We start from the raw sequence: 71,071 nt of genomic DNA on the forward strand, positions 1-71,071 counted from the left end.
TGTGACACAGGGGGCCAGGGGCGGGGCCTGGGGGCTGCTAGCAGATCCCCGCCCCCACGCCCCTCCGAGGGGAATCAGCAGGTATGCGGCTCACCTGTTTCCCCGATTTGTCAAACCTCCCGGGGGGCACGAACTGCTGCTGCGGTGGTTCATCCCGTCCGCCCCGGGAGCAGTCATTCACGAATGAACAACCGTTCTAATCACTTTCCCCCCCAGTTGTGCGGGGTGCCACGTGGTCGGTCGTGGTCGGACGCCGGATAATCCCGTTTTATAGGGAGCGTGAAGCTGTTGCGCGCTCACCTGAGCGTGACTCCACCCTGCAGGGCACGCATCGAAAAGCCTCAGGAATTTACCCAACACAGGTGATTGGCACAGTAGCACTTGGGGCAATTTCCATATTTGTTAAAGTGGTAATCCCTAAGATTGTTTTTTAAATCTTCAAAACCCCAACATTTGATATTCATTCCTTATTTATTTAGATGGCACTTCATAGGAAACGTTACATTTATTTGTGATGTATGTGCTCCCCTATGTGCTGTGGCCATTGCTGGTGGCGGAGTCCGCCTTTCCAGGTAAGACTGCAATAAATGGGCACGCGCAAGACGGCCGCAGTAAATGTAATAAAGCGGCGTAGCTAGTTGTGGTCAATAAATGGATGAGCGAGTCGGAAGAACGTCAACCAAAAAAAAAAGAACTGAAAGAATATCCCCGCTGCCTCAAGTGAACCAAGAAAACAAGACTGATAAGAAGAAGGCAAACTTTAGAGAAAATACATCTCAGAGCAGCGATGGAGGTAAACCCAGACGTTGTCAAAAAAGAAACATTGATGTTTCGAATGGAATTCTGGGACTTGTAGTGTAATCCACCCAACAGAGACAGTTTTATGGATTTCCACGTAAAAGGGGGCCTATTGTGCTCCTTTTCAACAAGTTAATATAGGTCTCTAAGGTCCCCAAAACATGTTTTGGATTTTTTTTTTGCTGAAAATACCACTCAGATTATGTATTTTAGCCATTCTAACATGCCTCTAACGGTTAGAGGCATGGGTTAGAGTCTTGACGCATCCTGTTCCAGGACGTGCTTTTTCAGTGGGTGGCACCTCCCTCCTGAGGCCCCGCGTTCTCGGAGCCAATGGGGTTCGTAAACTTTAACTCATTTCACTTTATCAGTCCACCAAAATCAGTTTCTGGACAAATTTAAGGCAAGAAATAAGCAATCCAGTTGCTGAAGCTTGACTCATATTCCTCTACAAGGCCTCATTTCAAAGTTTGTTTCGACTTTCCTAAGGAAAGGGCACTGCTGCACTGCCGGTTGCACCGCACAGGGATTCTTTTGTTTCATTTAATTTGTAAATGTCGGAAAATAAAATAAAATAAAAACACCTAGAATAAAAACACACTATTTTTATTGCTTTTGTTTGGAGAAACCCACAGCAGATTGAGTGCCCCAGCCTACAGTCTATGTACCGCGTACTTTTTTTTAATAGCAAAAAACACACAGCAGAATTTATTTTTTAATAAATACTTACATTCCCCACGTCTGCAGTTTTTTTCACGGACAGTTGATATCAATCACTATTTCTTTGAAAAGATTTATCCTGATCTGTAAGCCGGCAGAGCGGTTCACAGCGGCGCTTGTTATCCTCCAGTTGTGGTTAGAGTTACTCAGATGAGGGGGCGGTTCTAATTCTACCGATGCGCCATGTTACGTAGGACGGGATAGCCAATCCGAACGGCTTTTTTCCATCACGTTTTATGGCCGAGGCAGAAAAACGGAACAAAAATAACACACACACAAAAAAAAATAAAAAATACTGACTGGGTTGTCTTATTTCACTGTTTGTGTGTTAGTAGGCCCGTCCGACACCCAAATGTGCACAAGCACTGAAAAGGTGAGTTTTGCATAATAGGTCCCCTTTAAGGACATTGAGACAGTATCTAAATTGGTATGCTAATGTGTGTTGCATTGTCTGCCTCTAGTGTTTCCTTACAGGTTGTCAGTGTAAATGGCAACAGTTGTTGCCTTGGTTGCGTGGAAAAGACGCAGGACGTCGTGGCGGGGGGTATGATGGAAGGGAGTTACATTGAGCCTTGGAAAGCCAAGGAAGGGATGCTAATTATGCCCTGAACTGGCACTGAGCCCCACTGTTGCCATAGCACGACTCACCATTGTCCCCTGCAGCCCTCCAGAACACAGACATATCCAATGAGTATATTTCACTTGTGAACCTCTTTTGTTTCAAAAACACACACATTGCTGCTTTTTATATCAGGTTTCATGACCGTAGCACTATATCAGACGATTAGGGTCTAAAAATTGGAACTACGGATCCAAAAGAACCGTGAGAAAATCACAACGATTGTTCTATTTCAGTATCATTTATTTATGGTTTGGCCAGCCCAGTATAAAAAAAAGGCAGGAGAATAACACTTCTGATCAGTCCCACATGTTTCCACCTCAACAATAATTTGCCCAGCCGCCAAGTCCCAAAGTTTCTACTTGAATGTAACATGTGCCTTCAGTGGTATTTGACCTAATTCCTGAAAGACCCTTGAGAACCTAGTTGACACAGCAAGCAAAGCATTTAAACCCGCCCGGAGGCAACAGGGCATTCGCACCGCGGTATGCGGTTCTTACTCAACAGCTACGCAGTATGGATTTAACAACATGAAACCTGTCAGAATAGTATCTGCGACGCGTACGTCCTTTTAAACGTTTATTTTTTTATTATTATTATTTTTTTTAATTTGTATTGAACCGATTAAGATCATTTGAAGAATGTGGTCTTTTTTAATTTTATTTTTATTTTCTAAGATATATATATATATATATATATATACAAACGTAACCACACTCCCAACAACGGACGACTCGTTCTGAAGGTGCCAGGCCCCTCAATTGAGGAGCGAGTTGGGGGGGAAACCCGGACCCCCGCCGCAGAACGGCGTCGAGCGGGCCTAGAATAACTCAAAAAACGGCGCCGCTTTATTCCCTATACGACATTTCAAACGAGCGGTGAGTCCCGGCTCCCCGAGTACTACGAGTGAGTCACGCAGGCAAGGTAATCACAGGCAACGATGCGGACCGCTGCAGGGCAAGCCCCGTTGCGGAGGAATACCCTCGCGAAGGTCCACGCCACGACGCGAGGCTCGCGACCGATTCGCTCGCGGCGAACGGACCCTTTTAAAACGATTCGGGAGTATACGCGCAAAACGGAAAACGGTTGACGCCGACCAGAGGAGATCGCAAGGCGGAGAAAAGAAGAAATAAAACTAAAACAAAAAAAAAAAGGGGGGGCGAGTTATTCACCGTAATTCACGTCGAACGCGACTCGTTGACGCGGAAAAACCTTCCCGACCACACCGGGCCGCGGTGGCCGAAGCGGGCTCGCTCCTGCGATTCGCTCCATATGTTTGGAGGGGTTGGCTCGGGATCCGCAGTTTGCCTTCTTCTGCCCAAATGAAGATGTTTTTGTTTTTTTTTTTTGGACAGAAAGAAATTGACAAAGACGTGGACGGAATTGAAGGATTCAGAGGCAACCCGGTTCACCCTAAACCCCCCCCCACCCCACCCCACCCCCGGGCGTGCATGGTTACGTCAACGTGTGTCGAGGCGGTCGAAAAGTCGAAAGAAGCGAACCGATCTTTTCGCTCAGTGACGCGACAAGGGCCGGATCTAAAAAAAAAAAAAAAAAAACGAGGGTCGAACGCGCCGCCACCGCACAAGCCTGCTAACCACGGCTCAAACGGTGTCGGGGATCGCCCTCGCAACCAGCCAATCGCCCGCCGCGTTCCAGTCGCGGCTGCGCGCGGCGGCCAATCGGAACGGGGTTAACGCCGGCTACCTCTCCGCCATTGGTCGAATTCGCATCAGGGGAGCTCCCACCCCCACCACCCCCACCACCACCACCACCACTTCTGTTGTTGTTGGAGCTCCAACAGCACCATCTCTGGCACTGGCAGGTGGTGTACGCTTTAAATTAAAACCGCACCGCAGGCGAACGGCGAGGACGCGCAGTCGTAGCGGCGATAGAACGGAGGACTTCGCGTTTCTGTTTTGAGTCTCGGCTTTTTCAACCGCGCGCTGTTTTGTTTTGTTTTGTTTTATTTTTGTTGTTGTTGTTGTTGTTTTTTTTTTTTTGTGCCGTTTTCCGGAGCCGCGGCGGCGCGTCGGAGGAGCGTCGGGGTTCCCTCTCCGAGCCAGACAATTAGACGGGCGCTTCTTTATTCTTTATGCGGGAGCGGGGGAGCCTGCACGCCGCCTCCGTCTGGTTCCTTTAGCGCCGGGGGGGGGGGGGGCTGGTTGTGGAAGAAAGGGGAAAAATTTAAAAAATCGGGGGGGAGGGGGGTGGGTGGTGGTGGTGGTGGGGGGTAGGTTTTATTTTTGTATTGCGATTGCGGTGCACGTTGTGATCTGCAAACACGGGTCGTTGATATTTTTTTTCTGGTTTGGGGGGTGGTGCAGGAGGGTGGGGGTGGGGGGCGGTCGTGCCTTTTTTTTTTTTTTTTTTGTTGTTTTGATTTGGGGGCACGCGTGTGAGATGCGGACATTTTTATTTTTTATTATCATTTTTTTTTAATCTTGTTTACCCCCCCCCCCCCCCCCCCCCCCCCCGACCCAAAATGAGGAAGCGTTTCCATAAGAGACTGAGAAAATGCCACACGGCCTCGTCGACCGCGGGCCCGGATTTGAGTAAAAAGTAAAGGAGCCGGAGCAAGAGCGGGGGAGGCAGGAGCGCCGTGAACACCCATCAGATGAGATCCACGGATGTGAACAGGGAAAAGAAAAACGGAAACGTCACCGCTGGAGGCGACCTGGCCGGGTCCGCCACTATGAACACATCCTTGAGAGCTGAATAACGACAGTTCTTTCTACAATACAGACTCCCGCCCCCTCTAATTTCTTGCCTCTTCATTTTTTTCTCCTGTATTTTTATTATTATTGTTATTATTTCTCAACTTTTTTTTATATTATTATTATTATTATTATTATTATTATTAATAATATTTTTTTTTTTATCTGGATCAAGCCCCCAACTGTTCAATGGAAGTATGTTACCAGCTGCCGGTTTTGCCTCTAGACAGGCCGGTTCCCAAGCATGTCCTCAGCCGAAGGGGAGCCATTAGTTTCAGCTCCAGCTCATCCCTGTTCGGGGCTCCAGATCCAAGACAGCTATCACAGGTAAACACACACACACACGCACACGCAGAAGATCCCACATTTTACCATCATTAAAACCCCCACCCCCTCATTCTAACCATTCAGTGCATTTTGGAATGGTACAGGCCCTCAACCTTTAGGTTTAGACATGCGAAGGGTTCATTGGAATCTGGCAAGTGCTTGGTTTTTTTTCCCTTCTCTCTCAGGCCCTAAAACAAACACGCACATACACACACACACACACTGCAGGTTTAGGAGCACGAGCATGCAGTATGTTGTCAAAAGACAATTGGTCCTCTTGACAGACTTTTGACCTGTTCAGTGACAGTGCTCCTCATTTCCATACTGTAGTCTGGCCCGGACCTGTTGCATTTATGCCAGGGAACAGTTCCGCAACTGCAACCTATATGATTGCAACTTCCTGGATGCATTTGCAGACAAACATGCATAATCAAGGCATTCTCGATCGTCCTAATCACTTAAAGTGTTAAACTTTTTCCGCCAATAGTCCCCCATTTTTTTTTCTGGTGGCAGGATAAAAGTTGGTCTGATACGACTTCTGGGCTCTCACATCCTCACCAGTGTACCGTATCACCAAAGTGTTGGCCCAGCCGTCGGTGTTGTTGTTTGTGTGCGCCTCAGCATGTCTCCGCTGGTGTAGCATCCATTAACCTTTTGTCCAGTACACTTGCTTCACTAACTCTAACCCACATGTGCCTGCATCCCGAACACAGTCAAACGTCATATTGAGTCACGTTTCACCTCAGTGACTCCTCAGAACATAAAAGCATTTTTTCCCCCCTCTTCACTAAAGCGGCATAACAAAATACAGAATACTCTTGTCTTTCCGGGGGAGGGTCGTGTGTGTGTGTGTGTGTGTGTGTGTGTGTGTGTGTGTGTGTGTGTGTGTGTGTGTGTGTGTGTGTGTGTGTGTGTGTGTGTGTGTGTGTGTGTGTGTGTGTGTGTGTGTGTGTGTGTGTGTGTGTGTGTGACCGTCCATAAGCCTTTTGTCCAGTTCACCATAACTCCACATAACCATCCATGTGTGTCTCTGCTTTGAAGCCACCCCAATGTCACGGGGCAGCTCCTTGGACGCTCCAAGCACTGATGTGCAGCTGCTCTGTAAAAACCCCCCTCCAGTCGCGCCCGTTCTTTTTGGGCCCCGGGCCGGTCCTTCGGCTCGCCGAAGACCGACGTTCCATCAGAAATCGTGGAATGTTGGATACGCTGTCGAGACAAGCCTCTACTGACACACGTGTCTACCCGTCCGTCTCCTGATCCTCCACGCCCTTCCCCCGGTCATCCCACCCCCACCGCGTTAGTCGTTCTAATGGAAGTATCGTAGGGTCATAGGCTGGCTGACTGTCTTCAGAGAGCGTCCCCATAATCCGTTAAAAAAATACAAATAAATAGAATAGATTGCACTTCCGAAATGTACAAATTCAGCTGAACACCATTGTTTCCTTGTCGTGCTTGCCTTTCCTTCAAGGGGTTTTATTTATTGGGATTTTCTAGTTGTGCTCTTTGTTGTTGTGAAAGTTTTCCTGGTAACGCACCAGGATTTCTGGTGTTAAGTACAGTTCCAGTGAAACATTGCATTTATTTTATTGTTTGGCGAAATGGATGAGAAGCGGAATAACACATTTTGGTGTCGAACTAAACTGTGAAGACGAGAGGCTGGATAAATCAACAGGAAGTTATTTGGCAACAGATTTACAATCACTGAGGACTTTATAAGGGTCACATGAACAACTACTTCTTCATGCAATCTAATCAGCCAATCGTGTGGCAGCAGTACGATGCATAACATCATGCAGGTACAGGTCAGCAGCTTCAGTTAATGTTCACATCAACCATCACAATGGGGAAAAAATGTGATCTCGGTGTTTTAGACTGTGGCATGATTGTTTGAGTATTTGTATAACTGCTGATCTCCTGGGATTTGCACACACAACAGCCTTTAGAGTTTACTCAGAATAGTGCGAAAAACAAATAACATCCAGTTCTGCAGACAGAAAGGCCTTGTTGATGAGAGAGGTCAACGTATAATGGCTAGACTGGTTGGAGCTGACAGGCTACAGTAACTCAGATAACCACTCTTTACTATTGTGGTGAGCAGAGAAACATCTCAGAATGTACAACACTTGAAACCTTGAGGTGGAGGGACTACAACAGCAGAAGACCATGTCGAGTTTCACTTCTGTCAGCCAAGAAGAAAAAGCTGAGGCTGCAGTGGGCACAGGCTCACCAAAACTGGACCGTTGAAGACTGGAAAAACGTAGCCTGGTCTGATCAATCCCGATTTCTGCTGAGGCACACAGATGGCAGGGTCAGAATTTGGCGCCAACAGTATCAATCCATGGACCCGACCTGCCTTGTGTCAACAGTCCAGGCTGGTGATGTAATGGTGTGGGAATTTTTTTCTTGGCACACTTTGGGCCCGTTAATCCCAATCAATCATCACTTGAATGCCACGGCCTATTTGAGTATTGTTGCTGACCATGTGCATCTGTTCGTGGCCACAATTTACCAATCTTCTAATGGCTCCTTCCAGCATGATAATGCACCATGTCACAAAGCAAAAGTCGTCTCAAACTGCTTTCAGGAACATGACAGTGAGTTTGATTTTCTTCAGTGGCCTTCCTGGTCACCGCATCTGAATCTAATTGAACACCTTTGGGATGTGATACAACGGGAGATTCGCAGCACAAATGTGCAGCTGACAAATGTGCAGAAATTGAGTGATGCAATCATGTCAACACGGAGCAGAATCTCAAAGGAATGTTTCCAACATCTTGTGGAATCCCTGCCAAGAGGAATCATGGATGTTTTGAGGGCAAAGGGAGGCCCTACCCAGTATGAGTATAGTGTTCCTAATAAAGTGCTCAGTGAGGGTATCCAGTGGCTATGATGGAACTGGCTATATGCATACACTGGCGCATGCTCCTAGGACACTCATCCAGCCCTTTGTTACGGAGCGATCCCACTCTAAATATGTGTATGGACATAAGGGGGGTGTGTGTGTGTGTGTGTGTGTGTGTGTGTGTGTGTGTGTGTGTGTGTGTGTGTGTGTGTGTGTGTGTGTGTGTGTGTGTGTGTGTGTGTGTGTGTGTGTGTGTGTGTGTGTGTGTGTGTGTGTGTGTGTGGTTCCACAGAAGTGTTGTTTATGGAAGCGTTGCAGAAAGAGGCAGTTCGGCATGTGCCTGGGCTCTGGGGGCAGTGGTTTGGCCCACGGCCAGACTCGCAGATGGTCAGAGTTTCAGTCTCTCATTCTCCGGCTATCTCGTTCCGCTCAGACACAAGCTCTCTCTCGCGCTCTCTCCCCCTCCCCCGTTCTTCATTCCCTCTCAGATGAAGACATTTCCTCTTGTAAACAGAGGACATGTGAGTCGCACTGGGAAGATGGGAAAACTTCTCTGAGATGTGTCACTACGGTCCTGGGTTGAGTGTGAATTTGGTGTAAATATGCTGTTGACGACGGGGTTCTGAGATCCCTTTTTGCATAAGGTGGTTTGTTTAGCCAACGTTGTTTCTTTTGCTGCTCTTATGGCCACTCGTTCGTGATAGTTTCTTAAGTTAAGCGTAAAAATGACTTCAAGTTATTGCTTGTAGGTTAAGGTACATGCAGGTTTTTTTTTTTGCTATTTAGGAGTGAACGGTAAACACGGGAGTGAGGCAGATTAGATTGGCGCACTATGAAACACTATGTACAGGACAAGGAGCAGGACAAAACAATGAGTCAGGTGGTTTGACATCTAGCACGCATGTGTGCAGAACAGCCAACACACGCACAAGTTCCCACAAGCACTAACAGGTAGGTGGACACCACCGCATGTGACTTATTGTGTACCTCCAGCCATACAGTACAAGTTGTGTGTACCTTACTGGCTGTACCTTTTTTATTTTTTTTTATTTGGTGGCAGGGGCTTCTGCGATAAGGTTGTGGACTTCCCATTTGTTTTAAAAACAATAGAATAAATGCAATTCAGATGCAAAAATCAATAAACAGATGTGCGATATTGATGAGGACGTTGAGCCACATTGCGGGTTATGGCACCGACGGAAATTGGCAAAAGCAAAGACTGCAAGAGGTGTTTTGCTATACAGGAGGGAGGAGAGAGGTACTTGTTATACAAAAAGTAGAAAAGTCCATTGGACAAAGCATTTTGGCGTTCTGTCCTCAAACAAATCCAAACAGAAGGACGCTGGTGGTTGTCCTTCAGCGCTAGAAGGAGCCGCTTCAGCTTGGGCTACTTTTTCTGGCGCACCGGTGGTCAAAGTGTTGACGCACAAAGGCAGAGGATGAAGCGAGAGCAGCAGATGGCAGCCGCCGTTCCTTCGGCACTTTGGGTGTTTTCTGTTTGGGGCCCGATAAGAGAATACAGTCTGGCGCTTCTTTTTCTGGGGGAGTGGGTTTGCTGATCTCAACTCGACTGATAAGAGGCGTCGAATTGACGTCGTTTCAGGATGTGGTAAGAATGCTCAAGGAGTCGCTCAGACTTTCGAGCCGGTTGTTTCACAACCTTAAATAACAACTTCAACCCACCCCAGCCCCCCGCGCACCGCACGTTTTTATGTTTCTGCAGAAAATCTCCCGCAAGGGGGTTTACTCAAATGGAAATGCATTCCTTAGTTAATAAACACAACTCAAACAAACCTCACGTCCTTCCTAATTAAAACATTCTCTGGCTTTCTTTCTTTACCCGTCTCTCTTTCTCCCTCACACACACCGCTTCTCGAGGAGGTGGGGGTTGGGGTGGGGGGGGGGGGGGCTTATCACATGGCCGTTGTGTTTTGTGCTGCAGTGTTGAGTGCAATGGGCTGTGAGAATGTGGCTCCACACATCAACACTGACACGGTGTCAGGGCCAACTGCTCTGCCTGAATATTAATCACATTTACTGTAGAGGCTCTGCATGGGTGCTGAATCCTTTCAACAAGTTTTACACCCAACCAAACACAGGGCTTGTTAAGTTAATTGACACATCCATTAACAGTCTTTCCGGCGAGGATATGTCACAAGGAGTTTCCCCGAGGCGGGCTGGCTACAAACCTGTTTTTCATTTTCTCTCCTGCGAAGGTTTGAATAGGAGGACGTTAAGCAGGCCCACGTAAGCAACTGGAGCCCAGGGATGATCCCTGAAATGAATACAATTCCATCGCAGGGTCCTCCCCACACAGTCGCTCTGTTGTTCTTAGAAAGCGCCTCTAAAAAGCACGTTAACACAAGGCTCCCCTAAAGCACTCTGTGTAAATAATCCTCAAATCAATTTATGACACTTAACTTTGTAGAAGAAAAACACCACTAGTGATGTTATTACTACCGAACGAGCAGAGTGCCCTGGTTCTGTGGCGATACAATACCACCGCTGCTTGGTTCCCCCGGCCTCGCCCGCCTCGCCTCGGAGGCTCTGGGGCCCTCCCAGTCCCCGCCCCTCCCTCACCGGAGCTGGAGTGTGTCAAAGTGAAGAGTGTTCTCATAAAACACTGTTAGCAGTAGGTAGACTCAATCTGTGGCTTGTGTAAGTAGAGGCTGCTGCACGCTGAGCAGACACACACACACACACACACACACACACACACACACACACGCTTTCACTCTCTGAAAACCTGTGCAGTAAAGTCCATGTTTATGGCCTCACACTCACTTACTGGAATGTGCCGTCCCACACAGCGCAGCGCTGCGAGAGGTCAGAACTCAGAAGGAAGCTTTCAGTTTATGAAGTCCAGCTGCCTCAGTGCCCTTATGAGATTGTGTGTTTGTGTATGTTCGCATGTTTCGAGTGTTAACCCTTTTTTTTGTTTGTTCTTTTCTTTTTCTTTTTTTCTTTCCCGTTTCTTTTCTCTGCCTGATTTGTCGAAGGTTTATGGGAATGCTTTCTTTTTGTCCTCGCCCGGCCACCACACCACCCCTTCCCCCAGCCACAACTGTGTCTTTATGAAGGACGATATGAGGAAGTCCGGCTTTATCACTGCTGCCGAAATGGGGAAATGTGCAAATGAGCTGCGCTGTGCACGAGACTTACTCCACTAAAGGAAAACCTCACGTCGCATTACTGAGCATTTGACCGCCGTTTGTATTTATTAAAGCATTTATAGAAGGAGCCAGGGAGACTGAATATTCAAGCCTTGAGGTTGTAAGATGGCACGGCCCCTGTGACCTTAGGAACCCGGCCATTGGGACCCCTGGCGGAGAGACGTCTGGGAGATTAAAACCAGAACGAAACGAGAAGGAGCATACGTGGAATCCGGCAGATTGTATCTCCTTTTGAGCGAAGCGTCTCACACATTCCAACAACAGGACTAACGTTCATCTAATCTAATCTAACTATAAAGGAAAGACTGTCTGTCTGTATGGCTGTCCTTTGATTATCTCGCCAACTGTTCATCCGAACTACTTCACACTCTGTGGGTGTATTGCTGGTCAACTAAGGTCATGCAGTGTCGACTTTGGAATTTGAACACCCGACACGCATAATATTAATAAATTTTCAATAAACAGCGAACAGTGGGGGCGGGGCTTCAGGGCTCTGTGACTGAGTCACAAAGTCTGTCTATCCCCGGCGCATGATTGTAACCGGCAGTTTCATCTTCCGTTGTGGAGCACATCACTAAATCATTGACATTTTGACGACGTCTTAAAGTCTTACATTTTGAACGGGCATGCACTAGTAGTTAATCAGTTGAAAAATGGGAGGAAGTGTCCTAAAAGTCGGCTGGGACTGCTCACCTGTAAACAAGCTAAATCTTTTGCTCGACCCTGTTCTGCTGCCTTGCAGACCACTGGCGGCAGATTTACATTGGCAAAAATAAAAATATGCTGGCAAGATGGTGGCTGCAAATCGTCGTTTGTTTGTTTCTATTGCTGGGTTCCTTGTCAATTCACTGCTATGGTGTGCGTGTGTGCGTGCGTGCGCGCGTGCGCACGCACTGGGAGGTGTGGTGCGTGTGTGTGTGGCATGGGCCAGCCATCTGAAGGGTAAAGTGTGACTTACTTCTGCTGTCACAGCGCTGATGTGGCTTTGAAGCGCTTGCCCTACTCACCGTTTCCCAACTGCTCCCAAGGTGAAACGTATCTGTGTCTCCATTTACTACTGACCGGGTACCGCCTCATCACCTGTCCAGTGTGTTATAGTTTAGAGGGGTGTTTGGGCAGGCGTTGGCAAGCAGAGCGACTTTTCAGTCCTGAGACTTAGTGCCAGCATTGTGTAGTGCCCACGTATTTTGTAGTCAGTAGCCAACCCCTTTCTACACACACATACACACAGTCACAATTATTCACACTAACCACCAGTGCTGTGTGTAAACACAGAGGCCTGTTGACACTAAAATACAGCTTTGCAGATTACCCACTCTGAGTCAAGCTGTTTGTTAGCTGGTAGAAAAAATTGTGTGTGTGTGTGTGTGTGTGTGTGTGTGTGTGTGTGTGTGTGTGTGTGTGTGTGTGTGTGTGTGATGAGGCGTGTTGCTGTGACGGCAACAAGACACAGCTTCATTATCATCGTCGATATCTTCCGGGTTGTTCCAATCGCTTTTAGCCACTGACACCATTTTCGATGTTTTGCACAAATTTGTGAATGACCCCTTGCATGGGGGAGATGGTTTGGGAGCCTTTTGAAAGTGCATATGTGCAGAAAGAAGCTTTAAAATGTTTGTCTTTCATGGCGTGGGCAAGGGAAAATGGCGTTGAGGGATAAAGAAAAGGAGCGGTAAAGGGCTAGGCGGTGCCGACAAAATGAAAACGGGGTAGTCGTAAAGGAGTTGACTGACGTCAGGGATCGGCTGGCATGCGGACATCCTGGCAGTGCACATTGAACCGTGCCGCCCGTACTGGCCCGTCAGCGAGCCGATTGGTGAGTTATGTCTGCCAGCAAGTCAGGCGTGCAGTACAGACAGTGTGTCTGCCAGTCGGTGAGCCGGCCACTCAATCAATCAATCCGCTGGCGCGACGGCGGGCTACAATGAGCTCATAAGCCAGTCATTCACACTGCGCGTAGAAATGGAAACCCTAGCTGAGGGAGCCCCCAGGAGGGACCTCTGTCTCGCCTCCCCGCAGCTGTCTGTCGGCGGTGCAACCTGAGCGACTCCTCGGGCCCTGCCCTCTAATACCGCCACTACCCTAATGGGCCCGCCGGCAGCTGGTGTCTGCCGAGGAGTCACGCACACGCCCGACAGCGGTGCCGAGAAGAGGTGCACTCGCGATAATTGATGCACATTGGATACTCGGGCTCCGGTCGCCGCTGCAGGGACGGATTTGAAGTGTTGACAGCTCCCTCCACCGCTGGTGGCACGGCTGGACGCCAATGTCTTTAAAACGGTGGCCTGCTCTGCCGTCTGCCTCGGGTTCCCATGTAGCGGCTCGAAAGAATGTTGCCTCTTCCTAAAAATGAATTAAAATCGATAAATGATGTTGACTGTGTGAGCGTCACTGCTCCTCCCTTCCAACATGCAGTGATATATGTTAATTAAAATCAAATAAAGCCACAATTATAAATATCTTTCTTCTGGACAAGACTAGCAGACAGCTGGCCTGGTCTACACCAGTCTAGAGGGCTCATTTGACTAATTCTTGCATTTGGAGGTTTATTCATTTTTGGATTCCTTCAACTAGACTGTGATCAGTCTGTTGTCTGTCTGTGCATCCCGCCGACTACTTCAGAACGTCCCTTCTTGCACAATATCATCTGCTGTCTAAAATACACAACGGACACCTACACTATCAAGGGTGTTTGGTATCAGATGATCAGACCCAGGGCACATTGGGCCAGTTTAAAAAAATAATAATAAATAAAAACGTAGGAAAGTCTGAAAAAAGTGGATTCTCTTTGCACTCGCGTGTCCCTGTCAGATGAGAAGGGACATGCGGCGGATTAGAATAGTTAGATTTTCTTGAACAGGGTGCGGGTGAGCCCCTTATTTGCTTGCTTTGACTACACCCACTAAACACTTTAAGAACTTGGATGTGGCGCAGAGTGCGTCCCCGCTCCCCCACTCCTGCTCCGTGACCCCTTCCTCCTCCCATCTCCTGGGGATCCTGCAGCCTCAGTGAGCTCGGGGAGCGTCTGGGAGTCAGCCGCGCGCACTCCTTTGGTGATTACCAAGATTTATTGTGCCCGTGCATGTGCGTGTGTCTGCCGGGGGTGAAGGGGGTCGAGGTGGGGGTTATTACACTGGGAAATGAGGTGTGATTAACTCCAAAGGTTTCATCTCCCCTGGCCTAAACAATCCCTTTTTTTTTTTTTTTTTTTTCTCTCTCTCTCTCTGGAGGCTCTCCTTTGGGACCTCTTATTATACCCTGGCACTACCACAGAGAGAGAACTGCGAGCCGTCAATTGCGGTTATTCCGTCGTATTTGCTTGTGTGTGTGTGTGCGTGTGTGCGTGTGTGTCCGCTCGCTCGCTCGCGTCATATCAACCAGTTGATACGCAGCTGGAACATGTTAATCAGAAAAGACAGATCTGCTGAAAATGTGTCTACAAATGCACTTACATGCACAGACAGAACAACATGGTACCAATGATACAGGACTCTTAACTTTCCTCAGACACGCACACACCCACAGCCATACGAGCATATTTATGACCACACCTTTTCGCTTTACTCATCCAGTGCATAGAATCACCTTTGTGTGTTTGGTTAAGGTTTTTATGCAAATAAATGTATATAAATTTTTGTGTGTATTTATTTTTAATATAAAAGGTATATTTCTTTTTTTTGTTTCTCTTTGCAGAGACGGGGGGCCATCTCCTATGACAGTTCGGACCAAACAGCGCTGTATATTCGCATGCTAGGTAAGGGTTTCCCAGTGTCACCACACACACACACACCTCGGCTTGACGAGAGATGTATCTTGTCAGGGTTGTCCAGGGACTATTACCCAATGTGTTAGGCGGCAGTGAGATGGGGAGCAGGGAAAGGTGGATTCGGAGAGGGAGGGAGCGAGCAGAGCAGCAAGAGATGGGGACACACTAGAGTCTGACTGTGTTCACAGTCCACTCAATCTCTGGCCTTTTGTTAATCTCTCAATCACAATAGGCTTTGGTTCGTGTCTGCGTCTGCAGTGTTAAGCGTTTCTTTGAATTTTGATCAGATTTGCTAAGAGGCGGAGATTTGATTCAGAGCCCGCTTCAGGGGACACTAGAGGGTTCCGAAAAGGTGTGTGCGGTTGTGTCAGTGTATGAGTGTGTATGATGGTGCGTTGTGTGCGCGCGCGCGCGCTCGTATACGTGTTCCGGCGCACATGTCCAGCTGAGTGTGCGGCTGCATTTGTATTTGTCTCCGTCCGGTCTGGTTCTGGCTTAAAACTCAGATGAGCAGATTGAGTCAAACGTATCCCGTAAACAGCCAGCTTAGGCCGCGAGCTGTTGGGGGGAAACATGGCCGCCCTATCGGCGACGTTATTGCCGATAATAGCCGGGAAGATAGCGCCGTTTTCCATCCCAACGAGGGGCCGCCCGCGGACATGACTGAGCGCCCTCCCAGAGAGATTGGCACCCCGCACGGATCTGTCAGCGTCGGGTCGGTTCCTGGAAACAGGATAGTAACCGGGAGTCCGAACCCTCGTCATCCTGACGGTTTTAGTCCTTCGTCTCAGATTGCCGGGTATGTTGTGACGCGTTGCGAGTAGGTAGGGAGCATGAAATGGAGCCCTATGGTTGAAGCGGGTCAGAGCGTTCCGATCTCAGCGAATGATTTGGTCCGAATTCCGTTCCCTGTAGCTTTCACACAGAACCCCGTCCTTAGAATCTGTTTATGTATGTATGTATGTATGTATGTATGTATGTATGTATGTATGTATGTACAGTGGGGCAAAAAAGTATTTAGTCAGCCACCAATTGTGCAAGTTCTCCCACTTAAAAAGATGAGAGAGGCCTGGTATTTTCATCATAGGTACACTACGACTATGAGAGACAGAATGGGGGGGAAATAATCCAGGAAATCACATTGTAGGATTTTTAATGAATTAATTGGTAAATTCCTCGGTAAAATAAATATTTGGTCACCTACAAACAAGCAAGATTTCTGGCTTTCACAGACCTGTAACTTTTTCTTTAAGAGGCTCCTCTGTCCTCCACTCTTTACCTGTATTAATGGCACCTGTTTGAACTCGTTATCAGTATAAAAGACACCTGTCCACAACCTCAAACAGTCACACTCCAAACTCCACTATGGCCAAGACCAAAGAGCTGTCAAAGGACACCAGAAACTAAATTGTAGACCTGCACCAGGCTGGGAAGACTGAATCTGCAATAGGTAAGCAGCTTGTTGTGAAGAAATCAACTGTGGGAGCAATTATTAGAAAATGGAAGACATACAAGACCACTGATAATCTCCCTCGATCTGGGGCTCCACGCAAGATCTCACCCCGTGGGGTCAAAATGATCACAAGAACGGTGAGCAAACATCCCAGAACCACACGGGGGGACCTAGTGAATGACCTGCAGAGAGCTGGGACCAAAGTAACAAAGGCTACCATCAGTAACACACTACGCCGCCAGGGACTCAAATCCTGCAGTGCCAGACGTGTCCCCCTGCTTAAGCCAGTACATGTCCAGTCCCGTCTGAAGTTTGCTAGAGAGCATTTGGATGATCCAGAAGAGGATTGGGAGAATGTCATATGGTCAGATGAAACCAAAATGTAACTTTTTGGTAAAAACTCAACTTGTCGTGGTTGGAGGAGAAAGAAAGCTGAGTTGCATCCAAAGAACACCATACCTACTGTGAAGCATGGGGGTGGAAACATCATGCTTTGGGGCTGTTTTTCTGCAGAGGGACCAGGACGACTAATCCATGTAAAGGAAAGAATGAATGGGGCCATGTATGGTGAGATTTTGAGTGAAAACCTCCTTCCATCAGCAAGGGCATTGAAGATGAAACGTGGCTGGGTCTTTCAGCATGACAATGATCCCAAACACACCGCCCGGGCAACGAAGGAGTGGCTTCGTAAGAAGCATTTCAAGGTCCTGGAGTGGCCTAGCCAGTCTCCAGATCTCAACCCATAGAAAATCTTTGGAGGGAGTTGAAAGTCCGTGTTGCCCAGCGACAGCCCCAAAACATCACTGCTCTAGAGGAGATCTGCATCGAGGAATGGGCCAAAATACCAGCAACAGTGTGTGAAAACCTTGTGAAGACTTACAGAAAACCTTTGACCTCTGTCATTGCAAACAAAGGGTTTATAGTCATAGTTATAGGGTCATAGTTGAGGTTTACCTATGATGAAAATAACAGGCCTCTCTCATCTTTTTAAGTGGGAGAACTTGCACAATTGGTGGCTGACTAAATACTTTTTTGCCCCACTGTATGTATGTATGTATGTATGTATGTATGTATGTATGTATGTATGTATGTATGTATGTATGTATGTATGTATGTATGTATGTATGTATGTATGTATGTATGTATGTATGTATGTATGTATGTATGTATGTATGTATGTATGTATGTTTGTTTGTAGGGTTGTGTTTTTTTGTTTGAGCTACTAACTGTTAATGCCATGTCGATGTTTATTGCCAGCTCGGTAATATCCACAGTTGCCGGCTGCCACGTGCGTCTGGGCACAGAAGTATTGAGCTTACAGAAGAAGCTTTAGCTTTTTAATCATTTTACTGCGGGCAAGTATAATGGCAGCCTCGTACGTCACTGGAAAGAAGCATCTGTCTCAGTAGATTTTACATTATACTAAGTATGAGGGAGGAAGAGGGAGGCTGGGATTTGCCGGTGCCAGGGATCAGGGGGCGAAGTTAATGCCGCTTTGCTTTCAAGCGGCATCGGCCACATCAGGAATAATGACCTGGCCTATATTCAACCCGTAGAAGCCCCCTTAAAACACACACTAATCACACCAATCTCAAAGGCACGTGCCCGTGCAAAATGCACACATCTGCCCGCCGTGACAGATGTGTGCGCACGTGCACCGAAATCCATATTTACACACGCAATCCTCCCCTACTCGCGAGAGCAAGAATTTTTGGGTTTTACGCTGTCGCAACAGTTTCCCTCACATGAAATATGCCACAGACCTGGATCCCGTTTGCTCTATTCTTGATGTTTTACGTGCAGCATGTCTGTATAATGTCGAAAGTTATGATGAATGTAATTGTATGTAATGTAATTGGAGCTTGTATAGTATTCAAACAGCTGTTTGCAAGTAAGTAACGTGCCGGACGGCGAAAAATACACTTTGACTGTTTGGCTTTGAATCACGTCCTAATCTGAAACGCCACGATGGGAGCGTGTCGCTGCCCTGTTTAGCACCTTGATCGCTGGAACAACACGCTGCCGCTGCCAGATCAGTGTTGTGTACACCGACCTGATCTGCACATCGAATGATATTGCTGTGGGAAAACCTGGTTGTTGGTTTCTGTCGAACTGTTTGACTTGTGATACGACCCAGACATGAATCATGTAGTATTTGCAAATAATTATTTATTTATTTATTTATTTATTTATTTTAAAATCTGCTTCTGCATCTGTCATGTTTGGATTTCACCTCAAAGTTCTTTGTGATGAGCTCCCCCCATATTGGCTCCTCCGGGACAAACCCACCACCAATAGTTACTGATTAATTTGCAAATATGAATTGATTTGGGTCTGACGCAAGCGGACACTCATCGCTCTCGCCGCGCCATGTCTTTTGAGGAAGTGTGTGTTGATTTCCTCTAGGAGATGTGAGAGTGAGAAGCCAGGTCGGATTTGAACCGGAACGAAGGAGCTCCCACCCGTACCTTTGTATTGACTTCCGAACTCTGCACAGTGAGTATAGACTCCGAGCAACCCCCCCCCCCCCCCCCAACCCCCCTAGCAGTGATGACGACGAAGCAGAGCGAGAGAGAGCGCTGGACAGATGTTTGTGCAAGGCTCAGTTATTTCACATGGCGTTAAGGACCAAGGCGTGTCCCTGTGTAAGCCACATGCAAGGGTCTTTTTTTTGCTTTGTTTATTGTGTCGTGTGAACGGTCGGTCAGGTCGCACTCAGGATAGTCAAGACCACTTCCATACTCGGTGGTGTGTGTGTGTGTGTGTGTGTGTGTGTGTGTGTGTGTGTGTGTGTGTGTGTGTGTGTGTGTGTGTGTGTGTGTGTGTGTGTGTGTGTGTGTGTGTGTGTGTGTGTGTGTGTGGTCTTCGTGCTTCTGGATTGCAGCCATTGGTTTATTCAGACTGCGTGTGTGTGTGCGTGCGTGCGTGTGTTGTGTGTGCGTACATGTGCACGGGTAGCCACTGACAAAGCATGACAAGTGTGTGTTCCCAGACGTGAAGCTTAGCAGTGGGCGGCTGTGTCAGCAGCCCGAGTGTTTGTATATCGCTGCGTTCTTGTTTGGTTTCCAGCAGCGACTCTATATTACCCTCATCACAGCTCCCATCACTGTCCCTAACGGCCTATATATATATATATATATATATATATATATATATATATATATATATAAAATTATAATCATGCTGTTGCTGGATTTCCAATGCAAAGTTTGTGTGTGGGTGTGTGTGTCCACTAATGTGTGTGTTTGCTGTGCTTGCAGCATGTCTGGGCTCGTGGTCCGGCTCGGCGGGCGATGTCCCTGGACGGAGGGTCCACCGGCTGCTCAGCTTCCAGAGGTACCTGCACTCGTCCCGCCTGCTCCGCGGAACGCCACAGCAGATCCCCCTCCACATCCTGGATGAGGACTACACGGGACAAGCCCGAGTAAGAAGACCACCCTCACACATCTGTGCTTGCGTGCGTGCATGTGCACACCCTCACTGAGCACTTTATTAGGAACACTATACTCATACTGGGTAGGGCCTCCCCTTGCTCTCAAAACATCCATGATTCCTCTTGGCAGGGATTCCACAAGATGTTGGAATCATTCCTTTGAGATTCTGCTCCGTGTTGACATGATTGCATCACTCAATTTCTGCACATTTGTCAGCTGCACATTTATGCTGCGAATCTCCTGTTGTATCACATCCCAAAAGTGTTCAATTGGATTCAGATGCGGTAACCCGGAAGGCCACCGAAGAACATTGAACTCACTGTCATGTTCCTGAAAGCAGTTTGAGACGACTTTTGCTTTGTGACATTAGAAGATTGGTAAATTGTGGCCATGGAGGGATGCACATGGTCAGCAACAATACTCAAATAGGCCGTGGCATTCAAGTGATGATTGATTGGGATTAACGGGCCCAAAGTGTGCCAAGAAAAAATCCCTGACAGCATTACACCACCAGCCTGGACTGTTGACAGAAGGCAGGTTGGGTCCATGGATTGATACTGTTGGCGCCAAATTCTGACCCTGCCATGTGTGTGCCTCAGCAGAATTGGAGATTCATCAAACCAGGCTACGTTTTTCCAGTCTTCAACGGTCCAGTTTTGGTGAGCCTGTGCCCACTGCAGCCTCAGCTTTGACAGAAGTGAAACTCGACACGGTCTTCTGCTATTGTAGTCCATCCGCCTCAAGGTTCCACGTGTAGTGCATTCTGAGATGGTTCTCTGCTCACCACAATAGTAAAGAGTGGTTATCTAAGTTACCGTAGCCTTTCTGTCAGCTCCAACCAGTTTGACCATTCTCCATTGACTTCTCTCATCAACAGGGCCTTTCTTTCCGCAGAACTCCTGCTCACCGGATGTTTTTTGTTTGTCGCCCTATTCTGAGTAAACTCTAGAGACTGTTGTGTATGAAAATCCCAGGAGATCAGCAGTTGGAGAAATACTCAAACCAGCCTGTCTGGCACCAACAATCATGCCAGGGTTGAAACCACAGATCCCATTTTTTTCCCCACTGTGAGGGTTGATGTGAACACTTACTGACGCTGCTGACCTGTACCTGCATGATGTTATGCATTGTACTGGTGCTGTGTGTGTTTGTGTGTGTGTGTGTGTGTGTGTGTGTGTGTGTGTGTGTGTGTGTGTGTGTGTGTGTGTGTGTGTGTGTGTGTGTGTGTGTGTGTGTGTGTGTGTGTGTGTGTGAGAGAGAAATTAAGTGACACGACTGATTCTAAATATTGTCTATCCTATTTTCTATTTCCTGCAGTGCATGCTGGAAAAGGTTGGGAGCTGGAATTTTGACATTTTCCTTTTCGACAGGTTGACAAACGGTGAGTAAAATGGCTGCAAAGATAATATCACACGTCGGGCAGAAGCTAAGTTTAGTTCTCTGGACGTGGAATGTGTTTTGTTGTGGTAACGCCACTTTAGAGCACTGACAATAGAATCAGCAAACTCACAGGCTGTCCTCCCACCAGCTGATCACTGAATCACCAATGGCGCCATCTTTTGGAGGGCATTAGAATTGCATGTTCTGAGCATTTATTTAAATATAGGAATACATCAAATCAAATCATAAAAGCTGATCTCTAAATCAAAAACAGACATTACAGTCATAAGCAAAGTGGCTGAATTGTTCTTCGGCTGTTCAGGAAACAGCCTGATCACGCTGACCTTCCACCTGCTGAACCAGTACGGGCTGGTAGAGCTCTTCCAGCTGGACATGGTGAAGCTCTGGCGGTTCCTGGTGATGGTGCAGGAGGACTACCACAGCGACAACCCCTACCACAACAGCGTGCACGCCGCAGACGTCACGCAGGCCATGTACTGCTACCTGAGGGAACCCGCGGTGAGGAGCCCGCTCTCTAGACGAAGGCGCGCGGGGAAAACTTCCGCGTCGGCATGAAATTCACGCTTGATTGTTCCGTCTCGCTGCGCAGCTCTCCAAATCCCTGACGTCCTGCGACATCCTGCTGGGCCTGCTGGCGGCGGCCACCCACGACCTGGACCATCCGGGGGTGAACCAGCCCTTCCTCATCAAGACAGACCACTACCTAGCGACCCTCTACAGGGTGAGAACTTAACGGCCTACATGGCTGTGGCCAGATTTGGGGAAAGGCGATGGAAAGGCTTTTAAAGCTTAAGCATCGTGGGTTAGTCCGCTATTCATTTTGTGAGATACATTAGAATGGCTCAAATCTTAAAATTGGCTTGGGTCATGACTCAACGACAGAGCGACTAATTTGGACCCTGAGGCAGGACCGGTTGAGAACCCCTGGTTCACTTGACAAGAACAGCTACACGACTGCTCTTCCATTACGTTTGGTTTTACCATTTGTAAGAGTTTGGAGCCGTTTGTCTTGTGCTGGTAAGAGGGGAAAAAAAACAATTTTTAGGCTGAGATATTTTCCCGCCGCTGAGCTTAACACTGCCCTGCTTGTACCGCGGTGAAGGTGTTTCTTGAAATGTGGTATTTTTGGCCGTAGAGAGGCGCTTGTCTCCCACACACAGTTTGCACCTTACTACAATCCCCTGCTCCTTTTCCTCTATTAGTTGGAAAATGGCGACGACGTTTCCAGTGTCTGAATTGTCTGCGGTGGATTGGCCAAACATCCCTCAAGTCGACCTGCGCCCACGCTTATCAGGACAGAAACGAGTGTTTTACGTCGAAGACGAGAATTTTTAAAGTCTTGACGCTTTGGCTGAAATTCAAAAACGAGCCTCTCTTTTCATATTCTTCCCTTCTTTCCCCCAAACGCGAGTCATGATGTCCCGGCCACCGTCTGTGCCGTTTGATCCGTTTTTCTAATTCGTGGGGAAAAAAAAAATAAAATAAACCCGTGCGGGGGGTAACATTTTGTGCACCTGAGCACCGAGTGTTCCTTCTTTCTCCCGACGTGCAGAATACCTCGGTTCTGGAGAACCACCACTGGAAGTCGGCCGTGGGCTTGCTGCGAGAGACGGGGCTGTTCTCCCACCTGCCCCCCGAGGACAGGTCAGTGTGAGGTCTGGAGCCAGCGTGTGGGACGGGACAGGTGCTCATCCGAACTCAGGGGGAGGGGTGTATTGTCGGGGACCCAAGGACGTGCAGTGTCAAATTTAGTGCAAGTTGGACACGCGACATGTGTAATATTAATACACAACAAGCAAGCCGTTCAGCTCAACCCAGCCACAGCAGCGGGCGGAAGCTCTGCGACCGGGTCACTTATGTCCGCAATCATAAAGGGAGGAGTGTCTGTCTGTCGGTCTCTCCTTCGATAATCCCGAACGGGCATGCACTGGCCCTGCGACCGAGTTCCGAACAGGCATGATTCGCGATCTTGGTTTCATTCAAAATGAACAAAATGTTGAAACGCGCCAATTTTTTTAAATCGATTTGGAAATTGAAACCCGTGCGATTTATTTGTATCGCGCACGCATTTATTCCCTTTATCGTAATTTTCCTCTGCATTTTGAATCGACAGCCTGAACATGGAGAGGCAGCTGGGCTCCTTGATCCTGGCCACGGACATCAACAAACAGAACGAATACCTGTCCAAGTTCCGCACCCACCTGGACCAGGAGGACCTGTGTCTGAGCAGCGCAGGCCACCGCCACTTCGCCCTGCAGGTCAGCAGCCGCTCCCCACGACTGCATCCCACAAAATATATATATATATATATATATATATATATGATATGATATGATGTAATATATCCACGTTTTGTTTCTGTGCGCCACGCAGATGGCTCTGAAGTGCGCGGACATCTGCAACCCCTGCAGACCCTGGGATCTGAGCAAGCAGTGGAGTGAGAAGGTGACGGAGGAGTTCTTCCAGCAAGGTCGTTTCCAGTCTCCCGTCTTCAGTTTTTTTGGCTTCAACTACGACTCTCACCCCGCCCCCCACCATCGTTTTGTTGACTTCTCGTAATTGCTGTCGTTCCACAGGTGACATTGAGAAGAAGCACAAACTTGAAGTCAGCCCACTCTGCGACAGAAGCGCCAACACAGTCGGCAACATTCAAATCGGCGAGTAGCGGCGCTGTTCATTCTCCACGGCCTTCGTCCCGGGTTGCCGTCCTCCCCGACTCTTAACCTCCGTCTTCCTCTCCTCCTCCAGGCTTCATGATCTACGTGGTGGAGCCTCTGTTCGTGGAGTGGGCCCGGTTCTCGGACACACGGCTGTCCCAGACCATGCTGGGCCACCTGGGCCTGAACAAGGCCAGCTGGAACAGCCTGCAGCAGGAGCAGAGCGCCGGTCCTGAGGAGCAGGAGCCGGGGGCGTCCGGCGCCGGCGCCCAGCCCGAGAACAGCAGAGCAGCAGCAGCAGCCGCCGCCGGAGGAGGAGGCGGCGGCTCCAAAGAAATACCTCAGGGAAGCAGGGAATCCTGACACTCTGTGTTCGCCCTTTGCTTTTTTTTATTTTTTTTTTTATCCCTGCCTCTTGACCCCTGGCCTCTGAAACAGGCCTCAGGGCCGCACCACACACTGGGGGCTGCGGGGGTGGGGTCGGGGGCCCAGGGATCCAGGAGTGTGGTCTGCAAACTGTCCCCAACACCATAAATGTATGTTTTTTTTGTTGCTTTGGCTTCCCATCCTGACAAACCACTGATTTTATTTAATTTATTTAATTTTAAATTCTTTTTTTTTTTTTTTTTTTTTTGCATAGAGCAATACATAGATACCTCATTTGGTTACTGCTGTATTTTCTTTTTATTTGCTTTTGGTTTTATTTATTTGTCCACTGTAGTTTTGGCATCACTGGCTGAACATACCACTATATTTCGGGGGGTTGGCATATCTAAGGGAATAAACAGATGGGTAGCGACGAACACACTTTTCATGGTGTTTTGAAGTGCCATTTAAAAACCAAGATTTGAAGAATGATTTGAACTGATCTCACTGAGACAACTCGAGTATTTGGATGTGAAACTGTCCTAAGACTTATAATACAGTATGTTGCATTTTTGTAATGAAGATTCTTCCTTATGTAAAGAGAGAAAAAAAAAAAAAAAAAAAAATGTGACAAGCCCAGTCCTTTTGCTGCCTCTACAAAGACTGTTTACGCATCTCCTTGTTCGTTCTTTGTTGTTGTCGTTGCCCTTAGAACTGAAGTGAATTGAATTGCGTTGGCTTCATGGTTTGCCTTCTAAGCACAGATGTGAAGAACCACTCCTTTCAACTGTCAATCCACTGTCTAAGCCATGAGCGGAACCTTAGTCATACACCAGATGCCATAAGAAACTCAAAACATTTTGCGCCGATTCCATTCACTGCACTCCCGAAATGACGATGCTCGGGGGCGCGCGGCTTCTGGAGTCGCTCTGTGTAGGTCTCCGGAAACACACAGAGCGTTTCATACTTTTCCTGCCCCGGAGGGGACATTTAGCGGTTTTGCGGATGCCGGTCGAGCTGCTGGCACCTGTGATCAGTTATTCATTCCGCTCGCACGTCGCCTGGAACTCCACTCCACGCAAATCTACTCGCTCAGGGTTTTGCCAATCTCTTACGGAGAGGGGGAGGTGGGGGACGGCTGGCTGGAATCACTTCTGCTGAAGGAGACTCTCTACCTAGAATGTCTCAATATAGTCCCATGCAACCTGGAGGACTGCACGACTGATGCCTTATAACTATGCACAAAGTATGCTAAGTGACCAAACCGACTCCTATTTCCATCAAGTGCATGGTGTGCTTGTCTTTTGAATGCACTGTCCAATCCCGTTTTGCCTTTTGTTGCGAAGAACAACAACTCAAACTCCCCTTTTTGTACGGAAACATGGCGGTCGGCTTACTTTTTGAACATTCCATTTCCTCGTTGTTGGTTTGTCTACTTTCTCTTTAGTGGCACAAATTGTGTTTTGTGTTTAAAAACATTTTGAATGAAACAGGTGCTTTTCTTACTTTAGCTGATTTGTATTTTGCTGTAAGTGCTGTAAGACTGTTGATAAAACTGTTTACAAGTTGTTTGCGACAGCCATCTTTTGGGAAGACTTCAGTGTCGAGCCAGATTTTGTAAAGGCTTTGCCGTATTGACCCTTTTTGATACATGCCTGTTGCAGTTCCGATTTGATTAATAAAACCCATTGTTGACATAATGATTTTGTATTTTCAGGAAGCGGACAGGTACATTGATAACATTTAATATGACCTCTATTCAACACTGGAAGGATAACAAACTCAGACAAGATAACTTATCTTTAGTTAATGCAATGCCTTTTCAGGTGACTTAAAACATAATGGAACACGCAACCATATCAGACTCTTTAAGTATCAAACACACTTGAGTTTAGATTACTTTATTAAGCCACAAATCAAGTTATTTACCAGCACTAATGGGATTCCGTGACTATCTTAGATAGTACTGGCAGCACAAGTCCACTTTCCCTCGTTAACTTGAAACAGCAACGACACTGGCATTAAACAGAGAAAACGAGATCGGAATACGTGCGGTCATAACAGTGGTCGTCTTAAAAATGAGTGGGAACAAACATAATACCGTCTGAAAACTGCTTTTTCTGTGACAGGAAGGAGCGAGTGACATGGCTGTCAAATCGTAAAAATCCTTTATAGCCGGATTAAGGAAAAAAAACATTGCCGATGTTATGGGGGACTCAAGTATTCTTCCCTGTGTGGAAATGAGCCTTGGGTGAAGGCCTTAAGGGTTCTAGTGACATGAGAATCTCCCGTTTACAACAACCAATGCACAATAACAAAATCATTACTATTGATAAAAACGGCTGAACATTTGTCTACGGTGTAGCAAATCTCTTAAAGAGCTTCTCCCTCATAATGTACCACTTTATCATGAAAATAAAGAGAAACAAAGGACAGACTTAAGAAGAAAAAAAAAAAAGTAAACAATGGTCATTTGGAGGTAATGCCTCTCAGCATCACTGGAACGTCTTTGGCTATAAATTAAAGACTCTACATTAAACTACATTTACACGAAGTAAAATGTGCTCTGGAAAAACCCAAACATAACATGTCATTCACTGTCCTTCTGTCCGACACTATCCTCTCCCGACACAATATAACTGGTCTCCATTTGCAATAAAAACTTTAAAGCTTAAATTAAGTCATTCAATTCAGACCATAATTTGCTGGGTCAAATATGAAAAGATATACTGAGGCCAAAGTTACATTTCAGACTTTAGGTGTGATAATACAGGTCAGAAAGTGCTCAATTTCTCCTGAAATAAAGTCCAATACTTTAAATAGCCCTGAAAGACAAATATGCATTTTATTACAATAACACGCACTTAAAAAAAACAAAAAACAAACAAACAAAAAAAAGCTGTCAGATGGGATTAACCAGTCGAACCTGTTGGGATTCTGTAGTGTTGCCATAAAAACAAAACAAACACATATTTACCTTAAATATCACCGACTTAAAAGCCCAACCGCACAGCAGGAATTAAGACTCCTGAGCGGAGGAACACAACTCTCAGTAAGACAAACTAAACTAAAACTGTCGAGGCACAACAGAACGCTGATTATAAATTATCAAAGTGCAAAAAACGGCATAAACAGTCGAGCGGGTGACTGTCGGACGAGGCGCCGAGAGGTGAGAGGCTCGCCCCTTCAGAGAAACCTCCGGCGTGGGGACGACGGGGCGCGTCGCTCATCCGGAGACGGACGCGCGGTTAGAGGAACTTCTTTTTCCCGGTGGGTTTCAACATGTGCTGCCCAAACTGCACCAGAGAACGGAGCGCGTTAGATACCAGACAGATGACAGTGACCAAAGCAAATATCGCAATACCCCGACATCAATATCTGTACTATACTTTGGGGATGCCTAGCGGTACTTTAATAAGATATCTACAGAAGCATCAGAGAAGCAATGATTACTACTGTGGATATTATGACCAAGCAGGTGGAGGTGTTGATTAGAACAAATCGACAAAGTTCAGAAAACTTAACGGTGACGCAGCCTTAAAGTCAACATTCAACGATACGAAACCGAATTCCCATCTCGCATAATAGTTCTTATGTGTTTCGAGGTGAAGGGCTCTCACCGAGGGGGTCTCTGCTCGAGGTTTGGTCTCCGGCACGGGGAGCGTGAACTCGTCCCCGTCCTCCTGCCTGTTGTCGTGGCGATAGCGGTGGGCGAACTTGCGCTTCAGGGCCTCGGCGATGAGCGACGCGGCGTCTGTCGGGTCGCAGGCCTTGGCGGGAGCCTCCCCCTGTCGACTTCGCGCACACACACATTAGAATGGCACTGGTCAGGGGGGGTCACAGAAATGCAGTGAACCGCTGCGTCCGCCTACCCTTTCACCGAGCGCAGCTTCACTTTGCCCATGTCCTTCAGGACGTCGAGCATGCTGGGAACCTCCGCCGCCTTGGGCTCAGAACCCTCTGCGGATCGGCCGTCCCCCTTCTTCCCCCTGCGTTCTTTGATCAGGTCGATGGCCGAGAAGGCCCGCTGGAGGCCTTGGGGCGGGGGAGGCGGTGGAGGAGGGGGCGGTGGAGGAGGCGGGGGAGCAGCGCCAGCAGGTGGAGGAGGAGGAGGAGGAGGAGGGACGCCTGGAGCAGGTGGATGAGAGACAGCCGGGTAAAAGGTGTGTGCCGCGCGTACGTGAGATGGTGACATCTAGTGGCAGATGTAAGGCATTACAATGAAACCCTACGAGACAGGCACAGGCCGTCAGACGGAAACGGCTATTTTTTTTTTTTGGACTCACCGGGCTGCGTGCTCTTCTCCTGTGCCAGGACTATTTGCGCTATCTGAGCTCGGAGTTTGGCGAGTTCTGTCTCCAGTGCGCTGATCTTCTGAAAAGTCTCGTTGTTTGCGACCGTGGGCCCTTGGGGGTCCGGATCCCCCTTATGCAGACTGGGTAAGGACCTCCGTCTGGCCAGCCGTCTTGCTGGAGGTTGAGACTGGTGGGCTCGGAACAGAAGCCCTGTCGCTGGACTCGACCTGTTTCAACGAGAATAAATGTCTTTGTCAACGGAGATGTTGCAGTTAAACTGTTCCTTTATTTCCTGTCCTTAAATTATAAAATATAATAATATATTCAGTGCCCCGTGAAAACCTCCTCCAACAATTTGCGTATTTCACACTGTTTGAGTGCGCAATGTGTCTGGCTTGGTGGTATGACGCCAAGTGGCTCTGGCTCCACACGGGTGTGAGGGTTGTGTGAGTATTGTCAGAAAATGTTCCATGCCTGAACAGACACCTCAACTTCAATGCGTGTTTCTAATCAATGACTTTGATTTAAAAAAAAAAAAAATTAAAAAATACCATATTTGCCTGCCTTTGAAAAAGAAACCACCATTTTTAAATCCATTTTGACAAATACATTGTTTGGCTCACTGACACTGAATTGATTACTATGGGCTTTTGTCCAACAAGCACCTTTTTCTGGGCATCCTTCTGGTACCAATGAGGACAATGATCACGAGGCCGCCAACAGAGAAAGCACAGAGCCCATTGTTGCTTTTTTTTTTCCAACCGACAAACGCCAATTTGAAGGAGCGGGATCGATCAGAGCGCGAATTGAGTGAGCTCAACCCGTGACCGATACCAAATATCATGCGGTGTGTTTTTTTTTTTTTTTTTCCCTTTGCCACACAAGCGCTTCTTCTCAGTGCACTTAGGCATCTAAAATTTGGAATTCAATTATTTACACACAAGAAATTTCAAGTACCCAGACTATTTGGGTACTTGATAACATCAATGCAAGTCTGTTGTTACCATAAAAAGTACATTTATATATAGTTGTGTCCGGTTTGACGTGTCAAACGATCACTTCAAGATCAATCAGGGCTTGATGCTAACTTTTAAAAGTGGTTGCCAGGCTTGGCAAACAGGCATCAGCTTTTGGTTACCGAAATTGACAATATGGTTGCCATGTTTCAAACAGCCTAAACCCTTTTGTCTTTGTTTTAACAGTTGCTTTACAGCAACTGAATCTGTAAGTCTTAACATGTCAGCGCCGCAACCCTTAAATGCTGTCATAAAGAACCATCAGTAGTGCTTTAGTTTCAGATTATCAGAATATTATTATCAGAATCCTTGAATAACGAACCCACAGTCAAACAATTTAATTTGTTTTGCCACGGCAACAGGCCAAAGACCTGCATCGGATCCTGCAAAAAAAAAGAAAAAAGATTTGAGGTTGTTTTTGTTGTCTAATTTTTATTATTTTTATCTACTCTGCGGTTGGTTACTTAGTTACGGAGAATACTACGGAAGAAGAACAGCAATGGAAAAAAAGTACGACCAGAGATTCCTTTGCTTGGACCGACAACGAGGTGGAACTGTTACTGGAAGTAACACGAGGGGTCGAGCTGCGGATCTTGTGTCGACGGGTAGAGTTGGGTTGCAGAACTAATTAGCCGTATGGCAGGCGGGTATGTTACTGCACGTCGCGGGTGCAGGGCAGGAGCGGGTCTTGAAAATCAACCGGGCAACTGTTAAGTGTCAAGCCCTGTCAAGCCCTGTGGGTTCTGAGAGTTTACTTTTATTTTCATTTTGTTGACTTAACTGTGATAAAATTAACATTTTCACTGTAATTGGTGCTCGCCACCAGCGTTAAAGTAGATAAATCCACTTCCAAGTCTGATTATTAATAAAATGTGTTTCGGAAGGAACCTAATGTGAATACTAAAACGCACCTACTTTTCCCGACACGATTCCTGTTGTCAGTATTGACTTTTATTTGAAGCACGAAAAGAATGTTGTAGAAGTGCGATACAATGTTTGTAGACAATTCTTGAAATTTTTGAAAAAAAAGAAACTCCCTTGAAGTGCAGAGAAACTGTCCATGGTGCGTTAGTACAAAGCTCTCTCCACTACCATCTCACCTGGGTCTACCAAAGTAGTCATCGTCGTCGTCGTCGTCGTCCTTCTCCTCTTCCCTGTCGATCCAGCTGACATCGGCCAGAGAGGGCACCAGAAACTTCTGTTTTCGAGGCCCGTTCAGGAAGCCAGAGTCCTCAGAGTAAGGATGGAGCTGTCAGCAAAGGAGATCATTACTCAAATAGAATAAACACATGTTCTCTAAACCAGCTAGAGATCACGGACAAGCAGACAATCACACTTTCAAAGACAGGCCTTATCTTAGAACAGAGATCGTTATTTTTAATAATAAGAATAAAGTTAAGGAAAAGGAAGGAAAGAGGAACTTTCCACGGCACTCTCTACAGTGTTTCTGTACGACAAATCAGCACACCATTAGTCAGCACAAGGCTGTTGTAGGTTAGCAAGTGAACCGACCTAAAGCAGACATACAGCATTCCTCATAGCGAGGGAGGGTAGCTGGAAAGTGGAAACAAGAGCAAAAGAAAGCACAGGGGTGATAGAGACAGTAAAGAAATTGAGAGAGAATGACATTTCATTTATATAACAAAACAGTAGTTTGATGATGATTATGATTACGAAATCTCAAAGAGAAATAAAAGGTTAGCAAAAATCTAAGTAAGACTAGCAAGAATATATTTATTGAAATAACCAAACGTAGAGACCCAATTCACAAACATATCAAGATTTCACTTCCTCACATAGTTAAATAAAACACTTTTTAAACTTTTCCAAATGGGCTCCAGGGCCCTGGAATCATTCCCTCACCTGGAACTGGACCCTTGGGCAGGGTTTAAGAGGAAGACTTGTTGCTATTCTCCTGACAATACTTCTTGAGGACCCATAGGGCTTGGCTGATCCAAATGCCTGAGGAAAAAAAAAAAAAGCAAAACAACAAACACCAACAGAAAAGACTATGAGAGAAATGATATCTCTTTTCATGATATCTCTAATGAAATACGCAATTAAGAGAGATGATTGGAGTCCACCTTGTGTCCACAAATTAAACAGATACCTGAACATGGAACAAACGTAACATGGGTTTTATCAGTCAATGTGAAGACATTTTTCGAAGGAAGAAAAAAACATAGTTGAGTAACTAACAATCTGCTGTCTAAATGCGGTCTAAAAGGGATAACCGGTACGGTTTGCTCTCACCGAAAGATGTATAGAGAATAGAAAAGTGGTTAATATGATATACATCAAAACCACATGAGTGAGAGTCCCAACAGGGTGCCATACCAGATCCATTTCGATCCGTTCATGTTCTCTACTCATTTCGAGCGGCGGAAGATGCACAGGGGAGGTGAGACCAAGAGCATCTACACCCGAGCGGCGTCTGTGGGGGACAAACACACAAGAGACAGAAAAGGTGAAGCTCGCCCCATCCAAACAACGCGCGTGAGAGGCGAGTGCTGAACCACCTGAACCTGGTCCCGGCGGAACAAAGACCCCACTACAGGAAGCGACTTGGTGTTATTTGTCAGGGCCTGAGACACAGATACCATTTGATTCAACGAATTGTCAACGCACAGAGTAGAAGTACTGAGGCAACGAAATGCATTTCGGAGAGACAAGGTAGACTGAGGGTCGCTTATTTCCATCGCCGTGGGAATTTTCGGTGTTAAAGCCACTCACATCAAAACAAAAAGCAATAATAAGAATATATATTTTTTTTTTTATAAAGGCTAAATACAAACCTGAAAATCTGTATCAACAACACTATCAAAAAAATAAGAAATCGAGCATTCTGTTTGTCTGGTTGGATATACACACACAAATAAAATAAAGCCTGTACATATACATACCAGGGACGAAAACGAAACAGTTGTCGCACTATAAAACATACAGCAACGCACCACATTGAGTTTTTAAACGTCCCCCTTTAATAATATTCAACGATAGTATTCGTGCGAGTTCGTGGGAATATGATCCGCAAAAAAAAAAAAAGCAATAGCAAAAGCAAAAGTAAAAACCCGACAACCTAATAAAACGCAGTTGGCCACAAAGGTTAATATTTAATGTTTCTGTAGTGCTGGGTTACCCTGACTGGGGGGCTATGCTAGTGCGGTTAGCGGGCAAACGAACTTGTAAAAGGTTCGCCAACTGGCTGTTGGCCGTTTGCTAAATTAAGTCCACTTTTAGCGACAAATCACGTTACCTTGTTGGCGAGCGTGTCACGAAAACACATTTCTTATCGTGATGTCGGTTTTAAGTTCGTGGCGACCCCGACGCGCAGTGGCGGCTTCCACACTGCGGGTTGGCCTTCACTATCAACTGCATGCTACCGGGGGGTTATGCAGCGTTTGGGTCAAACTCGGAAATCCGCGATTCCCCACCTTGGAACCCAACGCGTTCCACCGGCGCCGCCCTCGGGAAGCGGGTCGTTTGTTTGACAAAGCTTGTGAGTTATACGATCTTGCAAGTGTCGTTATTGCGCCTTCGCACAGGACGACGCGGGTAGTGTCGATCGAAATGAAACGTGTGTTCAAACACAAACCCGAGGCACGGGGACCCAACTCCGAGCTTCCAAATTAGGGGAACGCAGCGACGTTTGTCGCTTGATTGATAGCTGAACGTAGCCAATCATGTTCAGTGAATAAAGGACGCCCCCGTCCGTGTTCTGCGACCCAATCACATGCGCCGAAACTACGAGTGCGCTCGTATATTCCACCCGTCCTGCCCGGTCGCGTTGTGTGCCGCGTAAAGTAGTGACGCAAGAGTCGCGGACGAAATCATGGAGGGTGGGTTTTTTTTTTCCCCCCCTTTGCAAAAATTCCGCGTCTACGATAGTCTCTGACGACACTAGTTCACACCTCCCGAGTCAAACGAATGGCGAGTCGAAAAACAGAGACTCGTTCAGAATCGAATCGCGGGGGGGGGGGGGAGTCTCTCGTCCCTAATATAATGCCCGTGTCGAACCGGGAGGCGCCGACCGGGCAAAACAATCGTACCCACCCCTGCCCACGAAACCCAAAACAGTGACCGCCGCCGCCGCCGCTGCCAGCGCCGACCAGCGGAGAGCCGACCGCGCGGGGCCTGCACATATTGTTCCCAGCCGGGGGTGCCTTCGACCCCGCCAGCGGCCGTCCAGCGCTCCGGTCACCGTGTTCCCAGCCGCGTGGTTCCGGTCTCTCATGGTTTTGCCTCGTAGTTCTTGACGACAGGTAGGCTGGTTTTTTTTTTTTCGTTTTTTTTCCCCCGGCGAGCGAGCCCGTGGACTGGCTAGCCACCTTAGCTCGTCGCCGAGGCGCTGCTGAGTGGCCGGGGCAGGGCAGGGCGTTGATTTGGGGTGAGCCCGGGGTCGGGGACCAATGTTACACGTTGCGCAGGCGTTCGGTCGCCGGAGGTTTTACGTTGTGGGACTCAAAAGTGACAAGTAAATTCGGGGTTTAAACCCCCCGCCCGGCCACGCCGAGATGCGTGCGCCGTCAATTGTGCTATTGTGTCAGAACTAGCGTTGCGGGCGCACACATACATTCGATTAGATTAGATAGTTGCTAAATTAATAATCAATCGAATCTAATCTCTCATCCGTTTAATCTGTCTAATCATTTCTCATCCAATGTTACTATTACCCCCTCTTATATTAACACCGTACGCACTATATAAACTGTACATAAATACATGCTTATATTTTAATTTGGAATATTATTATGCTCATATTTTTTGCCTATATGTATTGCCTGTAGGTATTTTTGCTCTTCTTGTATGAACATATTTTACTACTATTACTTAGTTTTGAGCAGCCTTTGCAGTTTGGTCTTGGTCGTCATTTCACAGCTTGTTACAAAAGTTACGCATATATCCCTGAGGCTTCAAGGGTCCACCTTCAGCCATCAAGACTAAACTACACCGTTTTCTTAAATCTTTTGGTTTATATGAAAAGCATGACTTTATAAACGCGCACACCAAAAATCATGCACGTTTTCAGATACAGCACCAAGAAAGGAAGTCGACTTGGAGGGATTTTCCAGCTGAGATTTTCGTCTGTCCAGTGTTGGTCCGGCGACATTCTGACGCTCCTGTCTCCTTACAGCAGAGTGACGAGGCCGCTTGGACGTGCATGGCCCCAGGACAGGAGGCACCATGAGTGGGGAGCTGGATGCACTGACTGTGGTGAACCAGCTGCGAGATCTTGCAGCAGACCCACTCAACAGAAGAGCCATAGTAGAGGACCAAGGCTGTCTACCTGGCCTGATCCTGTTTCTCGATCACCCCAACCCACAGGTTGTCTACTCCGCACTATTGGTAAGGTCTATGTGTACCTTTGTGTTATTCCTGTTATGGACATACGTACAAGGGGTAGTGTTGTTATCACATCTGATACTTTGTTCATGTACAACGACTAGTACACAAAAAATAATTCAAATGCATAAAACTGATTCTGACATAATGTGATTTTCAGTTTCCATTTCATGTGTAATATTTTGAACTCATTGAGTTTGATTTGGTCCAAACAAGGCAATGAAAACATTAAGTTACTGGGAGGAACACAAAAAAAGATTGATATGGTGAGATCAATCTTTTGCCTTCAAAAGATTGATATCACCATTACTGTATCTGAACACTTGTGTATTTCTACCCAAAAACGAGTACTCTGTACTCAGTACCTTATCATATATATATATATATATATATATATATATATATATATATATATATATATATATATATATATATATATATATAATGTGTATATGTATGTGTGTGTATAATTATTATTATTTATGTTACACAATGTAACCCATGGATACTCAACCCGCAGTTCGAGAGCAAAATTTTGTCTGAGACATTATCTGCAGTATTCAAAACTGAATTTCGCATTAGACACATCAATCTATGATGGCTTCAAGAGAGAGTGCATCTATAGAGCTCTGTTTCCTGGAAGTGATCAATGATCTGTTAACTGAGTTATCATTGGCTGATCACATGGATTCCACTGGCAAATGTATTATTAATAATTTCTATTTAACAATATTATTACCGTACATAAGTAATAACCTGCAGCCACAACTTATCACCGGACCAACCATGCCACGCGAGCCCTGTTCAAATCCTCCGTCGGCTTCCATGCTACAAGCACCACGACAGCCTTCATGCAATTAACAAATAGAAAAAAAAAAAAACTTTTGTATCAATCCACGGCTTATTTAAGCCATTTAACTTAATTTAAGTGCGATATTCCAGAGATCACAGCATCTACCACTGCAGTGCAAAAACCCGGAGGCGGCTGCAGACATGCGCAGTAGAGTCGGCCCTTCACATTCTCTATGTAACTTCCGGTTTTCCGTCCCCGTCTACCCGTATACATGTGTACTTAATATAATATACTTTTTTTAATAATAATAATAATAATAATAATAATAATAAACTATTTGTGGGGCGCCCTGGTGGCTTACCTGGTAGAGCACACCATTTTCAAGGCTAAGTCCTTGCTGCAGTGGCCCGGGTTTGATTCCTGCACAAGGCCGTTTGCTGCATGTCATCCCCTCTCTCCCTCCCCTGCCTGTCCTGTCTCCCTGCCCCGTAACTGTCCATTAAAGTATGAAAAATACCAAAAAATAAATAAACAATACATTTGTGGTTGCAATGTTAATAAAAACATGTTAGTAATCATATGGTCAGGGTAATAATAATACATTGCAATTATTGCATACATCATGCTTTTCATTCCTTAATAAGATATTACTAGTAGCCTTTTTTTTTAAATGCATAATGGTTTGATGGAAAACGTTTCACAAATTTGGCTCTCGCAAAAATATTTTTGTTAATGTGGCTCCTGAGCTGGGAAATGTTGAGTGCCACTTCTATCGAACGATTCATTGCTTGCGTTTGGTGAATAATGCAGAAGATAAGAAACTTTAAAGATATTGAAATATTAGTCTAATATTGCAATCCGATTATTTTCCCAAATTGTTCCGCCCAAGTCACGATCTAATAGAAAGGAGGAAACATAAGCAGCTACTTGTAGTGTAGAGAGTACTTTACAGATCCCTTTAAAGCAAGACTGTTTTCATGCTACGTTAACGCTAGATAGTGCAGCTCTCATAAGCGCTTGAGAGTAGTTGTCTCCCCCCGGTGGCCGCTAGTGTCACAGCACATTTCAATGACAGTACAGAGGGTATTCCCTCCCACTGACTGTCCCAGCCACAGGCACATATTGTGGTGTTCACTGAGCAAAATCTGAAAAAATAGAGCAATGGAGACACCTGCTGTCTGCTTTGTGTTGTTAAAATAAATTCAAATTGTACTAATGCCTTTTCTCCCCTATCTGTTCCAAAGCCATCACATATCACAGTTCTACATATACAGCCAATAAGTTATATAAGTCTTGACGTGACAGTGACCCCCCCCCCCCCGCTACAAGACTAACAATGGGAACAAACATCTAAGAGGTTTATGTAATCATTGCTTTTATAAGGGAACCCCTGTCGTGTACAAACATTGAGCGAGCGTGCATTTACAGCTGTTACGTAATTAAATGCATCCACGCGTGCACAGGGACCGGAGTGGCGCTCGGACGTCAATGTCTGTGTTTTGAGTGTGAATGTCCAACAGTCGCCCTTGTTCTTCAAAGGCCGTGCGCTACCTGGCAGAATGTCGAGCCAACAGGGAGAAGATGAAGGGCGAGCTGGGCATGATGCTGAGTCTGCAAAATGTCATGCAGAAGTACGTACCCATCACTCTCTGCATCTGTCTCTCTCATTTTCTCGCTCTCTTTCTCCATTCCTACCGATCTCTGTCTCTCTCCCTTTTTCATATACACACACGCACACACATGCTCACTCTGCACTTTTTATGCAAAAAAACCTGATCCTGGGGATTTATTTTGTTTTGTGCATGCATTGCGTGCCCATCTGCATTTTTTTAATTTTTTTCCCCCCTTCCTTCTTCCTGGACAAGAAGATGTCCTCTCAGCTGTCGTGTCGGGATGAATGTGATTAATGTTGAATTAGAACGGGGTGGTAAACAATTAATTCGCTGTTTCTGCACGTCAAAGATTTTAATGCTTTCTGCCACCTTTCTCGTGTTTCAAGATAAATCTACTCACTGCTAATACTGATGTCTGCTCGTGTTTCCCCCCGCCGTTTGCAGGGGTTGGCAGGCTGTTCTGCAGATGTAGCTTGTTTTATTTTCCTTTATAAAATGTTTTCAAGCCTAAATGGCACTGGATATGTGCTTTTGAGAGACTGAGCTCTGCTGCTTTCTTTAACTTTTTGTTTGATATTGCAATGACAATAAGACACTATCAGGACAACAGTGTGAAAGTATCACCACAGGAATTTTTAAAACTCACATTTTGAATACAGAATATAGTCAGCATACAGTCAGACAGTATTTTCAGAGATATGGTGTGCTGCAAATGTCCATGAACCCTAAAATGGCGGTAAATAAAATCTAAATATGTTATTACTAACCATTCATTTAGTCTGATTGCCTTAACATCGTTGGATACTTATAAATAAATCTCTTCAGGCAAACTTAAGTTAGCTGCTTGCAAGACCAGAGCTGTATTTCCCTTCTTTTCACCGCAAAGCAAGCCATCCATAAATGTTGATTCCACAGACGTTTTTCTCATGATCTTTTGAGAAAGACTATTATTACATCTGGAAATTCTTGGTTGTCTAGATGATTTATGAAATGATGTAATGCTGGCAAAACCCTATGAAAAGTGTCTTTAGGGGTTGGCAACAGTCAGTGGGATGCTAACGCTCCTCATTTAAGACACTAAAATGCGCCCTACAAGGTTTGCACAACACCTGCGTTTGTGAGTTTTATATGCATATATCCCTATATTCATGGTGGGAAGATGTTGTGATTCCTGTAGCTAGTTGGTGTTGGCGGACTGTCTCTGCCTGTTGTGCTGATGGGCTGCTGCTAATCATGAGGGTTCAGACTGAACATTTTTTTTTTATTAGCTGACAGGAGGTTGAATTTTTGCTGTTGTATTTGTTTTGTTCCTTTTTGCGTCCTGTCGCATGGCTCTGGCTGGCCCTCCAGTATGCCAGTCACTTCAGCTAGTCATGGGTCACGTCAAGATGGGCCCCGCAGGAGCAGCAGCAGCTCCCGTCGCTCCCATTCCAGACACTCTGACTTTGGGCAGAGGTCGAGCTGAGCCGAATGTAAACACATGGCTCAGGGCGAACGTCTAGCGAAGTCGCACCAAGCTGCCGGGATCACCTTTCTCTCTTTAATAAAGGAAGTCGGTTTAAAGATGTATCTCTTTCAGATATCACAAGGAGCCGGCTCGCAGTGAAGCCTGTTTCACTGACAGCCTGTCGTGCAGAGTGGCTAACAGTACTTTCATAGCGCTGGAATGTGTTCTGCAACAAGAGTGCTCCCAGAGGGCAACGATGACAGACAGCTCATGTCGTGTCCAGTTATAACACATGGACTGATAACCGGTGGCACATACAACTATATCGCCTGTGGCGTTATCGTCTCGTTAGCCTCCCAGGTTCGCTCGCTGAAAAGCTGCCTTAGCACTATACCCAACCTCACTTGGCTTTGCTGCTCATTAATACCATGTTCTCCTAAATGAGCATTTCACTTACTAAAGGCTGGTTGAACGTGGGTTTTACCGACATGGTCATGTGGGTGTTGCAAGTTTTGTATAATTCCTGCATGATAGACGGACTCAGTGGAGATGGTGTTTACAATGTATGTAGCTGTAGAGGACACTGCCTGTTTTTGTGACGGAAAGGTTAGGTGACAATGTGGCTGTCACTGCGGTTGTCTGGCTCTTCCTGGCAGAGCAGCGCCCCCCCCACCCCCCACCCTCAGCGCAGCAGGAATCAAGCTGTCCAGCATCAGGCAGAAAGAGGATGACCTTTAGACACACAGCCCCCTCAGCTTTGCATGAACTTGGTCAGATTTTGGGCCAAGATCCATTCTGTGAACAGCAACAAACGGAGCAGGACATCACAGGGTAAAGATAGGTTACACATGGGTTAGTTCAGCAAAGGTTGCACTACAGGCACTACTACATCATACACCTTCCTTCTAGGACAGGTTAATATTTGTTATTATCGTGATATGAGGCTATCGTCTGGAGTTCTGGTTATCTTGATATACAGTGTTACTTTGACTTACGAGTTTAATTTGTTCCGTGACAGAGCTCGTAATTCAATCTGCTCGTATAGCAAATAAATTTTCCCCATTGAAATTAATTGAAATGCCATTAATCCGTTCCAGCCCCCAAAAAAACACCACAATTTTTTTGTGTTTTTTTAATAACAAAAATGTATTTATAAATAACAAATATTGTATAAAAACATAATAAAACACAATAAAAGAGTGTGTACATCATTTTTGCCTTCTCGCAGATGATACCCTCCGTCACGCTATCTCCTGCGAGCTGTTTCTCCGTCAACCACACCAACAGCAGATTCTCCATCTTTTCATGGACAGCGGTCCGCAGCTTAGATATTGTTTTAACGCCCTTGGCTGGCGTAATACCCTTTATCGTCTCCTTCTGCTTCAGTATGGTACATATCGTAGAAGTACTACGCTCCTACTGCCTCGCCAATTCCATCACCGCACACCTCGCTCATGTTTTTATATTATTTTGAGCTTTAAGTCAATGGACATCATCCTCTTCTTCTCAGCACTTACTTTTTTCGGACCCATGGTTTGGGAAAAAAAATAAAAAAGGCAAAATAACTGCACAAAAAGCACGAGTCGCAAGCACAAAACACAAAAGCGATGCTCCCACTCTCAGGTAACCACGTGAGACGTGGGATGCTGGCAGCATTCGCTCGCCACGCCCACCAGCGGCGGCACCTGAAGCTCGCTCTCGGTAACTCAAATTTTTGCTCGCAAATCAATACAAAAAAATAGACGGAACGACGGCTCGTAACTCGGAAAACTCGTATGTTAGTGTGCTCGTAACTCAAGGTACCACTGTAGTTAAATGTTGTCTTCTGAACTACTCAGACTGTTCTAATCAACACCTCTGCCCGCTTGGTCCTAATATCCTCCCATTTCCACTCCCACCTTAAGTGTGAAATTAAACAATGTATGTTTTTAATCTTTCACGGTTTCCTCCCTTCCATGTGTCCCTCCCATTTCATCCACATCCCGCTCGGTCCTGCCCCTTCCCCACTGAAGGGGTACGTCACCCGGGGAGACCAAACTGCTGGCCTCCGAGATCTATGAAATCCTTCAAGCGGCGGAGAAGGACGAGGCGGAGCAGGCGGAGGCGGCGGCCGCGTCCTGCCGGCGCAAGGCCCAGTTCTTCCTGGGCTCCACCAACAAGAGGGCCAAGACGGTGGTGCTGCACATCGACGGCCTGGACGATTCTGTGAGTGTCCCTCGCTGGCGTACAGAGGAATGAACACAATGCACAATGAGGGCTGTTATCGTTGTCATGGCGATGGGTGTCCGTGCGGTCTGGCAGTATCTGATCAGGAATGAGGGCTGGGGGTGGTCGGGTGTAAATGTCAGACATTGAACAGCGGGACGCTGAGATTGAACCTGAACGCTGCTCCGCAGGAAGCTTGCACCTAGCCAGATCACATTACAACAGACAGACAGCCTCTGTTAAGCAGCAGTGCTGCTACAACACACACGACGCACGACTGTGGCAAATAACAAAGATATGCCGACAATATTCCTCTATGATGCATTTATCTGCCCATTAAAGGATTTTTGTCTTAAATGTGTAATAAGTTATATTCATGTCAAATTTTGCACCCCTCTAAACATTAAAAATATAATCTATCGCAGGATGAGTTTTAGCCCTATTTATATATTGGAAAGCTGTACATCAGCTTCTTTTTGCAACGGTAGTGAAGTAGAATCTTCTTCCAGAAAAGCGAGAGAGCCATTAAGCGTCCGGAGCAGACGTCAACTTCCTTGCATACAAGAATGTGGCACGAAAGGGGGAAAAAAACGAAAAACCCCCACTAATCCACATTGAGCTGGCCTTTGCGTGAGGGAGCTTCGGTATTCAGGTCACGCTCCTTTCATCTTGGGTCTTCCTGGTCGGTTCCGATGACAGATTAGCGCCGTCAGTCGCTCCCTTACACATCGCCGTTAAATGCATCTTATTCTACCTTTACGATTCCACCCTATGAACTCAGACTCGGAGAAGCCTGTGCGAGGAGGCCCTGCTGAAGATCCGTGGAGTCATCAGCTTCACCTTCCAGATGGCCGTCAAGAGGTGCGTGGTCAGGATCCGTTCTGACCTAAAAGCAGAGGTAAGAGGCTTGTCCGGAGGGGACACATGCCCGCGGATATGTTGAAACCCTAGATGCTAGATTCCATGTGTTTGATTTCAGGTATTGCACATCAGAGATGCAAAGCACACGAATACATTTTGTTTTCTCCTAGGCGCTGGGTACAGCGATCAACTCCACGAAAGTAATGACAGCACAGCAGGTGGTCAAGGCGGAGGACGGAGGAGAGGTAAACACGACGATGTTTGGACATCACACATGGAACGAAGCACGTTCTGTTAACCTCTATATCGTTATAAAGAAAACCGTGCCTGTGACCGTGCGGGAAGATGGGTTCAGTTCAGTTTTGTTGTTTCCTAAGCTTACATTAGGTGGCACGTTGTTGTATAGTTTTGCAGCATGAGCTACAGATACAGGATTATTATGTACAAAGAACTGAAAATAAAGGCAAGAATATACAGGACCAAATACAAAATGGTAGTGTTTGTTCAGGTTATATCAGTAATTTTAAAGTAAGTTTTAAATCTTTTTTTTTTTTTTTTTCTGTATTAGTAAAACATAGGAAAAATGAAAAAGAATCCAAGCAATATATTTATTCACCAGTAGAGGTCAGGCTTGGATCAGTCATGCGTCAGTCCTGGATAGATAATACTCTATTGTTACCTTAGTTTGGAATAATAATACTTGCAAGTCGTCTAATAAAACATTTTGGGTGTTTTCTTTTTAATGCTTTTTTTTTTTCTAAGCAAACTGTATTCAGGTGGGTTTTTTTTTTATTTTTTATTTTCTTTATTACTTTGTTCTGATGTATTGTGTTTCCTGCCCGCGTGCAGCGGATGCTGTCCTTCCAGGAGGACTGTGCGGTGCTGGTGGAGGAGAACACGGACATCCCGGACTACCTGCCCGAGGAGGAGAGTCCCTCCCAGGAGCAGGACAAGGCCGTCACGCGCGTGGGCTCAATCACCGACGGCGCGGGCTGGCTCGGCACGGCCGCCAACTTCCTGTCGCGGTCCTTCTACTGGTGACCACTTCCCCGCGCTCTGTCGTCGCCCCCCCCCGTCTCCTCCAAACTACAGACCGGCTGCCCCCTCACTCTCCCGTTAGCTTAGCCCCACTCAATGTCATTACGCCCTCCATGAGCCGAGACTGCTCACTGCAGAGCGCACAGAGCCTGGCTGCGTGCGTCCAGGGCTGGACAGCCAAACGGAGCCATATCTAGTACAGCGAGCTAAAAACCCACTCGTGGTTGAATGCACACTGTTAAACACCTGATGCATATGTATTCCACAAGTCATTGCCAGAAGAATTTCGGAGTTCTGCTACGTTTTTTTTTTTTGTTTTTGTTTTTTTTAATTATTATTATTTTTTTAACCTTTTCAATGTGTCAGAACGTCAAACCAAACACCATTTCGGAGATGTGCAGTGCTGAGTTAACTCGGGGCAAATTGGGATTTTGAATCTGTTTTTCTTGCATGGGTGTGGTTTCCTTCATATACATTTTCCTTTTTCCTGGTGTTTTTTGGTGTTTGGTGCTTTGCAAATCATAAGGACCCCCCCCCCTCAATTATTACTAACCCCTTCTAAGTTGTTTTTCTTTTTTTTGTTTTGTTTTTTTTGTTTTGTTTTTGCTGCACAGCATGTGGTAAGTTGTGAGCACCAATCCTCTCACAGCCTGTGTGTGTGTGTGTGTGTGTGTGTGTGTGTGTGTGTGTGTGTGTGTGTGTGTGTGTGTGTGTGTGTGTGTGTGTGTGCGCGCCTTTTTGCTGCTTCAGTTTGACGCCGCAAGTGTTATCCGTCCTCAGTTTGATGCAAAATGATCTGAGCGCTCAGAGCTTGCGAGACATAATCTTTGCGCTTCCTGAGCAGCAGCAGTAGGCCTCCTCTCGAGCTCTTACCTCACTGGGAAACGTGGTTGAAGTGGAACGAGTAAAAACACTACACCAGCAAGAGACTGTAGCCCACTCAGAAGTTGGCTGACGTTCACTGTAAGACAGTTTAATGCATACTGAAATGATTACGGAATACCCTGCATTACACCATAGTGTAACATTTAGTTTCTACATGTCTAAGTGTGTGTGTGTGTGTGTGTGTGTGTGTGTGTGCGTGTGCGTGTGCGTGTGTGTGTGTGGGCGTGTGTGTGTGTGTGTGTGTGTGTGTGTGTGGGGCCATGGATCTCCTTGCACAGACAATTAGCTGTCTCTCAACTTTGCGTCTGCATCACAGTCTTTTTAAGTTGGAACTGGATCTTTTATCCACATTTTAAAGACAGCTAAGTTCAGAGTTGCTTGCCAAATACTCCTGGAAGCTCATTGACCTCATGTATATTTTCCCCAGTTTTGTAAAACCTGCCAGAATAATAAAAAAAATAAAAATAAAAAAAAGAAATTTCACTTTAGCCAGCAGTGTCCTTAAAGTAGAAGAGCTTGTTGGTGCGACACACACAACACACTCACACGGCACATCACAGCGATGTGGGCTATTGCTGGTGTGGTTATGTACATTTTGTAAATGGTGCCTGCAATCTCAAACAACGTGTGAAGGGAGATTTTTTTTTTAATTTTATTTTTTATTATTTATTTTGTTTTTGCCAAACTGATTTTCAACCCGTGTTCAGAGCTTCTTAATATCCCCACGCCAACACAAAGGACAGCAAAACAGGTGGTGATTGCTTAGGCCCATCCTCTTCTACGTATATATATATATTTTTCTTTTTCTTCAAAATCAAACTTTTGTGATTCACTTCAATATTCTTTATCTCTGATTTGTGCGAGCGGTCATATACATGAATACGTGAAACGCTGACCGGGCAAGTTTGATTGTCTCATTGAGTCTGAGTCAGAGTGTCATGATAGGTGCGAAATAACCACGGACGCTCACTGAAAAAGCAATAACACATTCTTAAGTCATGCTTGTATTCAAATAATTATGGTACAGCTATGGCTCTTAATGAGTTTTGTGACAAGGGGTCATAGAATGGAAGAAAAGTTGGGATTATCAACAGTATTAATATTTCATTCTCTTTCAGTCTTCCAATTTTTTTCCATCGAAGTTGTGCCATGTATATTTAATTTTAACGTCAAAGCATCTCTTAGTGTGTAGAAAAGGTTTTTTTTTTTTTTTTTTTTTTTTTTTTTTTTTTTTTCTTTTTTTTTTCTTCCTCTAGGAATGGGTGACCGGTTAAATTCAGTCGATCACAACAGCTGAACTACCTGGTAATCCTCAGAATTATAACTTCGCGTGTACAGTTAATTTGTCCCCATATGTAATATAACATTGCAGATCTAAAAAGCTGTTTATTCCCAATCACTATTATGGAAAATAAAAATGAGCTTGAAATAAAAGAAAAACTAAAGTGTGTGGGGTTTTTTTAATTTATTTTTTTATTTTATTTTTTTTTATATATATATATATCCCCGTCCTTTACTTTGCCTTTAATTTGAATGAGGGCTTATCGGGAATCTCATTCGAAACGACCACCCAGACGGTTGGAACCTTCATGTGTCAGATTAAATCGCTGAGGGCAGCAGCCATTCTTTAGGGGAGATTAAATTCTGTTTTCCTTACTGGTGCAGAAGTGCGGTGCCTCGGGGCGTTCCTGCGGTCTGCCCCGCCACCCCTGCCACCCCCCCACCACCTCCCCCAGCCTGGGTGCTGGTCCGGGCAGCCGCAGCCAGTCCCAGCTGGAAGCCCTGGAGCCACTGCTGCTGCTGCTGATGCTGCTGCCACTCCTACTGGAGGGGTGGAGTGCCAGGGTGCAAGCACTACCAACCTCTAGGAGAAGGAGGCCTTCAATCTCCATTCATGCAATGTAATTACAACAGAGTGTGATTGAGAGCTTGTATGTAAAAGTATTTTTGTCTTTTCTGTTAATGAGGATATAGATGTTATGTCCTCACATTCATTCCGGCTGGTTCTATTCATTAACTAACATTCACTATATATCCACAAAATAGTGACCTTCCATGTGAGAAACTTTTATTTTTCGCTCTCTGGTCAAGGTGTTTTGCTGTATTACCACCTCGGGGTGATAATACAGTATTTTTTATCATTAGAGTTGAAATAGCTGCAGCTCGTTCCAAAAAGGCAAAGAGGATGAAGCTCAGCAGGCCTATCACCACTAGAGACAGTGAAGCTGCCAATAAAAACATGAGACCACTTTGAAACCTAAATCTGAACAAAAAAATCCAAGAAAAAAATGAAAAGATTATTAAGTTTATGAAAAGATGGCATAAGATGTTGAATTCTCTCAAGTCGATTTTTAAAGTTGGCTCACAGAGCTGGATTCCGTGATCTTCAATACGCCATACATTAGATAATAATCAAAGCCTCGGCATTTTTTGTTGTACTTGTGGTGCGTTATTTTCGGGAGATATTATCGTGAATAGCTTCTTAAAATAAACCCACCGGTAGTACAATCTACATTGTCTCTACCTGAGGTTTGTGCAATACCAAGCCAAAGTTCCCGTGTCCACGAAATGGGCACCTGCCTGTCATTTTCCTTTTACAAAACAACGGCAAAGGATCACATTTGTAACCGTTGAATTAGCGAGATAAGCTCCCGTTTGCTGTTCCTGCTTCCTAACATCTTCAGATGGCATACAATCAGCCGCTGTCTCGCGCGCAAGCCCTCGTCCCTGGGCGATAGTGGCCCTGTTGCATATTTGTGCATTAATGCATGCATTTACATGTTTGGTATCTGGCTGTTTCCATCGCGACGCGAGCTCGACGGAGGGTAGATCAGCGTATCTCGTGGCCACCGGCTCTTTGAGGAATTTTTTTTTTTTTTTTTTCATTGGAGGTTCAGCTCCCAGTCAATGGGATCAGTCATAAATACGCCTCCGAGTCTGGCGGGGGAAATGGTGTGACTCTGGCAATTTATGTCAAATAACTTTTGAGGATGTGCAAATGTGGCGATCGCTGCTGCCGGAGGGGGAGGGGGGGGGCGGGGGCGGGGTGCCGTAACTCTTGCGAACATTTAATTGAGACATTTTCTTTATCTGCGGTGAGGGAACCGGGGCCGCGTTGTTGCGGAGTGAGATGTAATGTGTCTCCTTATAGCGGAGGAAGTCAACATCTAGGAGGAGGGAAGGTCAGGGGCTGACTGTTTGAGTGCCCAATTTGCTCCCATAATGCCCTTCTATGTTGGGATGGAGGTGGAGTTCCAGACACTGCTGTTGGGTTAGTGACAGTATTTCTCCGCAGTCGTGCCCTGTGTAGCATGTAAAGAGTAACTGTGTCCTTATGGTTTCATCATCTGTTTACTGTACCGCAGTATGTGCTGACATGTCTTCCTGTGTTTACCTTATGTTATATATGAATGTGTGTGTGTCTTATTGTGGGTGTGTGATGGAGTCCCCCTCTTCAGAAAACCGGGGCCCTGATTGCAGTAGATAGTACATGCACACACACACACACAGCGGCGGCTCATAATTGTGACCATGGCTCATTATGGCCCCCAGATGATTTGGTGGAGACGGGGGGGGCGCGGCGGCTAGCCTCGTCCTCTGACATCGCACGCCCGCCCGGTGACAAAGACTCCCGGCGTTGATTGGTGGGATGAAATATTGCCGGTGAAAATTAAAAGGTCCCAATGTCAAAAAAATTCATGACGTGCATTTCTCCTCGGCCTGATGAAACCACAGATATCTGGATTAGGTGGATAATAAAAAGCGATCAGGCTACGTTTAAACTATTGCGGGGTGTGTGTGTGTGTGTGTGCGTGTGCGTGCGTGCGTGCGTGCGTGCGTGCTCGGAGATGGCTGTTCCTTTTATGTGTGTCAAGAGCGGTGGATTACAGGGTCAAGATACGCCAAGTGTACGTGTGTGTGTGTGTGTGGGTTTGAGTTTGTGTGCACTTACATCATAATGGGAAGCTTTGTGTGTGTGTGTGTGTGTGTCTCGGTGTGTGTCGGTGTCAAGTGATGTGTGTGTGTGTGTTAGAGGGTCACTGTACGCCCACCTGTGATTTGAATATCTGCTGTAATTGTCCCAAAACGGCTCATCAGTGGATCTGCCGGCTGCCATTAGGGCCCAACAATATGGTGTGACATTCAAATTTCCCCCAATGACAGGTTATTAGGAGCCCCAAGCAGCCGGCACATAATTAAGCACCATAACGTTGACCTGTAATATGAAGTGATGGCAGAGTAGTAATGGGCAGGAATGAAATAGGCACTTTGGTACAATAGAGGAGAGCTAGGGAGGGGCGAGGGAGGAGCGCGGGGGGCCATCGCCTGATCACACCTTGGAAGTTTTCATAATCTCTGTTCTCCACTTTTTCACGCACAGAACAAAGCGGACGTATAAAGAAGAAAGCTGCGTCAATTAGTCTCATACGTGGAGCCTGCTGGGATGTCAAGCGCGCTGTAGATTCGCGATGAGTTCGACTGAAAATGTTGTTTTATTGCCATTGTATTTTTTTTCGTCGTCATGTCGGTTTCGTCTCGCTGAGGATGCCTCGTGCGCTACATTTTCGGAATCAAAGTTTACTTTCTGGTCTATTTTTATGCAGGAAAATCAATTAATCATAACAATAATAATAATCAAAAAAAAAAAAAGAGAAAAAAGCGTGTGATTCTTCACACGTGACGCTGTGGGCCTATTACACAACTTAAAACGCGGTCTGAGGCCCCCGCGCTCCCCTTTGGAACAAGAGGACGTTGGTAGTGATGAGCAACGGACCCATCTGGTGTGCCCTCTCCTCCAACTGGTGTGTGAATGTGATGTATTCCACATAGGTTCCACTTCCAAGTCTGAGCACAGCACCAGTTATACCTGGAACACGTTCCAAAAACCAAATATACAGTATATATACAGTACTGCATACACAGGATTCCTACCAGGTCCTTGAGAGGCTTGAAGTGCTTGAATTTCCTCTTCAGAAATCCTTAAAAGCACCGAAATCCCTTGGAAAATAGCCTCTTTTGCGCCGAAGCACCTGGGAAAGAAAAACCACAATCATTGAAAATCCGATATTCTTGTTTTTCGCTGGTTTTCACATCATAACGAATGTACATTTTTAACAATCGCTTTTATGACAGATTATGTCAGGGAAATGTAAATTTAGTCCAGCATGGTTGGAAATAGACACTTGTAATAGTAGATGACTATAAGATTATTATTATTATTATTATTATTACAGTAGTAATAATAATTAAAATTAATATGTATGTTTCATAAAAATATGAATAATAGAGAATGAGAATAAGATGATATTAGATTTTGATTAATAAAGATCACATTGAAAATGCATTATTTTTCTCTTGCATGAAGTCCTTGAAAATTAAAAAAAAACAAAAAAAAAAACACATAATAATAATAATTAAGTCCTTGAATTTCATTTTGTAATGCCAGAATGAACCCTGTACACAGTACATGGCAAGGTTTTTTTATACCGTACACAAATCTGCTCTAAAATGTGGAGGCCGGCTGGCGGCCTCCACATTTTATTTGGTTTACTGAAATTAATGTATGTGTTTTTCTGTTCCATGTCAACATAAAAAAACCCATAAAATCCTTCTTCACGGCTCCTTTTCACTTAACTGGACCCCGAGCTCATTTCCAGACACTGGAAGTCTTAATGTTAAACTGTGGGCCAGGGGGCAGTGTTAGGGTGGGGTTTTTGTGGCAGGGTTGCTGAACAGAAGGTCTGCACTTCCCTCCCTCCCTCCCTCCCTCTGCCCACCCACCCCTCCAGTCCTCTCCCTCTCCCCGTGCTCGTTGCTCCCTCACCCCCTCCTTCCATCGCGGTGGCAGATGGCTGCAGATGAATCCCTCATAATCATGTCAGGACGGCTTCTCCGATCCCAATTCATCTCTTTAAACACATTTCATCAGACGGAGAGCCGCACAAAGATAAAGGCGGCCGGCGGGCGACAAAAGCACACAAAGATCGGCCCCGCAAACAAGTGTTCCTCGCCTCTAACACCACTTAATCATTTGCGCTGCCGCGGTGGCTCCTTCGAGCCGTCTCAATCACTCGCTCCTTATTTTTTCTCCCGCTGACTATTCGGCTCCTCCGCCCTGCGATTTTTTTTGTTTTGTTTTGTTTTTCAAAAATGTTTGCCCGCTCCGTTCATTTCCTCCCTCCCAAAGCCGGCGGCTCACCCAGGTGAGGTGTGTGCATATACATCACTCCGACCGGCCCGTCTTCATTGTGGAGAGGCAGGTGCATTAAACCTTGTTCTCCTCTCCTCGTTGAACCCCGCTTTCTGATGGCTGCTCGTTTTGGCAAGGCATTAATTTGCCACAAAGTGAATTGTGATTTCTCTCCCCCTCCACCCCGCCCCCTGCTGTGACCCCCGCCCCCTTCCGTTCTCCCGCCCCCCCCGCACCCCACGTCCCTCTACCGCGTGATATCGTTAATTGTGGATCAGGTGAAGCCGGTCTCACCTCATTTCAGGGCCATGCTCCGCTAGGGCCATTTTCCCCGCGCAAAGGCCACATAATTTCACAGCCTCCTACTTCCCATTTATTCCCCTCGAGTGGCTGCTCCCAAGTTCCAGATCACGGATTTGTTTTGCTCTTGTTTTCCGACTCGCTGCCCTCCCCGGCCCCGCTCCTCTTCCACCTCCTCTTCTATTTCTTCTTCTTCTCCTCGGCGTCGACGCGTTAACCCTTTGTTCTCCCCGCTCTCGTCAGCGGGCGGAAGCCTTCGCCTCGCTGGTTTGCCGTTTCTTGCGGCGTGTGGCCCGGTCTGGCCTGAGAATCCATTTTGCTCCGAACTTTGTGTCGTGTTTATGAATGGTGAAGAATGTGGCGAGGATAGCTGCTGCCTCGCCGGCCAGGGGGGTTAGTGGAGGGGAGGGAGGGTGTGGGGGCTTTATTCTCTCGAAGGCACAATAATATCAGTATAGCAACTTCAATGACTGGGTTTCTACATGCACGCCTCTCTCCAGCAGGGCCTGTAGCCCACTGAGGAGAATACCGTGAATCTCCAGGAAGCAGCATGGCCAAAATGTCAAAGGTCACGCAACAAAAATACAATTAACAAAATAAAAGCTCCGCACAATGTAAAAATAAATAAATAAATAAATAAATAAATAATAATAATAATTATAAGCAGTGAGCAGAAATGGATTATTGGTGAAATATAAACCTGTTACATGAATACATCGGTTACACACGGGAACCCGCCGCCTCTCCATCGCGTCGCCGTCCTCGCCTCGTCCACGCGCCTCGCTCTCCGGTCGGATCTCGGAGCCTGGGTTCAGCGTCTGTGAAGTCGGGGATTGTCTGCGGCGTGAGTTGACTGAGGAGGCGTGCGGGTGGGGCTCTTCGCAAGAGCCACCCCACTTTCTAAAACTCTGCGCTGAGCTGCATTATAAGTGATTTAAGATGCGCTTCAGAGAGAGTCAAAGTTGAGATTTTTTTTTTTAAATAACTCAAAAGACAAATTGCGCGAAACAATGGCGGCTGATGGAAGGCGTTGTGTTGCGTGGTGTTGTGTCTGCATGTGTCTGATCAACGCGGCAGTCAGACTTTCCGTTCTCTCCCTGTTTAACTTTTCTGTTGATTCATAAATTATTCATGGGTAAAGAAAAAAAAAAGATCCCTCATTAACATAAAATAACAATTTGCAAATTTATGGAAACTCCTAATTGCTTGCCTTATTTGCCATGACCGTATTAAATATTCATAAATATGTGATTATTTCCTTGATTTGACTGTGTTTGAGTTTAATCGACAATTTCATCCCGGCAAAACAACCGCGCAGGATTGTGCCGAGTACATAGCCAAAACAAAAACAGTTTATTTGGTTACAAACGGACTGTTCCCCGATGAAAGAAAAGTGTGTATTCACTCCTGCTGCCTCTCTTATTTCTCCCACCATACCCATCGATCCCCATTTCATATCGTTTGCTGTGATATGGATCAGAGTATTTGTTTTTATGACAAACTTAAGGCCGTATACAGTGGGTTTATTGGCTTACTCTCAGTTTTAATATTTTACATTCCCATGATCGATCATTGTCTCTTTAACCTCGATGAGATCATTTGAAACGTAACCCGCATCATATCAGCGGCGGAAGAATTCTCCACTTTGAATTAACCGGGCGGCCCGCCGTGCACTTCTGCGGTAGCGGCGGCGGCCGACGGCGACGAGAGAGAGGAAGGGGCGACGGGTAAAGAACTCCAGAGCGCACGCCGAGCTCCTGCAGCCGCGCGAGGTCCCAGCTTCATTTCATAGCGATTTAAAATCAAAATGCATTCATTCAATTTGGCTCTCATCCAGAACTAATCTTTTCATTTTCCATTTCTGTCGTGTGGAAGTCAGATTTCACTCCAGTTCATTTTGATTACACAAAATTGAGAGCGAGAGAAGGGGAGAGAGAGCGAGAGAGAGAGAGAGAGAGAGAGAGAGAGAGATGGGTGAGAGAGAGATGTGAGGAAGGATGATTCCGTCTCCGAGTTCTCCTCCTTGTCTCGTTAGAACACCACAGTTGTCGGAGGAGGTCGGAGCCAAGTTCTTGTAGAAGGAGTCTTGGGTCCCATCTGGGACGATCAGACGAGGTCCCTCGCTGTCACCGCGTCTGCCGGCGAGGCTGCGTTTAACCTCAAAATTATGACTTTGTTATATCAGAATTAATTACAGATATTTCCTCCCAAAGTGAGTGACGTTGACGAAAACGCTAAGCACAGGCAATTTAGCTCTATTTGCAGATTAATTTGGGCCCACCTGTGATGCTTGGTTTGCTAAGTAGGTACATCAGTTTTAATTACAGACCTCGCAGAGTGGGTTTAGTTAAATTACGGTATTAATTATCACATTTACCAGATATCAGAGTGACAAACGGCGGTGGAGAAGCGCTTCCCTCAAACCTCCTGTTTTTCCAGACGACGGGCTTCCCTTCTGTCCTTCGAGCGACCTTCAAACAGTTGGATATGATGGAGGACTTCGCTTCCTCAAGGTATCCGGAAAGGGGGGGGGGGGGCATCTATTTTGATTTATCGCCTTTCAAGTATTGCCAAAGACCCGGCCTTTGGGATGCCAATCCTCGTCGTTTCGCGGGGTCCGCCGGTGGTCGGCGATCGGAGGACGAGGATGCGTCGACTTTTCAGCGGCCGTAAAGCGGGATCGCCGCCGTAAAGTGTGGAACGAGGGGGAAAAAACGCCGCACAGAGAATCGCGCGACACCTATTGCCAAGGGAAAAGTAAAGCGGCCTCTGTACACATCATTACCCTCTCCATTCGGTCAGACACATTCATCTCTTCGAGGATAATATAATTCATGCTTGGCTGCCCCTCGCACAGAGTACTTCTGATATAGAAAATAACAACCTTTGACCCGTGAGGTCTATCTTATACAGACAATGTGAATAGAATTATCAGAGCTGCCCTCCGTGGGGTACCTTAACTGCAGGACATAACATCCAGTTCGATTTTACCAAAGTAAAGCCGGGGGAAGCCAATATCCTTCCAGCTGGGGGGGAGGATTTAGCCATCCGCAATCCATAAAAAAAATAAAAAGACAATTTGAAATTCTTTGAACATTTTCCAAGTTTCTAACGTTACGGGGGATGGCACTATTGTGCTCACGCCAAGAAATGATGATTTAAAGCGCGACGACGTCCGCAGTGAATTTGCGCTTTCGCCACGACCCCGGGCGCGGGGAGGGCCGGCGGGGGAAACGGAACGCTGAAATGTGCCCAGGGCTGGAACAGAGAGAGAAGGTGCTCATCGAGCCCTTGGCTGAGGTTCTCTCCCAGCAAAGTACTATATTAATCATAATCACACAACACCATTAGACTATGTCATTCTATTAAAGAAATCACATTATCATACATTTCATTAATTAAATTCGAACCCAAGTCAATCTACTCCGGGGAGCGCCCTATCCAGAGGGTAAGAGCAGGGGATGGGGGTGGGGGAGGCTGGGTGGCAAAGGGCAGGGCACTCCACCACTCCACTCACCATCTCTCCAAAGTGAAATCAAGGGGACAGATTTGCATGTCGCTGGCCTCTTGGGGAAGGGGGTGGGGGATTAAACAATGGAAAAAGATGAAGAGGGATAGTTGATGCGAGCGCCTGTGTGTGTGTGTGTGTGTGTGTGTGTGTGTGCGTGTGCGCGTGTGTGTGTGTGTGTGTGTGAGGGGGATGGGGGGCATCTGAGACAAAATCCTTCTGACAAGTTCTGCGGAGAACAACGCGAGTGAAATGAGAGTAAGAGGCCCGGACCCCGCCTGGGCTGGGGAGGAGGGGAGGGTGGTGGGGGTGGTGGGGGCGGCCAAGACGACGCCTCCTCTCTGACACAAACAAACATCAAGTGTGTTAGAGTCGCCCGCGTGTCACGAACGCGCTCCCCAAAGGAGCTCCGTGGCTGCGGCGCCGCTCCGAAACGGAGGGCAAGGACTTCTCCATCATCATTTGTCACTCCTCGCAATTACGCTGGAGATTGCACCAGCAGCACCAGCAGAGGTGCACAATTAGACACAGCTGAAAAGAGATAATAAGAGATTCAGGTAAATGAGCCTGCGCTGCAGACAAAGTGCAGGAAGTGGCCAATTTCGGTGGAAAAAAAATAAAATTGGAAATTTTGTGTTCCCTCTCTCTCCCCCTCTCTTTCTCTCTCTCTCCCCCTCTCTCTCACTCTCCCTCTCCCTCTCATTTTCTTATGTTTAAACTATGCTTAATATTTTTTTATCCAACTGACGTCTCTCCATACCACCCCCCTAGTCTCTCTCTCGCTCTCTCTCTCTCTCTCTCTCTCGCTCTCTCTCTCTCTCTCTCTTCTTAAATGTTATCCTCCACAGTCTCCTTTGCCTCCAGTTTCTTCTCTCGTCCCTCGCTCTTCCGGCCCACACTTCCTCCCTCTCCCTCCGTTCCCCTCTCCCTCTCCCCGCGTCTCCCTGGGTTCTGATTAGCATGTGTAGTGTATGTTCCGTCACGCTGTATTGTTGACCTGTGCTGTCATCTCCCTGATTACCTCCCTGATTCACTTTCCTTGTTTAGTAATGTGCAATCAATCATAATCAATTAGGCAAAATGTTGAATCATTAAAACCATTACCATTAATTAAAATAATTATCACTTTCTGCCAATGCTTCATTACCAGTGTTGTCTAACGTGTCTGCCACACACCAGAGTTTTTCTGCTTGTCTTCTTTTTGCTCTCCCTCTCGAAAAACAAGTGAAAGATTTTCAACTTCCTCGCGAGGGGACTGTTAATGATATCTGCATGAAAACACCACTGATTGCTTTACATTTGATAATAATACGTCCGCGTTTTTCCCTAATAACTGTGATTAATTCTCTGGAATCAATGTACGGGATGCCAGAGAAATGCAACTTTGGAAATATTTATTTTTATTTCTGTTTAATAGGCATAAAATATTTATTGATTTTATAATGCTGTAGCCCTCTCGGAAAATTCGAGCACCCCGGTATTAAAAATAGTGTCAACTCCAATATGGGCGGGCGAGTGCAGCCCCGTTGTCCTTGACATTGCCTTAACTGTTCTCTGAGGTATTCTTCTCTCTTTCCCATAATTCAACACTACAGGACTCGACTCTCTCTCTCTCTCTCTTCCTCTCTCTCTCTCTCTCTCTCTCTCTCTCTCTCTCCTTCTCTCTCTCCCTCTCTCTCTCATGCTTGACCAGAAACTGTCTCTTCCTCCACCTCAGACCCACGTCTCTGCGCCTTAAAGGACAGGGTGAGAAGTGAGACGGGGGGGGAAAGGGGGAGAGACATTAATGATGTGTAAACACTCGTGAAGAGGCAGGGCGCTGCGCTAAAAGGCCCTGGGGGAGAATGTGAGGGAGAGAGACAGAGACGGCGCCCGCTCGGTCCGGGACTCTGCCTAAACCAAAGTGGTAATTCCATCTTTCCAGACAATTGTCGGCGCGCCTTCCCTCCGCGCTCCTGTTGAAACCTGGAATAGACCTGTCATCCCTGAGCCCTCAATAATTGCTCATGTCAAATTTCCTTTGAATGTGAGCTGGAACCCTCGGGGTGTGAAGGTTGCAGCTGAGCAAATGTGTGCATGAGAGATATATGCCCGTGCGCTTTCGTGTGTGTGTGTGTGTGTGTGTGTGTGTGTGTCAGGGTGAGGCTCTGTTTTTGCAGCCCGCCCCCATCAGGCTGAAGCGGGGTCTCCTCGCTCCCCTGCCCTGGGACTGTGTGGGAGCATCGCTCACTGCCACCTGGGTAAAGCAGGCGTCTCATTAGGGTCACGCCATCCCGCCGGAATGTGAGTCAAAAGGAAATGGGCCTGAACATTGCACAGTATCCCCGGCCTGAGCTCCATTAAGCCCGGCATCCTCACCCCGGAGTGGTTGTAGATTATTACCATGAGCCCCCAGATTTACTGTCAGAACCACCTTTGCCATCCCTTTCAGGTGCCGTCTACGCTCTGCGCTGGAACAGGGGAGGACACCGGTTGGGAGAGTGCATAGATGTAAATAGCAAATCAAATGGTATACCGTCGTCGTTCCCCCCGTCTCACTCGCCCTCACCCGACCAAATGCTGCTCTCAGTGGAGGCGAGCGTGTGACTGAACGTAACATAGCGTAAGCACGATGCCCGTGGCACCGTCTGACATGGAGGGGTGTCACGCAGAGAGGAACTAGAGAAAACAGGCTGCGAGACAGAAGGGGTCTCGGAGCATGTGGCACTTCTCCTCCTCCTCGCCCCCCGTGCTACCGAGAACCCCATCATGCTCACCTGATTGCGTTGCTGGCAAATGGTCTTCAGGAATGAGTGTAATTGTCTCTTATTACGGGCTGTGAAGTGTGACCGGCAGAACCCTCAAACGGAGAGTCGGAAAAATCGGGCCGATCAAATCGACGGCCGCGCTCGATTTTACCGGCGTTCTTTTTTTTTTTTTTTTTTTCTTTTCCTCACATACACTCTGACGCGAGTGCATATTTCTGCTCTTGGTATGGGGCGTGGACGTACATACCAAGGGAATAACAAAGGCAAAATAAATGCCGTTCCGCTGATCCCACGGGGAGACTACTCGTCGCCTCCACCCCAGCCTGTTTGTGATGAAGGGCCCCGTTTGGTGCAAGAGTGAAGCAGACAGGCTGGGCTGGCTGTCATGTCATAGAGGATGCAGTCGGAGAGAGCAGACATGATTTCATGGCTAATGATTCCCGCACTAATATCAGTGTGGGCTGCAGAGGGGATAACCAAGTTGAGCTGTCTTAGCTCAAATGATTCAATTAGGCCAGCTGTCCCTATTTGTCATGGCTCAACTGGCTTCTAGATTACCTTTCCAGAGTGCATACGTGCCTCTGCATTGAACTTACCAGTTCAACAATTTTGGAAAGAGGGAGAGAGAAGGAGGAGGAGGGGGAGGAGGAGGAGGTGGAGGAGGAGGAGGAGGAGGAGGAGGCGGTGGAGGTGCAGCAGGGGGAAAAAAATGGAGCAAAGAATGCAGTCATAACCACATTATCCACTTAAACGCTGCAGCCAATTACATCGATAACTGTGGCTTTTTGTTTTGCGGGGCGGGGGGGGTCTTTGTGTTGAAATTGTCAGGGATCTTCACAGCGTGTCAGCGTGACTGCGACGCATAAAGGTCTGATCACTATTTTAGAGGGAAGGTAAACAAAAATAGACGTCTCAAGATGAATTATATAATCGTCTACACATGACGAGCTCACCCTAGTTTCCCTAGTTTGAATTCACAAACATCCAGAAACCTCTGCTCTTTACAGTTGCTCTTCTCTTAATGTTTCCTTAACGGTAAGAAAATAAAAATTCAAACGAGACGGGAAAATAGGACAAGGTAATTTGTCCCCACCGCGTCTCCCTCTCCGCCTCGTACGTAAGTCTCAATTAAGTGTGGCAAGTCTGTACAGTGTTCAATTCAAAGAAGCATTAAAGTCATTAGCGTTGATTGAGCCGATGACTCACGGGGCAAAGTCTTCTTCCTTTCACTTTAATATAGTTAAACGCACATCTGTGTCAACTAACCTCATCAAATATAATTAACACAATTGTCAGTTTTGGGCCATGGTGTGGTCTGCAGGGGGGAGGATCAGAATGGCGGGCGACAACGGTGAAATATCTTGACTCCTGGGGTTATTAAAGGTGATTTCTCGTTCGTTATTAATGGCAATTTGTTATTAGCGCCGTCACATTTCAGCTGCACACCGCGTTTTAAAAATAACAGCCCTCGGTAAAGACACTACCTCTTGGTATACGTTGGGCTTCATTAGACGCCGTCCTACACGAGAGTAAACAACGTCCCATTTAAAGCAATAATGTGATATGCTTCATGAATAGTGCGCTCGATGTTTATGCCTCCGTGACACAAACACAAATGATGTTTCATTTCTCACTATTCGTGGCTAAATAGCATATTTAATGCATTCCACGGTTCAGAGCCACTAATAAAAGAAAATAATAGGGTATATCCACATGGAAGACGCCTAAACTGCTTAATGGGAAGTTATTCCTCTAAAGATACTCGGTGTGCAGCTGCTGTACTTTATAACAGCAGCACGGGCTGAAAGTGATGGAGCCTGTCTCTAAATGTTGACATTTATTTTGTTTTCGATTGGAGAAATACAGTGGGTCCCCCCCGCCCACCACCACCATTTCCAGTCGCTACTATATTGTCTTTTTTTTAGGTTACAAATCCGGATCATTTTGTAAATGTCATCTTAATTAAAAATAGCCACATGGATTTGTTTGGTAATGCGGGAATTTAATTTTAAAATAAAAAGTCCAACCCGCTCTAATAAACTGGCAGCTTTTATGCATCCCAATCTCACCTTTTCGCAAATTTATTATTATTTTTTTTTTCAAATTGAATTTGATAAATGTTGTTTGCCTGCGTGTGTACATTTATACGTTTTACATTCATACTCGTATAATGCATGCCAATACAACGTACACACTCTCAAATCTGTTCGTTTTAAGCAGCATCTGAAAACCCTTAAGCATTATGATTATTATGATTATGATTATTATTTCATTTTATTTTTTACAACGCTTCGGCTTGTTATATGTCCGTTTTATTCAAACGGGTCTCTTTTTATTTCCCATCCTGTGTTTTTTAATCCTCCATCTCAACTCCATCTCGTTCCAATTGATTTTTCCGCCTTTTCCGCCACGCACGCCCCGCGCGTCGACCACCTTCCTTCCGGTGAAGCGCTTCGCTGCCGGTCCTGGGCGATGGAGTCCGCTCCGACGCGGTCGTCTCTGGTACCTCGGAGTTTCGCCGGCCACGCAGGTGGTGGTGCGGGGTCGGCGCCAAGTGAGTGCCTGCCGGTTCCACTACATACATTTATTTAGCACGGAGTCATGAGGGGAGCTCCGCTAGCTAGGCTACTACCAGTTCCACACTAGACTGCATGGGGAGGGGAGTGAGGGAGTTAGGGAAGGGAGGGAGTTAGGGAGGGAGGGAGTTAGGGAGGCAGCTAGGGAGGGAGGGAGTTAGGGAGGGAGTCAGGGAGGGAGGGAGTTAGGGAGGCAGCTAGGGAGGGAGGGAGTAAAGGAGGGAGGGAGTTAGGGAAGGGAGGGAGTTAAGGAGGGAGGGAGTTAGGGAGGCAGCAAGGGAGGGAGGGAGTTAAGGAGGGAGGGAGTTAGGGAGGGAGGGAGTTAAGGAGGGAGGGAGTTATTGAGGCAGCTAGGCAGGGAGGGAGGGAGTTAGGGAGCTATTGAGGCAGCTTGGGAGTTAGGGAGGCAACTAGGGAGGGAGGGAGTTAGGGAGGGAGTTAAGGAGGGAGGGAGTTAGGGAGCTATTGAGGCAGCATGGGAGAGAGGGAGGGAGGGAGTTAGGGAGGCAACTAGGGAGGGAGGGAGTTAGGGAGGCAGCTAGGGAGGGAGGGAGTTAGGGAGTTATTGAGGCAGCTTGGGAGGGAGGGAGGGAGGGAGTTATTGAGGCAACTAGGGAGGGAGGGAGTTAGGGAGGCAACTAGGGAGGGAGGGAGTGAGTTAGGAAGGGAGTTAGGGAGGGAGTTAAGGAGGGGGAGTTAGGGAGGCAGCTAGGGAGGGAGTTAGGGAGGCAACTAGGGAGGGAGGGAGTGAGTTTGGAAGGGAGTTAGGGGGGGAGGGAGGGAGTTAGGAAGGGAGTCAGGTAGGGAGGGAGTTAGGGAGGCAGCTAGGGAGGGAGGGAGTGAGTTAGGAAGCTAGGGAGGGAGGGAGTTAGGGAGGGAGGGAGTGAGTTAGGGAGGGAGGGAGTTAGGGAGGCACCTAGGGAGGGAGGGAGTTAGGAAGGGAGTTAGGGAGGGAGTCAGGGAGGGAGTTAGGAAGGAAGGGAGTTAGGGAGGGGGTCAGGGAGGGAGGGAGTTAGGGGGGGAGGAAGGGGAGGCGTGTCCCTGGCCCCTCAGTTGTCAAACATGTGAGCGGCGTCGTCCCCATCGCAGTGATTGAGGGAACCCTTCCTTTGGGAGGAAACCAGAACGATGGCGGCCGGAGAGGAGACGTTCCTCCAAACGCCGTCACATCGGTCCCCATTAAACCAATTCCCTGCTGCTGTGTCAGATCCGCGACACCACAGCTACTCTCCCTTTGACCTGAGCCACAGTACGTCCTGGTGTAGTCACGTTTGCTGCTGAAAATGAACACGTATCGATTTATTTATTCTTTGTCGAGGCCCTCTTAAAAATCTTTGAAAACGGCACTGTTTTGGTAATGCGGCACGCGGGGCTTTCTCCCGATTAGGTCCCTCTCATTTATTTTGATAGATGGTTTGCAGACGGGAGGAAATGTGCATAGATGGACGATATCACGAGGACATCCTTTTTTTTTTTCTTTGCCTCTCCAGGTTATAGAAAATGTAGTTGTTAGCTAAATAGCGCCGACTATGCAGAACCGGAGTGCGCCATCACCAGTGTGACTTAATGGTGCTTAAAAAAAAGAGTGAGGTGGTTGATGTCTCCCCCAAATCTGAGCCTGTTCCGAATTGCATTTGAACTTTTTTGTCTGTTTCTATATCTTTATTCCTCAGTGTGTCATATCAAGCCGACTGAGTTTCTAGTTGCGGTCAAGTTCCACGTTTAAGTGTGTCAGCCTGATGGGTGGCAGCCTTAAATTGCACTCTAAGCTGTTATCTATGTGATTTTATAAGGTCATTTTTTTATTAATCTGTATTCAGCTTTTTATTTCTATGCTTTTTTTAATTTCTTTGCTTTTATGTCTTTTATGCCTTACTTAAAGCACTTTGAATTTCCCAATGTTGTACATTCCGATCATATCACCGCAGCAAGGACTTTTAAATGACTTTCCTTTTAAATACAGATCTGTGAATTTGATCTCCTTTTTTAATTAATCCTGATTCTGCTGGAACATTTAATAATCGGTCTTTCGGTCGTTTATCTCGGCCTGTTGTCTCGCGAAGGGTGTGGAAAAAGGTTGTGACATGGCGAGACTAGCTGGGTCTTACATATGGTAGCTCACATGGCACAGGTGAGTCGTCCAGATTTGATCCCCCGAGCAGAGGGCTGCACTCTGCCGTAGCGTAGAAATGGCTCATAGAAAACCTCCTCCCGTCACCCCCGCCGCCCCCTCCCTGCATACCTGCAGCACGGGGCTGCAGTGCATCATGGGTGCAGCTGAGGCCATGCCAAAACCCAATTTGGAACATGTCCAGCACTTCATTGGAAAGTAATGGTTTTCACTGAACTGAGTTATGACCAGCTGTTTGCAGACAGTCTGTGACATACTGATGGAGCAGAACACCGTATGTTGCTTTCCAAATCAAATGATACAAGGAGTGTGACAGTGTGGAGAAACATCTGTCATTAGCAATTTTCAGCACGCTCCACTAATTCTGGACAAAATATGCTTAATGAAGTTACTGCAGGAAACTTCAAATATTGTCAGTGCAACAAGGCCATAAGACGCCGGTGCTCACCAAGGCCTATAATCTGATTCATTTGTTGTGAAGGAAAATACAGAAGGGGGGAGGATCATTTGATCATGATGTTTTTAAAATGCAAATCACACGTGTTCTTTTAATCTAACAACACACGGCAGAAAGAAAAAAAGAAAAAACAAACTCAAGAAATCAAGAACAGGAACATGGCCTCCTTCCTTGTCTTGATCTCTCTTTTATTGATGTCCCCCTCTCTTGTAGTCGCAGCCAACTGATGAAGGGTTGTGTGTATGGAGTGGGCACAAAGGCTTTGTTTCTTGTTATCAACGTCACCCTAAATACAAACTCATGAACCTATGGTCCCATCATGAAGATTTTCCTGTTAAGCACCAGTTAAAAAAAAAGAAGGGGGAAAAAAAAAAAAAAAAAAAAAAAAAAAAAAACAACAATATATATATATATATATATATATATATGTTTTTTGGGATTGGGACATTTCATTTTAATTAATTATTGCTGCTGATACACTTTGCAATTTGACATACACACTAAATAATAGCACCTCTTTATTGTCATGTAAGGCTGTTGAGTATATTCATGCGGCCTATTTGAATTTTCATTTGGCTAGCGTGTGTGTGTGTTTGTTATTTTGGCAACTGCCGATGGCTGTCTTCAGTTTAATCGTTCCCTTCCGAGAGCAAGACAGGCTTTGTGACGGGCAGCCCTGCCTGCTGAAAGTGGTCCTCTCCTCCAGAACAGTTGTTGTGGTGAGAAGTGTTAGAGATGGGTGGGCGTCTGGACCCGAGTCTGCTGCTCAAACACGACGATTGTGTGTATTTGGCAGCCGTCGCCCGGCGGCAGAAGGGCCATAAACCAGCCTGTGTTAATTCTGTCGTAATTATCATGGGTGCCACATGTTATGCAGGATGTCCTACCACTGCAGATCCACTTAAAAGTTTGCAGTGAAATCCTTCCACACTGCTGCTTAACGCCGCGGCAGACGAGTGGATGCAGAGGGTGACAGTTGGCCATTGTGATTAGAAAGGACCGCTCCTGGATTCCTGCCTCACATCTCATTTGCTGTCGCGGCCCTTTGTAATGATGTGTTTTATGCGGTGCATGTGGGTGAATAACTGGCTGCACTGAGATGACAATAATCACCCATAATGCCCCCAGGGAGGGAGGGGCAGGGGGGGCAGCCTCTCCCAGGGACAGCATTAGTCATAAATATGCAAAATGGCCACTGACTTTGGCTGTGTTATTCCACAAACACATTTAGTGGGCTTTGGTGAGCCCCAGTGTTCTCACTGGATATTTAACAACACTTGTCTTTATTTTAAGATGATACGCTTTGGTGAGCCTCAGCGTTCTCACTGGATATTTAACAGCACGTTTCTTCATTTTAAGATGATACATGATTGTGGAGAGGTTTAGAAATGTAACATTTTAAAATTTCTCTTTTACATTTTTTCTGCATTTTCCCCTTCATTTGTCTTATGTAGCTCGGAGAATGTACAATGGCACTTGACAAATCACATACAAAGATGTTAATTTGTTTGGCTTTGTAGCTGATTGTTAGTTCATTCATTACGTCTCCGTACTTCCACTAGTGGAGCCGAAAAGTGGTCACTTCCCAGAATGATGTCACCTCTGAGAAGCGCCGGTGGCTCCTCTCAGGCTGCCCGGCCCGTGCTTTGGCAGGACAACGCGGTTTAGCGCACTGAGAAATCACACTCTCTTTCTCTCTCTCCCCGGCACTACGTAGGGCTTTGTGCTTCTCCCAACTTGACCTTCTCCCACTCCTGCGCTCCTGCCCTCCATCTGTCTTCCTGTGATTCTTGCAGAATCACCCACATGCTCCCGCCCTAGTTTTTAGTTCACAGATCAATACACAGTAAAACACACGCATTGTTTGAGAAACTGCAAAGTGAATTCGCTATTGGGATGTTTTCATATTTATGTGTCATATGTCTCACTGTCCAAATTATACAATACATTTGGCATGTAAAAGCTATGTTATCAAAAACATGTAGAATTTAGTATGTCAGTGCCCTACATCCTCCTACAGGAGTAGAAGTCCTTGCACGAATACTATGCTAGTATTCCTCTTTCTGAGAGGGCAGCGATATCCAATTAGGAAATGTCTGTCAGGTTAGTGGCTGTCTCCCTGCCTAAATCCACTGACGTTGATTTGTGAGCATAATGGCTGATTATAGGATGGGTGACAGATAAATTTTATCAAAATTAAGGCACAATTAAACATTTCATCTCCGCTAATTACTGACTGTAGATTTGGCCCGATGACCATGTGCTGTAGGAAATCAGCAACCATAACACATTTTAATGGGGCACAGCTGTCTTACAGCTTGGTGATATTTGCACAGTGCACCAGAACTGTAATTTATGAGAAGGAAAGAGAGGGAAATCTGCACTGGATCCAGTGCCAGAAAAGATTTAGAATTTATATACCTAAATGAGGTTTGGATTTTTTCGTTGGTGGTTGCTTCTTATAATAGATCACCGTAAATGCCACAGTGATTATGTGACATATCGTCAAATCAGGGAAGGCCATTTGTGAGTGCTCATGGTAGTTTCATGTAATCTTATGAAAGACAGATAAAGTTTTCACTTTCTCCAAGATGCCCAAGACAAAAAAAAAAAAGAATGAGAAGGATGGTTTTTGAGTGTATACATTTTTCAGGCATTGGGCAGACTTGTTGGGTTCACATTGAAGCAATCAGCCCCAGTACCCACTTGTGCCAGAGAATTAGCCTGGGAAATTCACCAAAATGTGGGAACAGCTTGGGAACAGATTGATGCAGAAGGGTGAAAAGGCTGTGGGTGAGTGTATGCGTGTGCTGAAATGAGTGTGGTTGTGTCCATGTGCTCGCCAAGCTAATTCCAAGGCAAACAAGGGAAAGCTTCGACTAAGTAACTCGGCTCTAGTGTGCTGTGATGGTATGTCTCCTGTGGGGTCCAGCTTCTGCTTTTTCAATTAGATGGAAGTTTGGTCATCAAATCTCCGGTACCCAACGCAGGCACAGAGTTGTTCAGAAGGCAAATACGAAAGTCACATACTCATTGATGGGTTTGGATGTTCCATGTCAGAACTTCTGAGCTCGCTACGGCCAGCAGAACCTACTCTGATCACCTCACAATAGCAAATTTAAATGTTAAAAGACACTTATCCGGAGCTTGTTCCAAGGGTGCTATTCCTGGCTGCCCCTCTGCTCCACCTTCGTGGGCAGAGCTCGTATATCTCCGTATATATAGTACGATAAGCCTATCAAATAAGTTCAAATATCTATCAAACCAAGTGCTCTAATAAAACCTATCTATGATTTAAGAAGGACTTGTTCATTAAATTTTAGCACTTTACACAATAAACTTCTCACCTCAACCCTGCAAAACAATGTACTCACGTTATTAGTATGGGAACACCATCCTGGTATTGTTTTATGAACGTCCAGGGTGAAGAGGGCGTAGCTGGACGGGGCAGAGGAAGGGACGGCTCGGCTCGGTCGTGCCGACATGCTGCAGGCTGCGTTTGGTCGGAGCTCACCAAGGTTAATTTAACTGCTGCTTTCTGGGTGACACCTTCAGTCTGTGACAGGCCTACGGGGGCCGGCCGCTCATGGCACTTTCCATGATACCCCGCTGATCCGCACTTGGGCCTGTTTCAGGTGCTTCTCAGTATAGTACACCCCCCGAAGGCCCCGTTGACCTTCTTTCACAAGCGATTATTTTCAGGTTGGCCACAGTCGCATAAAGGTGCCGTGCGGTCATTTAGCTGGACAGGCATTGGAGAAACTTCTGGAAGGATGCCTTTAACCGTTCGCGATAAGTTCCTAATTTCTGGGGATAGATCAAAGCCTGAGAAGTGGCCTGTTTGTCAGACATTGCTGTGAAACCCCAGCATCCCATTTCCCAGCATGCTGTTCACAATGACCCATTTAGCAGCTCTTTATCGTCACATTTTTTTATTTGGTTGTTCAGGCCCGTCTTCACAAAGCCTAAACCATAGCGATGCCTGTGTGCGTGGCTGTAGAACACCGTGCCCTGAGCTACAACATGACCACAGGCTGGCGTACAGTATGTCAGTTTGTGCAGTGTGCTGGAGACTGATGAAGGGGCTCACCCTCGCAGATAGCCGGCTGTCGTCCTGAAAGTGCAGCACATTGCCATATTGCCCAGGGACAGAGAAACAGGGACAGCAAAGGACAATAGCGGAGATGGCGGCTGCTCTGGACTTCAACTCAGGGCTCATACGGGATATTTGTTTCATGTCCTTTCTACGTCGAAGTCTCGGACGCATGGTTTATGGAAACAGTCTGTGTCTGTTTGGATAAAGAAATCCAAACGTATATATGTAATTGAGAGAATTGAACGAAAGTAGTTTAGCCTTTTAGTTGTAGGCAGAAGGAACCCAATACTCTTTATTTGTAATGTTCTGAAAAGACTCCCTTCTGTTCTATCTGTATAAATTTACCCATTTTGTTATGGATAAAATGGACTTTTGAATTCTAGAAGACCATGACAAATGTGCAGTGACGGTACACATGACACATTTTAATCCTGAACATACTCTTCACCCTCCTGGTCATGCAGTACATATGTCAGGGATAGGGACAACAGCCTCCTTGCCATTGTATCATACCAAGCCGAATCTGTTTGAATCACCCTCGTGCATGTAGACATATTTGTGCACACTATTTTTGTGTTGTGCTGCATGACACTAAGAATATTTTATCGGGTCTCTTTGAGCCGAGATGGATATATATATTTATAGACGACCGACTATAATGATTATGTGCACCATTATGTGTCTTTTAAAAAAATATATTTAGTGTAATACATGTTATCGTAGTTTTCATGCACGATAGGTGAAAATGTTTCATAATCTGATGGTGAAGCAAGAAGTCACTGTTCGTGACACAGTTGCCGGTGTCACAGACCGTTACCTTGGCAACGGATGTCACCAACGCCCATCCCCAACAAATGTTTTGCCACTTGCCATATTTTTCCATTATTTAGGATCAGAAACAGGTGTGTTTGTGTGTGGTTCTGTATGCAGATTTATTTACACAACCGTCACATGCTCTAAGTGAATCTGTTTTCCTTGAAAAGTGGTACTGCACGCTGGGTGTGTGTGTACGTTTATGTGTGTGTTTGTATGTTTCTTGGACGTGCGTGTGTGTTTGTGTGTGTGTCTGTGTATATGTGTGTGTGTGTGTGTGTGTGTGTGTGTGTGTGTGTGTGTGTGTGTTTTGAGGCTAGTGACAGCTTAAGAAGAGGACTGTATTTGTAGAGGAACAGCATGGCTGCAGAGAGGAGTAGAGATCCTGAGGGAGGCCTAATGGTTCCACTCCTTCCTGCACAGAGATAAAGACTCATAATAAGCGTGTATGCTCACCATCTGGCCCTGTGCATGTGGCCCTTATGGAGGCGAAAGCAGCGCAATCTGTAAACGATCAGGAGCCATAGCGCCTCCCCTAGAGAGGCCGCCATGCAATCAAGGTGACAGATGGCAGCGCCACTGCTGTGGCCTCATGGAGGAGATCAAAATCACCTTCAATAAACTCTGACTGGAATGGGCACGGGCCCCCTCAAAAAGTCAGTTTGTCAGTCAAACTGTGGCAGCTTGCTGAAACATGGGGGACACGCAGCGGTCCGTCCGTCCGCCGCCTGATTTCCATATTTTCCGTCTGACTGGGCGTGAACTGTGATCTTTCTCCAGTTGTCTCCCGACTCGTGCCGGCGTGGCCGAGCCGGCTGCCAGAACGAGCAGCATTATTGGGGGAAAATTGAGAACATGATGGTGCTAATGTGGGGCAAGGGAAGCGGGTGGTGGCGAGGAGACATTAAATAGTGGAAGGGCACCCTGTTTTAAACACAACAGGACCCCAGCACTTTGCTTGTCTGTTCATTTGATAGGGCTGCTACAGGGCAAGATTGACAAAATCAAATACAACCTAAATATTGAAATTTTGACGATATCGCCGATTATTATAGTGCGGGTGACTATTTTTGCTATCTTAACATATTTACACACAAGAATTATTGGGAAACAATCAGTTACACAACATTAGTGATGGAGGTGGAGACGAAATTGATTGAAAGTGCTAGAACAGTGTATTAACTTCATGTAATTTTAAACTTTATATATATGTGTGCGTGTGTGTGTATGTATGTGTGTGTATATATGTATATGTATATATATGTGTGTATATATGTATATATATGTATGTATGTATATTTATATATATATGTATGTATATGTGTCTGTGCGTATGTATGTAAAATCACCAATATGAGCTCACATCCTGTAAATACAGTATATGCAACCCTTAAAATATTGCAAAGCCATATCTGTAAAATTACTTCATGTAGTATTTTTGAAATCTTCCTCTTAGGGTTTACTTTTCTTCTTTTGTGTTGCTTCAACATCTGATGGAGCAGGATGCATTGGCCTGCACACTGTGTCTGTATCTGAGTGTCTGAGCGTGGAGACAGTAATGCTCGGGAACGCTATTTCACACATCCCCTTCATCTGATGCGCAGCTTCTGTCAGTGATGTGAGAAAAACAGCCTGACTCTCCAAGCATTTTTTTTATACACCAGTGCAAAAGTTCAAAATTGAAACACCATCTGTTCAATAAAACTAATCTAGGCAAAGGGAGCCGCTTCCAAGGCTCTCCTGATTGGACGTGTTCCTTCTCTTTGAACTCCCTGCCACCAGATCCACAATCAACCCCGGCCATTGTCAGCCACACGTGAATGTGCATTTTGTTTTTCACAAAGCCTCCACCAGCGACAACAAATGTCATTGATATCTCAGATTGTCGTGTTTTGGGGTTTTCGTTTTTCATTCTACCACAAGAGCTCTAAAAGATTTTGATTTGTAGATTCCCTCCTTTTTTTTAACAGTGGTGGTCTGATATGACCACGAGAGGGTTTTTACCCTTAAAAAAATATATTAATTCACTTCTTGGCACTTTTATCGTACACTGTATATCTGAATTTAACCTCTCACGCTTCTTCATTCTTTAGATCTAATGAAATGAGCAACCATAAGTACTTCCATTGTCCTCTCATCTGCTTCACCCCCCTGAGCACTCACTTAGTTAATTGCTACGCTTATTTGATTAATTGGACAAATTTCCTTGTAGTCTCTCTTTGCTTGCCATGTTTTATTGAGGTGTCCTGGAGTACTCTTAATCATCCACTTTTAAACATTTTTACAAATGTTAAATATGTGCACTTCAGCTTATAATTGGATCAATTAGACTAATTAAGATCCGAGTTGAAGTGAAAACAATAAAGGTGGCTTTTAGGTTTAATATCCATATCATGCTGTCTTATTGACTCCAGCCTTAAATCTGGTCCCAGCGGCTGCAAAGCAAGGACGTGGAAAGTTCCGGGATTTAAGGTTAAAATATAAATGCTGGGCAAACTTGTAAAAGAGGTATTTGTTTGATAACCCGACGAAGAGATCAAATGCAAAAAAATCCCATTTCATGAGGACTTTTGGGTACGATTCTTTACATCCATTGACCTCAGTTTGATGAGCGGAACAAAGACCTTCTACTGTCGACCACAATCAAGTGCTGAACGTCCACGCTAATTGTCAATTGTCAATTGGCCGTTAATTGTTTAGCTTCTCTTCTTGAATGGTCTCCTGTCTATGAGCCCAAATCACTCATCAGAGCGCTGGTGGATGAAACCTGCTGTTTCTATCAAACTAATGGCTCTGTCAACGTGTATCGGTCTTGTTTAAATATGCAAATTGAATGTGTGACGCTACGTAGGCCTATGTGTGGGCACCAAATTAATTACTCTTACAAATGAGATGTTTGGAATATCTGAACATGGCATCCATGTCTTTGCCGTAACATGTTTCCGTGTTCAAGGATTCTATATTTTCAGAAGTTTTGTGCCAGTACCTCATTTTCAGTTATTGCTGTGAGCAGGTGAATTAATCGATCGGATCATTTGCGTAATATCACAAGCAAATGATGCAATAGATTAGCTATAATTTCCAAACAAAATCATCTGCCTTTTTAAATAAGAAAGTGATTCTTAGTACAGTAGCATTAACAGTAACAGTAACAGTTTACACCTCTACATTGTCTGTAGTTATACTTAAATAGAAAATATGTCATACTTCAACAAAAGAGTGATATCTCTCTGAGTAGCCTAGATTTAATAGACCATGGTGATGAACACGAAAAAGACTGAATGGAAAACCTCAGAGGAGGATGTTCTCTTATAAGAGCTACAATGAAGAAAAAGACAATTCAGCTGCTTTTGACCGGTGTGTTTAGCTTTGGGCTCTTCTGTGATTTGATTAAATCATATTGATTCATGTGTGGGCTTACACTTCTCCCATCGCTTTGTCAGATGAGGATTTTAATTTGAGCCTCCCCTGATGGATGCCGGTAATTTATGCTGATTGGAAATAAAGCATCATATTTTCCTTTATCCACCCCCACCACACACCCCAACACCCCCCATCCGAAACAGAGGATTCTTTCCGGAAGGGTACGAGGGGAGCGGTTGATTAGTTGCAATGTGACCGCAGCACCCCACGGGCGGAAATTTATGTCCGCCATTTGCACTGTGGCCATGTGTGCTGTATACATCAGGTTTGTTAATGAAATTTGTCGCCAGGAGGAAGTTGGTGGTTGTGGTGATATAATTGTGTGGGACATTAAAGCTTTCAAACTTGACTTTAGTGCTATTTTACTGGGAAGTACTGAAAGAATGAGAATGGATCCTTAATGATAAAACAATTAAAACACAAATAGCTAATAACACTTGATTGAAATTGTTCGTATTGTCTGCTGGGGCTGGGCAATATTAACAAAATCAAATATCACTATTTCTTTAATACTTTGTGTCGATAATTTCACAATATTTTGGGAATGACTGTCGGTGCTTTCACAAGATATTTCACACAAGAAATATGTAATATGTAAACAATCATTAGTGATGTGGATTTCATGACCAAACAGGTAAAGGGGTTTCTTAGAACAGTCTATGAATTTCAGAAAATTGCATTTCTTTACTGTAATAAAGCCTTAAAGAAAACAGCTGTATCAGGATATTACGATATCTAGTCTCGTATCACAATATCGATATTATAGCGATATTGCTCGGCCGTATTGTCTGCTTTGTTACTGTGAATGGTTGGTGGTTTCACTGTGAATGTCACGATGCATCAACAGCAGGAACACTCTTCTGTGTGTGAGTGTGTCTGTGTGTGCAAGTATGTGAACGTGTGTGTGGGTGTAAGAGAAGTAAAACAGACAAGATGGACAGTAAGACGGACAGACACGAGCAGACAGACAGACAGAGAGAGAGAGAGAGAGAGAGATAGAGATACTGCCACAGTTCAGCTCAGTGGTGTGCTGCTGTAACATGTGGCGTTGTGCACGGTTC

At 46.0% G+C, this 71,071-nt stretch overlaps 3 protein-coding genes across 3 annotated transcripts; 2 read left to right on the forward strand and 1 right to left on the reverse strand.

The window, feature by feature from the left end:
- Positions 1–4,674: 4,674 nt before the first annotated feature.
- On the forward strand, positions 4,675–24,332 carry pde7a (phosphodiesterase 7A). Its single transcript, XM_080020616.1, has 12 exons — positions 4,675–5,181; positions 14,890–14,950; positions 18,822–18,911; positions 19,676–19,839; positions 21,167–21,230; positions 21,552–21,748; positions 21,840–21,971; positions 22,803–22,900; positions 23,364–23,508; positions 23,624–23,720; positions 23,827–23,907; positions 23,999–24,332. The coding sequence occupies exons 1-12, from the start codon at positions 5,044–5,046 to the stop codon at positions 24,268–24,270; spliced, it is 1,539 nt and encodes a 512-aa protein (XP_079876742.1). The 5' UTR covers positions 4,675–5,043; the 3' UTR covers positions 24,271–24,332.
- A 1,826-nt stretch (positions 24,333–26,158) lies between these two features.
- On the reverse strand, positions 26,159–32,962 carry mtfr1 (mitochondrial fission regulator 1). The gene is made up of 8 exons (XM_080020543.1): positions 32,841–32,962; positions 31,922–32,018; positions 31,448–31,546; positions 30,685–30,833; positions 28,560–28,795; positions 28,146–28,401; positions 27,894–28,068; positions 26,159–27,569 (listed from the first exon to the last, which is right to left on the reverse strand). The coding sequence occupies exons 2-8, from the start codon at positions 31,955–31,957 to the stop codon at positions 27,522–27,524; spliced, it is 999 nt and encodes a 332-aa protein (XP_079876669.1). The 5' UTR covers positions 31,958–32,018; positions 32,841–32,962; the 3' UTR covers positions 26,159–27,521.
- Positions 32,963–33,693: 731 nt separating this feature from the next.
- armc1 (armadillo repeat containing 1) lies at positions 33,694–45,174 on the forward strand. Its single transcript, XM_080020560.1, has 7 exons — positions 33,694–33,846; positions 34,719–34,930; positions 37,260–37,351; positions 40,793–40,985; positions 41,767–41,883; positions 42,017–42,091; positions 42,696–45,174. Exons 2-7 carry the CDS (start codon positions 34,769–34,771, stop codon positions 42,885–42,887), a joined length of 831 nt encoding a protein of 276 aa, XP_079876686.1. The 5' UTR covers positions 33,694–33,846; positions 34,719–34,768; the 3' UTR covers positions 42,888–45,174.
- Positions 45,175–71,071: the final 25,897 nt, after the last annotated feature.

The sequence above is a fragment of the Zeus faber genome (assembly GCF_960531495.2).
Source record: "Zeus faber genome assembly, chromosome: 19".
Classification (NCBI taxonomy): Eukaryota; Metazoa; Chordata; class Actinopteri; order Zeiformes; family Zeidae; genus Zeus; species Zeus faber.

Bases quoted from the DNA above. Each gene is read 5' to 3' on its own strand.
- pde7a (XM_080020616.1), top strand. From the start codon at position 5,044: ATGGAAGTATGTTACCAGCTGCCGGTTTTGCCTCTAGACAGGCCGGTT. The intron at 21,972-22,802 runs GTGAGAACTTAA...CCCGACGTGCAG, and splicing joins ACCTAGCGACCCTCTACAGG to AATACCTCGGTTCTGGAGAA. The intron at 22,901-23,363 runs GTGAGGTCTGGA...TTGAATCGACAG, and splicing joins CCCCCCGAGGACAGGTCAGT to CCTGAACATGGAGAGGCAGC.
- mtfr1 (XM_080020543.1), bottom strand. From the start codon at position 31,957: ATGAGTAGAGAACATGAACGGATCGAAATGGATCTG. The intron at 31,547-31,921 runs GTATGGCACCCT...TTTTTTCCTCAG, and splicing joins AACGGATCGAAATGGATCTG to GCATTTGGATCAGCCAAGCC. The intron at 28,069-28,145 runs GTAGGCGGACGC...GTGTGCGCGAAG, and splicing joins AAGCTGCGCTCGGTGAAAGG to TCGACAGGGGGAGGCTCCCG.
- armc1 (XM_080020560.1), top strand. From the start codon at position 34,769: ATGAGTGGGGAGCTGGATGCACTGACTGTGGTGAACCAGCTGCGAGAT. The intron at 40,986-41,766 runs GTGAGTGTCCCT...CTATGAACTCAG, and splicing joins TCGACGGCCTGGACGATTCT to ACTCGGAGAAGCCTGTGCGA. The intron at 42,092-42,695 runs GTAAACACGACG...GCCCGCGTGCAG, and splicing joins AGGCGGAGGACGGAGGAGAG to CGGATGCTGTCCTTCCAGGA.